The sequence below is a fragment of the Hypomesus nipponensis genome, chromosome 3, assembly GCF_054491055.1.
Source record: "Hypomesus nipponensis isolate SF chromosome 3, ASM5449105v1, whole genome shotgun sequence".
Classification (NCBI taxonomy): domain Eukaryota; kingdom Metazoa; phylum Chordata; class Actinopteri; order Osmeriformes; family Osmeridae; genus Hypomesus; species Hypomesus nipponensis.
In genome coordinates this window covers 15,407,630-15,478,689 of record NC_140363.1, presented here as the reverse complement: position 1 = coordinate 15,478,689, position 71,060 = coordinate 15,407,630, and the positions used below count along the sequence as shown (strand labels likewise).

At 48.6% G+C, this 71,060-nt stretch overlaps 3 protein-coding genes across 4 annotated transcripts in view; 2 read left to right on the top strand and 1 right to left on the bottom strand.

The window, feature by feature from the left end:
- Window positions 1-3,381: 3,381 nt before the first annotated feature.
- Window positions 3,382-11,077, bottom strand: LOC146300011 (proton-coupled folate transporter). The gene is made up of 6 exons (XM_084683373.1): window positions 10,961-11,077; window positions 9,390-10,116; window positions 9,176-9,273; window positions 6,465-6,603; window positions 5,028-5,111; window positions 3,382-3,542 (listed from the first exon to the last, which is right to left on the bottom strand). Exons 1-6 carry the CDS (start codon window positions 11,075-11,077, stop codon window positions 3,382-3,384), a joined length of 1,326 nt encoding a protein of 441 aa, XP_084539499.1.
- Window positions 11,078-16,124: 5,047 nt separating this feature from the next.
- On the top strand, window positions 16,125-62,694 carry crim1 (cysteine rich transmembrane BMP regulator 1 (chordin-like)). 2 transcript variants are annotated; one of them, XM_084679114.1, is made up of 17 exons: window positions 16,125-17,023; window positions 23,597-23,770; window positions 41,495-41,737; window positions 41,954-42,074; window positions 42,206-42,327; window positions 49,714-49,896; window positions 51,196-51,393; window positions 53,344-53,469; window positions 53,627-53,783; window positions 54,674-54,795; window positions 56,220-56,432; window positions 56,614-56,829; window positions 57,304-57,525; window positions 58,441-58,629; window positions 58,947-59,060; window positions 59,182-59,372; window positions 59,696-62,694. In XM_084679114.1, the coding sequence occupies exons 1-17, from the start codon at window positions 16,723-16,725 to the stop codon at window positions 59,876-59,878; spliced, it is 3,075 nt and encodes a 1,024-aa protein (XP_084535240.1). In that variant the 5' UTR covers window positions 16,125-16,722; the 3' UTR covers window positions 59,879-62,694. The 2 variants fall into 2 exon arrangements, with proteins under 2 accessions (XP_084535240.1, XP_084535249.1); XM_084679123.1 differs by lacking the exon at window positions 49,714-49,896.
- Window positions 62,695-66,094: 3,400 nt separating this feature from the next.
- slc24a4a (solute carrier family 24 member 4a) overlaps window positions 66,095-71,060 on the top strand; it is a 9,840-nt gene continuing 4,874 nt past the window's right edge. The window contains exons 1-5 of the mRNA XM_084679136.1: window positions 66,095-66,236; window positions 67,589-67,708; window positions 70,575-70,651; window positions 70,784-70,858; window positions 70,973-71,057. Of these exons, the coding sequence (XP_084535262.1) occupies window positions 66,158-66,236; window positions 67,589-67,708; window positions 70,575-70,651; window positions 70,784-70,858; window positions 70,973-71,057 (436 nt within the window). The 5' untranslated portion in view covers window positions 66,095-66,157. The remainder of the gene's footprint in view (window positions 66,237-67,588; window positions 67,709-70,574; window positions 70,652-70,783; window positions 70,859-70,972; window positions 71,058-71,060) is intronic.

Below are 71,060 nucleotides of genomic sequence, written 5' to 3'. Positions count from 1 at the left end.
TTCTCTATATTCTATCTCTCTCTCTCTCTCTCTCTCTCTCTCTCTCTCTCTCTCTCTCTCTCTCTCTCTCTCTCTCTCTCTCTCTCTCTCTCTCTCTCTCTCTCTCTCTCTCTCTCTCCATCTTTACAGTGTATCTTTTTTTCTCCCTCTCTCTTCTTGTTCACCACCAGACGTTGTCATCGGGTCTTCTCTCATTCTCTTTCATCCTCGTTCGCTCTCATCAGTATTCTAAAGGGTCAGGCCGGGAAAAGACCTTTGCCTGCTCCCCACAACTGTCTCTCTCTTTCTCCCTCACTCTTCTTTTTTCCCTCTCTCTCTCTCTCTCTCTTTCTCTCTCTCTCTCTCTCTCTATTTTACACTTTATCTCGCTCTTTATTTTCCGTCTATCTGTCTCCCTGTCCCTTCCTTTTCTCTTTCTGCCTCCCTCATCTTTTTATGCACAGTAACAGACACCCAAGCTGAACAGAGCAAAACAAAGCAGATGATACCAGACTAGAGCACAGTAGAACACAGTGCAACACAGTAAAACACTGCGCAGAGCTGAACTGAGCAGTACAGCACAGCACAGCACAGCACAGCACAGCACAGCACAGCACAGCACAGCACAGCACAGTACAGCACAGTACAGTACAGCACAGCACAGCACAGCACAGCACAGCACAGTACAGCACAGTACAGTACAGTACAGTACAGCACAGCACAGCACAGCACAGTACAGTACAGTACAGTACAGCACAGTACAGTACAGTACAGTACAGCACAGCACAGCACAGCACAGCACAGCACAGCACAGCACAGCACAGCACAGTACAGCACAGTACAGTACAGCACAGTACACTATAGTATCAAAGCAAAGCACAGAACAACAGAGAAAAACCAAACAGGGGCGAGCAGAGTCCAACGGATCCGAGAGCAGTTGCATAATCAACCCAAACCAAACATCTTAGGTTTAGTAAGATGGAGAGACTGCAGTTGCTGGTTTTGCTGATATTTTTCAGAGTGAGAATCTATATGTTCATTACGGATAACAGGATTTGTACAACGAACAATTTAACATCGATATTGAAGATCCATAAAAGTATGTGACCTGCTTTGGGAAACCCATATATCATGTTGTCCCTCCCCCCCTTCCCACACACACAAACACAAACACTCAATACGCAGAGCAGGCTGGTGATGAGCAGAGTTGGTCATGAGTGACTGACCACATCTCCTGCTTCACTTTAATTGTAGTAGAGACCAGCTCCCTCTCCTCCCCCCTCCTCCCCATTTTCCTCTCCCCCTTTTCCTCTCTCCCTCTTCATCTCTCCCTCTCCTCCCCCCTCCTCCCCCCTCCTCTCCCTCTTCCTCTCTCCCTCTCCTCCCCCCTCCTCCCCCCTCCTCTCCCTCTTCCTCTCTCCCTCTCCTCTCCCCTCCATCCCCCTGGTAATTGCATTGTGTCCGTGATAACCTTTCCTCCTCTCACTAACCAAAACACGGCCTTCATTACAATACTGCATTATCTAAAACACCCATTACTGACCTGCTGCACCTAACACCTTAATTATAATACTTCATGTAATACGGACCTCACGACAAGAACTATAACGCTTTGTTATGGGACTCTGTAATGGGCTAATTACAGGCCTAAACTGAATCTATTATACACACACACACCAAAACATACAAACACCCACATACATAACATGCACACACATATGGGAGCAAACATACCCCCTCACACACACACACACAAACACACTCCATAAAATATACATTAAAGATGACGAAGACCTAATTAGAGTACTAAAAGCACACTAGCATGCACGTACACACCACTCATCATGTGTGCCAGCACACACACACACACACACACACACACACACACACACACACCTCAAGACACTCACTAAAGTACACAAATGTATCACTTTGAAGAGTACCAGGAGGAGAACATTAACACTTAGAATCCAGTAACCAATGCGTATAGGAGCTGGGAAATAACTATTGGCTCACTGATATCTGAGTCATTTAGACTCACAACCAATCAAAACCATGGTATGGAGTGAGAATTCTGTCATCCACCAACAACAGTCTTGTAGGTCTATTGCCATTGAAAGTAATGAAAGATTCTGAAAGCCAAACTGTGCCCAGGTCTTTGACCCCTGACAATGTTTCGACATGGTGTGTATCTATCCTATCCCTATATCTTGCAATCCAACAATACTTCCATCGTAACTCTGAAGAACTGGCCACTGACAACGGACTAATGTCGCTTTTCTATCACATGGTACTGGCTAATCTCCACTTCTAGTAGCAGGTTCTTGGTTGTCTGCTGCAGACTAGTCCACCTTCAAGGCACAGGAGGTGGTTATGCTGCGACGTCAGCTTCACACGTCGCTGGATCCGTTCGTCACCGACCAAATAGAGCAATGCCTGTCATAAGGTAGTCCAGTGACATGAAATGTCCCATGTTGTAATTCTCAAATCAGTAGTCTGTAGTGTTTTCAAGTCATATTTTGGTATTGCCTCAGCTCACTTGAAACCTCGACGGAGGTAATACAGAGAATTACCCCAAAAAGTACAAGGTGTGCTGCTACCAGATGCTAGGTACCAGGTTTGTCTGATGGAAAACCGGCGAGCCGGTACCGTGCAGTGGAAAAGCGCCTTTGAACAGAACTGAGTCATGGATAAAACAGCTTCTACTGAACATGCAAATGTACTGAAAATGACAGAGCCTTGCTAACGCGTATGTAAATGACCTAGCATTGTGATGAATTAAAATCGATGAAAAAAAATCAATTTGCAGAATACAGTAGTTGGTGTTCACTGGCAGTACTGACTGCTCCAGTCACCCAGAAGGAGAGAGGGATCCCCCTGAACAGCCCATCCACACACCCACGGAGGAAATTAAATCACACCCCTCTCTCTCTCCGCTCAACAATTACACCACATTGTGCCATTACCACCCGCCTATTCTATATGCAAATCACACGCTAAGATTCTAAGAAACGAATTACTGAGTAATCAAAGTCCTATTAAATTGAAGATTACTTGTGCATGCACAAAAAGAAAGAAAAAAATGAATTAAGATGGTCCTACGACCACCAAAGTAGCACTGTTTGGTTTAACGGCTGTTGTTTTAGTAAATTTGGTTAAAATTATTTTATTGACCTTTGAAAAGCATTTCAATAATAATAATTAAGCCTAACACCGACTAATTAACATTTATAAATGTTAAATGAATCAGCATTCCCTTTAACGAGCTAGAGACAGCACAGCTCAACTCACAAACACTAGGATTACAATAATCCTTATTGCCTTTCTATATCTCACGCGGTGATAGATATCTGTTATATGTTTACGTTCACAAATGTGTTTCCTGGGCAGAGGAGGTGTGACTCACTGCATGAGGATGAACACGATGAGTGTAAACGTTGCCATGACGATAAAGCAGGTGCCCGGGAAGGTGGCCAGGGTCAGAGGGTAGAGTCCGTTGAATATGATCCCAGAGATCATCGTGCAGGTGGCCTCTACCGACGCTGTGAATGAAAACATCGCCCCTGGGGAATCATGGGAAATGTATTTTTTATTTATGTTTTTTAAGAAGAACATGACAATGCTTTTAGGGGCTGGACTATCTGTGCTGCGCTGTGCTCCACTCTGGTCACTTTGTGATGATTCCCTTTACTTTCTCTGACCTCTGACCCACCGTCTCAGCGATGGAAGGTCCCTGCAGAGGACCTGCTTACCAAGTGGAGCAGAAACACAAGTGGAGAAGAGAGTGAGGGAGTGATAGTGTGATAGGAAAAAAGAAAATGACATAAATATTGAGTCAGAGAGAGGAAGACAAGAGAGTGAGAAAGAGAGCGAGAAAGAAAGAAAGAAAAAGAGAGAACAAAGACATAAGAGAAAGAAATCTATTTTAAAGACGTTTCAAATTACTTCTATAATCAAATGAGGCTTTCTTAATCCATCAGCAAGTGGGCAAATTAAGTTAACGGCTACTGTTGCTTGTAGAATAGTTTCTGGGGCAATATTGGAGACACAACTCATAATTGTCACTTTCTTCTTGCATGTTCAAGCTCTTTCTAATTAGACTTTGTGCCAATTCTCAGTTTGTTTGCATCCTCTTATTTGATTTCACATCTGCTTTTTGACTATAACTCCATTATAGATTCTGAGTTCTCTTGATTTGTGTAATTAACCTAATTTGTTCTTACCAAATACACTGACATTTATAGGTAAAAAATGATGGTCGGCAGTCCAACATGTTGCTGGTGTGCTTTCAGTGTTAGTGAGATAGAGGAAAAGATAGAAAGCCAGAGAGAGCGGGAAGACGGATAGTTACAGAAAAAGAGAGAGGAAAGGTCAGGAGGAGGACGAGAAGACAAGGACAGTCTTAAGTGGTTCCTACATGTGTGTCGTATTGATCAAAGGCAGAGATGAGCATCTGCTAAAGTCCTTTCTTGTGTCTTCTGTGAAGTGGTAGAGAGAGGGGGAGGCAAAGGAGGAGAGGAGTGCAGGGCTGAGGCGAGAAACCAAAGGAGGAGAGGAGTGCAGGGCTGAGGCGAGAAACCAAAGGAGGAGAGGAGAGCAGGGCTGAGGCGAGAAACCAAAGGAGGAGAGGAGAGCAGGGCTGAGGCGAGAAACCAAAGGAGGAGAGGAGTGCCAACAGTTCACCAAACCTGACAGAACCTGTTGGATCTGTTATAAACAGGTGAACTGGTTCCTAAGCAACAGCCACCGTCTTTGTGTTTCTCCAATCATAGCAGGATGTTTTAAAATCTCATCAAATCTAATGTAATCCCAGCTGTCTCTTACTGACGAAATAGACCTTGCAGAGGCTTAACAAGCGCTTGGTGCAGCGACATCCACTAACAATATACTCAGAGAAAAACAAACACTATGATGCTGATGAAAGTGTATGGCTTTATGTGTGTGTGTGTGTGTGTGTGTGTGTGTGTTTCAACCTCCTTGTGTGTGTGTGTGTGTATTTACCCCACAATGTGTGTGTATGAGTGAATGGAAGTGTGTGTTTACCCCACCTTGCTCATCAGGCGCCACAATGCTGGAGGACACTGAGCGTATTACAGCCTGGGTGATGCCTGAAGGAGCGCCCACCACCGCCACTACAGAAAGTAGGGATGGAGGGATGGAGGGATGGAGGGATGGAGGGATGGGGTGAGAGACAGGGGAAACACAAGGAGAGGAACAAGGGTAAAAATGGAAAAGTCCAATTCATTTTGAGTTGATCTGGTGATCTGGTATTCTATCCATATCCTGTCCCTGTCCTCCATCACTCCCCCTGACTTCCTCCCTCTCCCGCACCCCTCCCCTTCTCCTCCTCCAGCGTCCCTCCCTCTCCTGCACCCCTCCCCTTCTCCAGCATCCCTCCCTCTCCCGCACCCCTCCCCTTCTCCTCCTCCAGCGTCCCTCCCTCTCCTGCACCCCTCCCCTTCTCCAGCATCCCTCCCTCTCCTGCACCCCTCCCATTCTCCAGCATCCCTCCCTCTCCTGCACCCCTCCCCTTCTCCAGCATCCCTCCCTCTCCTGCACCCCTCCCCTTCTCCAGCATCCCTCCCTCTCCCGCACCCCTCCCCTTCTCCTCCTCCAGCATCCCTCCCTCTCTTGCACCCCCCTCTCCTCCGTCACCCCTCTGTTTTCCTGCTCACCCTTCTTGTCTCTCCTCCGACTCTTGCCTGCTCTATCTCCACACCCATCTGTCATCCTCCTCTCCGCCCCCACTCTACTCTACCCCTCCATCACCCCCCTCCCCCCACTCGCGCCGCACGTCTCCAAAGAAGAAGAATCACAAAGTCCTCCACCAGTTATTCAATTAAGGATACCAATAGCTATCTGTCCATCTCCCTTCGAGTCTTTCAGCCCAGAACAATGCTCAGTTCTCTCTCTCTGTCTCCTCCTCATCACACACGCGCCAGTTCTACATCCCACGCCACAAAGGCACGCCCGCAGACTCTAGATCCCATACTACAAAAAGACGTGTCAGGCTGTGTAATTACTGCAGTATGGTCTGCAGGGTTTATCTCTGAACCATCTCCACTGCACAAGGATCTAACCCCCTCATCATCTTCCCTCCAAATGTGTTTGTTCTTGGTTCTTTTTACAACGGGGACACGCCGACAATCTGAGGACATCTGAAATGATCTTATCTCAGCCGACTCGTTTTGAATCTGAGTTACCGGATTCCGAAATCCAAACAGCGCCAACTGAAAAATACATCTTGTTAATCTGTGTCAAAGAATTTTTGCAGTAGCCTTCACATTCGACTGTTCGCCACATACACTGTGGGCTTTTCTCCCTCCACTTGAAGGATGCTGCCTCATAAAATTACAATATGCATGACAGAAAAGAAAAATATATACATTTACCATCAAAAAAATACATATTTGTTACAAACAGAACAGTTTGGTTGGGGAGATTGAGATCAATCAACTTGATTGAAATCAATTAGTCAGCCTTACCCAGGAAGACCATCCATGTGTTGGTGGATAAGGCCAGTGTAATATAGGCTACTGTCCTGCAGAGAGCGCTCAGCTTGGCCAGGGTCATCTGTCCCACACACCTCAGCATCAGGGGAAACAGGACCAGCAACACAAACCCCTGGACCATGACATCACCATGAACACAACATGAAAAACACGTCAATTCGATTTTTTCAAACTTTTCAATTTTTCTGCTTTTCAGAAAATGTGTAAAAAGTTTTCTTGAAAAAACGTTTTCAACCTTTTGAAAAAAAAATCAAAAAATAATGTTTATTCGAACTTTTTGGGGGAAACATAGTTTTAAAAACTTTTTTTCCAAAATATTTTTTAAACTTTAGAAACTTTTGTTAAATGCTTTTACCTTTCAGAAAGTATTTTTATAAAATATTTTTTTCAAACTTTCAAAACTTTTGGGGGAAAACGTTTTTTCACACACAGTGAAAGGAGAGGATGGAGAGGACAAGAGGGAGAGAGATCATGCCACCAACAGATTACAGTAGTAATGTACAAAGTACAGAGTACAGGGTACAGATATTTGTTTAAAGACATTTTGAATCTTTTTCTTTTTACTTTTGAAAAATATTCCTTTCTACCTGTTTCTACCTTTCAGAAACATATTTTTCTAAACTTGTTTTCCCCCCAAAAAAATCGAGGAAAAGTACCAGAGAATTGTCGAGAAAATTTAAAAGTGAAATAAATACCAGATACCAGAAAACCTACTTACGTAAGTACAATAACAAGGTACTATTGTATTTCCCATCTCTGCCTTGAACACAACATGACCGTGAACAAATTGTGACCATGAACACAACATGACCAACACAATATGACCATAAACCCAACATGACTATAGTTGCATCATGACCACACGAGAGACCAGTAGTCCATGGCTGTAACTAGACTGATTAACAGAGAGCAGCAATGCAATAACCTCAAGACAACTGTTATACTTGTTAGACTCTGCTGGGTCTGAAAGAAAGTATAGAATGATTTTTCCAAATCATTACCTACCAATGCAATGTAAGGCTAACTGTTAATCTGACTTATCTCTTGTGGCACAACTGCTTGCAGCTGTGTATCTGTTGTTTCTCATCAGCTGTGTGTGTGTGTGCGTGTGCGTGCGTGCGTGTGCATGTGCGTGTGTGTGAGAGAGAGAGAGAGAGAGAGAGAGAGAGAGAGAGAGAGAGAGAGAGAGAGAGAGAGAGAGAGAGAGAGAGAGAGAGAGAGAGAGAGAGTGAGAGAGTGTGGGTGTGGGTGTGTTTTTCACAAAAAAAAACGGCTTAGATTCATTAGCTGGCCACAGAATAGATTCTATTAACCTTCAGAGATTGAGTCTGATGAGATGGTGTCAAAACAACAAACATGGTTTATTTATGTGTGTGTGCGCGCGTGTGTGTTAGTGTGGGTGTGGGTGTGTGTGCATGTGTGTGTGTGAGAGAGAGAGTGTGTGTGGGTTTATGTTTATCTGTGTGTGTTGCATGTGTGTGTAATATGACTCATTTGCCCCCTCTGTCTAAGCTGACAGGTTTGATTTCATTATGCTGTCGACTCAGGGTGACAAGTTGCCAGAGTCATCACCCCCTCCCTCTTCCTCTTCCTCCTAGTCCTGCCCATTCATAGTGAATGCATAAACACCTCTTGTGGAAGGTCACAGCTCACTGTTTCTCCTCTAATAAACTCATTAGGCTTTGCAGTGTTTCATAATAATATATGATGAACTCTGCTCAGCTCTAATCACTTGTCAATCTAAGACCGCAGGATGTTTTTAGAAACCTCCTCAACAAACCATGAATGTGGTAAATTTCTCTCGCTTCTCAATTTCAATTTATTCTTTCTTTCTTTCTTTCTTTATGTCTCTCTCTCAGCTCTTTCTTCCTCCACCTTCTTTGTCCTCCCTTCCAGCTTCTTTTTAGACAGCTCGACTCTGGAGTGTTCAGAACACTCCCTGTAGTTCTCCCGGCTTTGATGTGAGCCAGGCGACATTCTGCGGGTGCTCTGTGTTCTACTAATCTGAGGGCTACCTGTGGCAAGCAGACAGACAGACAGACAGACAGACAGACAGACAGACAGACAGACAGGCAGGCAGGCAGGCAGGCAGGCAGGCAGGCAGACAGGCAGGCAGAGTTGGTGCCTTGGTGGTGTTTATGTATGTGCATACCAGCGTGTGTGCCTTCAGATCTGTAAATCTATAAAGACAAGTGGGTGAAATGCATTCTGGGATGCCTTTGACCACAGAGTCTCTAACCCATACATAGTAAATGGAAACACTTTGAAACTGGAAAGACAAAGTGTCATGAAGTGCCTTTCAAACCTCAGAAAACCCCAACATAAGAAGCCGAATATTTGCCCACGGTTCAGAGAGAGCTACTGTCGTAGAAGTTCAGATGGTTAAAGGCTCTCCTGGAGGGTGTAAACCATTGTTACTGGCTGGGGACTGGGAGTTCACGGTAACAGCAGTTATTTCGGTTTAGGTGTTGCTTGATACTGAGGGGGATTTTAAGTTGTTTATAGTTGATCTGAGGTGAGATAAGATGATAAAAGTGAAGTACTCAACAGTACTTAACCTTCTCTTCATCACAAAGCTGTTTCGTTGGTCAGAACAACTTGACATGAAACATACAGTAGAGTGTGCCGCAAAGTTGCAGGGTACAGACAGGTCGTAGTATGTAGGGTTTAGTGTGCTGCCTCACCAGTAGTAGCATTCTGCAGGAGTTAAAGATGCCGTAGAGCTCAGTGGTGAATTCCCTGGGTTCATAGGTCAGGAACAGAAATAAGATGCTAAACTCCCCTGTAGCCCGCACACACACACACAAGCACACACAAACATAAACAAATGTTGGTTGAACATGTACACTTAGATCCCATGATCATCTCCTCTCATCTCCTCTTATATCCTCTCCTCACCTACGGCCGCCAGGTTATTCAAGAAGGAGCAGATGATGAGCAGGTGAAGCTTTAGCCTCTCTTGCCCCGGCCTCTTCCTCATCACCGTGGTGACCGTCCTCCTTACCAGTGATAGGACACCCATCCTGGCAGCCGGGGCAGAGGTTGTGGCCACCCCTGCTATGGCACGCCCAGGGGCGGGGTCTCTCAGCCAGACCAGGATGTAGAACACAGAGAGGGTGTGGCAGCAACAGACAGCAGCGAAGGCAGAGAACAAACCAAACTGATCCACCAAGACCCCGCCCAGGAGGAATCCCACCGTCCCACCGACAAAAATCATGGACTCAGCTGCCGCCATCCGCAGCGTGCGATTGGCTCCCGTTCCTTCCGTCAAGTCGGCCAGGAAGCTGAAGGAGCTGAGGAAGATACACACAGTGCCTCCTGATAGGCCGATCAGCCCCGCGGCAGCCAATGAGATGTAGACACTGAGGCGAGGTTCCAGAGCCATGGTGAGCATCAGAGCAGCGCTGGACAGAGAGAGCAGGCAGGGGAGCGCGAGCACGGCTCGCCGGCTGGCCCGGTCCGACCAGGAGCCCAGGAGCAGAGCAGGGGGGATGGACAGGAGGCTGGTGATCAGGGTGTAGAGGAGGAGGATGATGGAGGAGGAGCTCTGCACCTCCTCATCCTCTCTGGGGTGCTTCTCCGGGTCGCTGCACACGGAAGAGTCCCCGAACAGATCTGAGCACACCTGGCGGAAATACACACACATACGCACACACACACACACACACACACACATGCAGGTACACACTCACACATGCACACCCACACACAGCTCTGAGCCTACAGGGGAAATAGGAACCTTGTTCAATAACATGTGAATGGCTCTTGGGTGGGGAGCTAGACACTGCCCATATAGTTCTGTGTCCACACAATAAAGATGTGCTCTGATTGGACTTTACCCTACTTTATTGCTTGGTGTTCTCCTTTGTATGCAGTGCCGTGCAATAAGGGATATTGACCCGAGTCAGCCGACAAGAGAGAGAGAGAGAGAGAGAGAGAGAGAGAGAAAGAAAGAAAGAAAGAAAGAAAGAAAGAAAGAAAGAAAGAAAGAAAGAAAGAAAGAAAGAAAGAAAGAAAGAAAGAAAGAGAGAGAGAGACAGTGACAAAGAGACAGAGTGAAAGAGTGAAAGAGAGGGAAAGAGAAAGGAAAATTCTCATGAAACAAAATCGTGAAATCATGAAACGGACTTCAAACAACAGGCTCGACAGTGAACAAATAGGCTCAAAAGAAAGAATCCGACTCATCTCCCGACAGAGTGAACAGTGTGAGGATCACGTCAGGGCTAGTTTGAGCGGTGTCCTCCTGACCAGAGAGCTCCCTGACCAGACAACACCTCTCTCTCCAGACTGCGGTCAGTTCAAAGTAGCAGACATGCGTTTGATTACGAGTCACAGCTGGCACTTACAGGACTAGAACTTTGTTCCCATTGCCTCCGGTCAGCTAAGTCAAAATAAGCAACGTATTTGACTACAGTCTATTTGTAAATAGAATTTCACCACGGAGTGCACGCCTTCTCGCTGTACCGTACCTTAGAAATGACCAGCTGTTGAAATGCTGTGTTCTGAATGAAGACACTCATCATGAACAAAAAAATGACCGGCTCCACGGTAACAAGCGCCCTGAGATTCTGCTGGCATGATGACATGTCCTTTGCGATTGGTTAAAAAGTATTAAAGTAAAAGATGTTTCCGTGGAGAAGTGGAATACAACAGGTAGCCTTGGAAACTCATAATAGAATGACACATATTCTATTAAAAAAAAAAAACTTTGAGGAGGACGACAAAACATCACATGCTTGGTTAGAACCGCTGACCAGGTTCTTTCTGACAGTCTGTGTGTGTGTTCAGTTTACTTCCCTGTTATAAAGTGACTGATTGCTAATCCTTCCTGCAGGCTGTAAAGCAGCAGAGAATGAGAGGTCGACAGGCTGCTGTCGTTGTCTGAATCACTTGAGACACTGGGGATCTAGAACTTCCTGCCAAATACTGTACCCACAAATCCAACAATGTATATGTGTGTGGACAGTCCCCCCGAGGCAAGTAGGGTAAAGAGCCTTGCCCAAGGACACAACGTCATTTGGCACAGCGGGAATCGATCCGGCAACCTTCTGATTACTAGCCCGAATCCCTCACCGCTCAGCCATCTAACTCCCCATTTATCTGAATCCATATGTGTTATTGTGTGTGTGTGCGTGTGCTTTTGTGTTGAGTAAGCGTGTGTGTTTGTGTGTCTTCTGTGTGTACTGTATGTGTGGTAAAAGCTGTCCGACCCTGCTCCAAGGTCAGGTGAGTGTGCCCCGGGCTCTGCATCATCTTAGAGTTCATTACTTGTTTACTCTCTCCTCCGTCACACTCCCTTGCTTCACCCCCCCCCCCTCCCACCCCCTCACCCCCTGTGACATCACGCGCTACCTTCTGGAGCGGTGACAGAACCAGGAAATGAGAGAACGTCAAGGCAGTGTCACCTGGGCGGGAAAACAAGCACCAACCTTTATTACACGCGTCAAAGATAGTTGCTCCCAAGGCATCCTGACACTTACTGCAGTCACACCTGTGTTAGGGTTATTATTGTAGCTAAAAGCCAGAGGGACCGCCGCTGTGACAGGGTCTTTGTGTGTGTGTGTGTGTGTGTGTGTGTATGGTGTGTGTGTGTGTGTGTGTGTGCTTCTCTCTGCCTCTCTTCTCCTAGCTACCCTTGATAACTTGCTTGATCATTGGTCAAATTAAAAAACGAAGTGTCCAACGTCTTAAAAAAGTAGATATTGTGTGTCCTGCCACGAGGATTTGCTGCCTGGCTCCGTTCAACATTGATTGACTACTTCAGTCATACATCACCATCTTTGTTTTTCTCTCTGAGACTATGACACACACACACACACACACACATAGAATTTCATCATTGGGCTGTTGCGGTCTTGCTGTTGGTGATGTTCCTGTGATCAGAAAACAGCCTCCACTCCTCAGTCTCTCTCTGAAGCCTCACTAATGTCCTCCACCGTCCCACACCACTGACACTATGTCTCTCTCTCTCTCTCCCTCCCTCTCACTCTTTCCCTATCACTCTCTTTCTCTTTTCCACTTTCTCTCTTCCCCTCTCTCTCCCCGTCTCTCTCTCTCCCCCTGCTCTCCCTCCCTCTCTCAGTACTGTAGTTCAGAGGATTAGCCTGCTGGCTGAGCTCAAGTATGAACTTCTTTATATGGAAAGAAGCAATCATTTGTCCTCATACAGACAGACAGTACCCCCCCCACACACACTCTCCCCCCTCCTACCAGTTCTCACAGCCCAGTGCTACTGGAAGCGCTGCTGGCAGTGCAGTCACTGGCATTCCAAACATTCTTTCATCATGTGCTCATGAAAACCAGAGAAAGAGAGGGAGACGGCCAGGGAACACAGGGAGAGAGACAAGCGGCAACAAGTTTAACCCTGTCCTCTCCTCTGTGCCTGTGTGTCTCCTGGGTCTGGATCTGCTTCCTGGACAGCAGGGGGTCAAGTGGGAACCGGAGACCAGTAGAACACAGAGAAAACATGTACCCGACACCAGTAGAAGACAGAATTTATATTGATTTCAGGGGTCACTGCTGTGATTTAGAGTGTGGTGTGGGGGGGAGTTGGATAGAACAGAGATGAGAAAGATGGAGTAGAGAGGGAAGGGGGCGAGAGAATAGAGGGGAGACAGGGAAAAACACTAAAAAGAAATTGACAGTGGGAAGATGGAGGGAGAAATGAGGAGAAAAAAATATACAAAAAAGAGTGGAAAAAGTATTGTTCCCCGTGAGTTTGTGTGTGTCTGTGTGTTCTTACAGTATGTGTCTGTGTGTTCTTACAGTATGTGTGTGTGTGTGTGTGTACCATGCTGCTCATCAGACCAGGCGCCTATCCATCAGCACTCATTATCGAGATCTTTGTGTTGCTGTGAAACATTCCAATTAAAGTCTGAGGCTGATGGGAATGTTTGCCATAGCTGGCATGCTGGCTGAGAGCAGGAGGAATGCTGGGAGAGATGCCACAGCAAGCTCGCATGTGGCCATGCCTCAATCTACAACCGCGCTTATCACTCTGCAGATCTGTCAGCACCTGACTATTACCTCACAGACCACCGGGTCCTGACGGAATTCCTTCTAACCAATCACGGCTCAGCATGGCTGTGGGGTTCTGACCCGTGTCTGTTTGTTCTCTGGACCGTGCTGGGTTCTGAGTCATGTGTTTAGATGTAAGTATATATCTATAGGTATACAGCTGAGCTCTGAACAGTGGGGATATGAGTCTGCGTCTGTGCTGCTGGCAAGTTCTGAATCTTGTCTTTGCAGTGGTGGAACCGTGTGTCCTATTTACCCAGACCACTGGGGGGCGCCCCAGGGTGGTGATGTGTACGTGTGTGGGGTGGGGGGTCTGGTGGAGCTTTGATGTGTGTGTGTTTGTGTGTGTGTGTCTTTGTGTGTCAGGATATGGCCGCAGGCCTGTGTGATTGAACCAGAGGTTGGGTACAGCGAAGAGCACAACGGAGAAAACTCGGTGGTGCCAAACCCACACACACACACACACACACAAGCACACACACACAGACTCACACACACAGACTCACACACACACACAAGCACACACAGGCTGGATGATTAATGGGCCAGTTAGCCCGGCGCCCACGGCAACGCTCAGCGCTTGAACACTCCTCGACCATCACATCAACTCCGCCTACCTTACCTCTTCGCACCCTCCCTCCACCACCCCCAACCCCACCGTCGCCAGCCCCTATACCTGCTGTTTAAGAGGCGCAGGTCTCTGATTGGCTCATGAATCTAACCCGCCACTCCCGGCGTGGACGTTAATTTATTTGTTGATGTTGTTTTGGTCGTTTAGTTACAAGCGGAGTGTTTTGTTTTCAGCTTTTGTTATTCAATTTACGGAAGCGTCATTAATCTAAACAATGGTCTGGGTTATCTGGAAGGTAACCGTGCTGACAGGCTCGCTAAACACTTACTGAGGTAGGTGGCAGTAATGCATCACTGGTAACACACACACCGGTAACACACATGCATATTCACGAGCACTCACACTTACACACACAAACGTGGCAGTCTTATCAGCCGTTGTTAGAAAGCTTTGTGGAGAGTTCAAGTCTAGAACACTGACCCTGAAAAAATCAGGTTCAAGAGCATAACCAAAACAAACGGGAGAGGAGAGAGAGATTAAGAGAATAAACATAGGAAGGAATGCTATGGAGGATGACTAGGAACTATGTTTCTGAGATGACATACAGCATGTCGTTGCTGCATAGATGACACTGACATCATTATTCCAGCTCCATAGAACCTGAGCAGCACCACTTCATAAGCAGGACTGGAGCTCCTGGAGATTCATTGTCTCTCATCATATCGATGCACTCAAGACAAGTTTACATTCACTACAGACTGTGACAATGGTAGCAGATAGCAATCAGACAGCCTGACTGGCTACTGGATGTGACTTGATATCACTCTGCACTATTGTCGCTGTCAGTGGTGGAGTCAGTGGTGGAGCTGATGGTTCTCACTCGCTATACTGATAGGGGATTGAACCTGCAGGCCTATCGAACGTCAAGCAGGAGATTGTGGTCTGACTGAGGGTAACCATGGATAGTTGTGGTCAAGGGTTCATAACTCCTAGCTCTCACACACACACACACACACACACACACACACAGACACACACACAGACACACATCTAACCAGTGACCCTGACTCCACGGCCTCTGCTCAGGGGCGATTGATGACCCAGCTATTATTGGTTCACAGTAATTGCTGGGCTATCATTGGCTTGCTGTGCTTGCAGGCTCAACTGCCCTTCTGTCTGCTGAACAGGGTGTGTGTGTGTGTTTGTGAGAGTGTGTGTATGGCGGGGTGGCACAGACACACACAGACAACTCAACACACACACAGCATGCAGGAACATACATCCAAGCACTAGCACACGCACACACTCACACACTCTCTCTCTGCTTCTCACACACACATACACACACCATATATCTGGTCGCGCTACAGAAAAGCGAGAGGGAGCAGTCTGGAATGAAATACAGCAGAGAGATTGTGGTTTATTGATCTATAAAGAGAGACCCTCGATTGTCTCACTGTCGGTCTTTAACCCTTTTAGGTTAGTGTATTCTCAGGTTGGTACAAAAATATATTTTGAAAACCTAACCTGGCATAAGGTTCGTATCTAAAAGGGAATACTTAAGTAATGGATACCTATTCAATAGCCCTTTGTGAGATGTGGTGTAGTGCGGTGATGAGCATTTGCCTTTAGTTACCAGACAGACTCAGTTTCTCATCAACCATGTTTATTTCACGTAGTTGGTTGCCAAATGGTTTTACTGTCTTAATAAATGAGGCCATCCGAAACAGACCTTTACCTTGTCTATTGTTCTTTAAGTATGAGAGGACCTGTCATGTTATATATGAAATGTAAAATACACGCAGCATGACCGGGCTTCGGATTAAACGGCTGTTTTTACCGGGGCCACTGGGGCTCCACATTCCACACCTGCGCCGGAGCCGCATTCCCAGTCTGTGTATCACTGACTCCCTCCGCGCGCCCCGTGTGCCAACATTTCCTGTGCTCCATATCTGGAATGAACTGTCCAATGGAGCGGAGAAATGCTAGATGGGAGTGGTTCCGTTATGAGGTCACGGAGGGGGACTGAACCGGGGGCGCAGCAGGCGGAGAGTCGTGCGCTGGAGAACGATAAACATGAGAGCAAGAGACGTACTGTATAAGCGGTAGCAGGAAACGTTTTATTTGAATAAGGATAGCAAAAAGAATAGCGGATAGCGCCGCGGAGAGTCTAAGAAGAGAGAGACTGATAAATACTAGTGCGCAGTCTCTTCGTTACGGGCGCGTTGAACGGAGAGAAATCCCCTTGCTGTTAGCAAAACGGACTCTGAAGGGGAAGAGAGAGAAGACGTACGAGTACAGTGAAGAAAGTTTCCATTTCTTGAAACAAACTGGAACTCCGACCATATTGTGGAACAGAAACCATGCTCCCCATGTACAGTGTGGGATAGTTTGAGTCTCATGTGCGTTTGGACGGATATTTTTCTCTCCTGGTTTACGGTAACCCGGACTAAAGTTTCTTCTGGCGGAAAGTAGACTTGAACACTGTACACCACGACCCTGGACATTTTTTTCGGAACTTCTTTGACTGTTATTGGAACTGCGTGCTCGTCGTGTTTCGGAGCTCGACAAGGGTATACTAGCTCGCTGGTCTGAGCGGGGGTCCGGGGGGCGGGTAGTAGGATTGTATTTAATTTTTTCCCCATGGCCTCTTCCAGAATGTATCTCCTTGCGGTATGCATTTTGGTATCTGTGTTTGCGAGGAGCAGCAGGGCTCTACTGTGCCTGCCGTGTGATAAATCTAAATGCGAAGAGCCCAAGCACTGCACCGGGGCGGTTGTGCTCGGGATCTGCGGCTGCTGCTCGGTCTGCGCCAAGCAGAAAAACGAGAGCTGCGGTGGGGTTTACGGTCTGTACGGGACCTGCGACCGGGGGCTCCGGTGCGTAATCAGACCGCCGCTAAGCAGAGGCTCTATCACGCAGCATGAGGTCGGGGTGTGTGAAGGTTTGTATTGTGTTTGTATTATAATATTTCTAGTAATTTGTATCATTCAACTTGGATTGAAGTTATGGAAACATTTTTTTTACAAGGTTGCATAGTTATACTATGAGCCGTTTCAGTTGAAACTATAATAAGTAGCCTAATCAATAATTTATGAGACACTACCCAGTAGATTTTAATTAATTAATTAATTCGCACTGGCTATATCCCCAGTTAACATGTATTGGCCTTTATGCACCTGAAATATGTCTGTTACTGTAAATATCGATGTCTTGTATTTGCTATATGCATAATCAAGCCAATTGACAGGCCTGATGTTGATGAAAGGTACCAGTGCAATAGATCATAGACACCGTAGTCATGTTGTCAATATCGTAAAGGTCATTCAAATAGTTTCTTCGTGTTATGTCCCTCAAGCTACATAACTAGTTGCATAAACACACGCGCTCCACGCCAAGTGTTGCGAGGTCTGGAGACTAGAGGGATTGAGCAAGCGGAGCTGGCTAATGTGTTTGCAGCATGTCGGTTTTCCATTTCTTTAGGGTATAGCTAACGGATTCCGTGCTGTTTTTGGACGCCGTGCCAGCCCCTCTCTTTCCGCCGAGGCTTGTTGGTTTTTCGCTGGAATGTCTGCTATGCAACTCAACTTGCGTATCTACCCCGTGTACTTTAACATTTACCTTTCACCGAGGACGTCGAACCGCCCCCTGCTACCTGGCAGCGCAGGTGCTCCCCGTAAAGGAACGGGGGTTTGTTCTTTCAAGCCACCGCTTCTCTTATCATTTTGCCGTAACGCTTTCTAGACCATAGTTGTGATGTTGCGTGATAGCCCCGGTAATTACGGCTCCCCTGGAATGCTGATGACGCCTGGGGCACGGGGTGCTTGGCTGGTGCGAGAGATCGTGATTATATCTGACGGGTCGTGATTTGATGCTTCATTCCTCAGACATGCAGAAAATCATCTATTATGATGAGTCTCTCTCCTCGACCCCCACTCCTCCCCCCTCATTTTGTCTCCCTTTTTTGTACTGAGCAAGAAACAGAAGGCTACAATAGAACCGAAAACTAAAATCTAACCACCTCTGTTACACCCACACCCTCTCGACCTCATACATAGAGGAACTGGTGCACCTGAGTTTCACTCTGTTTGATAGGGTTTGAACCATGTAAAACAAATCCAAGCACCTACATTGTACCAAGCGGACACCGATTATTATAAGCAGGCAAGATAGACAGGCATACAAGTATCCTCACACCTGTAGCTCTCTCTCAGTCCTGCTCCTTCTTCCTCTAGTCTTTGCTCCTTCATACTCCACTTTACTCCCTTCCCTCTTTCTCTCTCCTCTACTTCCCCTTCCTCCTCTTCACTCCCTCTCCCGCCTTCTTCTCTTCTTCTCACTGCCGCTGTAGAAAAACATGATCCGAGCTGACCCTGGGGACCTCCTGTTAGCAGCCCAGCTGTGGAGCTACCGTGTTAGGTTAGCGTAGTCCCAGGCTGTCAGTCAGGGTTGCCAGGTTATTGTAGTCCCAGGCTTTCAGTCAGGGTTGCCAGGTTTGTGTAGTCCCAGGCTGTCAGTCAGGGTTGCCAAGTTTGTGTAGTCCCAGGCTGTCAGTCAGGGTTTCCTGGTTATTGTAGTCTCAGGCTGTCAGTCAGGGTCGCCAGGTTAGTGTAGTCCCAAGCTGTCAGTCAGGGTTGCCAGGTTAGTGTAGTCCCAGGCTGTCAGTCTGGGTTGCCAGGTTAGTGTAGTCTGTCAGTGAGGGTCCCTGAAGAGTCGGGGAAGAAATGGGTGCCCTGTCACCCTGAGGCTATGTCAGACAATTGTATTGCTACACACACAAAAACACATTCAAACACTTTGTACCCCTATCCCCCCCCCCCCCCCCACCCATAGTGAGTTGTAGTGAGCCTGTATTTCATCCTTTAGACTAGGGCCATATTTTGTATCCGTTCTGCTTTTGTTGTGGAGGTTTTATTGTGCATGTTTTGTGCTGCTATGTGGACTGTGTTATGTATTAGTAGGTCAACAGCTGTGTGGTCTCATTGAGAGCTGAGAAACAGCAATAGAAGTATTTGTTCTCTCTGACGGTCTTTGAAGACGTCTGGATGAAATAATCAGCTCTCATGCATATATGCATGTCCACCTAAATTATGTATAATTTGGAGAATGTTTATGGAGTGTGGAGGAAGCTTAGCTGGCGTCCTACAAGGGATATTAGGAAATTTTGAGGTAAACATTTAGCCCTGTCCCTGCTGGCCTGACCTGGCCCTAATGTGAACCATATTGGAAGTCATTGATTACGTGCACTAGTTGTTTGGACCACGATGGTCGATTCTCATCTGGAATATTCCCCATGTTCTCCCAGAGGGCAAAAATGCAAATCACCCACATGGCATCCCTTCAAACTCCCGGCTTTTGACCTCTGCCGTGTATGTGATTGGATGCCTCAGGTGCCTGTCACTGAGCACAGCTCTATCATTGGACAGAGAATGTGGGTGCGGGGAGTGACATTGAAGTGACACTGTTCTAAATAGGAAGCTCCTGAATCTTTGGTATGGCGTTCCTAGCGTGCTCTAGTGTCCTAGTATGCTGTTGTCATTCTGAATCACTGGTATTTAGTCCACTGACTCTGGTACCTTCTCCCTGGTTGGGTATAGGGTAGTGGAGGTGGTTCGTGACCATGGTTGGATTCCCACTACTTCTCTGCTGTCCCTCAACATTTTCAGCATGATCCACTCTGTGGATATTGTGTCGGTGATTTGGGATTAATAGACCTGACCATTATCTCTGCATGCACATACACACACACACACACACACATGCACACAAATCGCTATGGGGACAATTATAAGTGTAATCGTACTCAGCTGCCGACCACTGAGGCTGAGATAGGCTGGCCCAACGCAGATGATCATCGTGGTTATAAAGTCATCCAGACATGATGAATCATTCATTAGTCTCATTGAGGTTGATACCAGACCCTCTGCTGCGCCACAACTAAAGGCTTCTGACAGGTCCACTTCATCCCAAATAGAGGCGCTGAGACCATACAATTTCTTCCATCCATCCATCCAACCAACTTTTAATCCATCCATCCTATCAACCGAAAACCTTTATCCTGCCTCAAGGCATCCTCCATTCAATCTACCCGTCACTGCCTCAATGGAACCTGGCGGCATGCATCAATTCCTGAGTGCTGCAGAGTGGTGGGGTGGAGGGGGTGGGTGGGTGTAGACTGGACGGGGGGTAGATTGGAAGATCGAGGCAGCTCGTTGGTCTTCAGAGGGAGCGGGAGACAACCGAACAGCGATGACTCTTGTTTACCCCTCCCACTGGCAGCCATGATGGTCTCTCTGAGTTGAGGGGAGGCCCTGTGCTGTCCCTGCCGAGGAAGCCTCACTGGCAGGTCCAGTCTTGTTTACGAGTGGTTCTGGTAGCCCAACAGTGACCTGTGTTACTCCAGGGGGCTGCCCGCTGTCTGCAGTCAGGAAGAAGGTCAGGGAGCGCAGAGGAACCGGAGAAGAGCTGGACACATCATACCCTTCCTCCTGTTTTTGCAGCTCTCTCCAGGAATGTGGCTCTAACTGGCTGGTAGACTGAATGGCTGGTTTGCTGGTTTTGTCCTTCAATGGCAGAATTTGAGCAGACTGGCTAGCTGACTGGCAAGCTGTCACCAGCTTGCACCAGCTCAAACCAGAACTTTCAAACAATTACACCAAAAGAAAGTAGTGAAAACAGGAGGCTAACAAGAAAACAGTGGCTAAAACCTAGAATGGAATGTTGGAACAGGTTCTGAATCCAGAGTTCTGGATTTCTAAACATTCCATCTGCGTGCTCTGCTGGGTCCTAAAACGCTCCATCTCCATATCCTGGCTTCTGCATTCCTGTGAAGCCACCCTGTAGAGGCCTGCTGCATGCTAGGGCACAAGTACCTATTGAGGATGAATAAAGATCATTTATTTGTTTAGTTTACACCCAGGTCTGGGTCTGCAGACATTGCTGGCATTTTTAGCCCGTGATGCAATCCGGCTCTGCTGCTGTTCAGCTACGTTAGAGAAGAAAGACCCTGTCGGGACCTTCAGAAAGGACCTTCAGGGTTAGATCCCTAGATCCCTCCACCTGCTCAGTGACACACTATGCAACACGACTCCCTGTCCGTTTGTTCTACACCTTAGCTGCAGCCTCTGCTGCAGGCTGGAGAACTGCCAGAGATTTGGCTGACACGATGAATGACGTCATAAATCCCATCTAGTTAACCGATAGTAACAGTGGTTACAGAGTTTCACCAGGTGTGATTGTGACAGCCTTTAAGGGTGTGACAAACAGTGCATTCCCAGAGTGCACCTGGACAGCAACGTGATATAAGGGGTCTCTGTGCTGAGGGAATGTTCTAGCAAACTGGTGTCACTCCTTAGAATCTCCGTAGAATATTGCCCTCCGCTCGTTAGAACACTGGCATCTCTGCTTGTTAGAACCTTGGTTTCTTCTAGTTAAAAATCTGGCCCCTCTACTCGTTACAATACCGGCATGTGCTTGTTAGAACAATGCTCGTTAGAATGCTGCTCATTAGAACCCTAGGCAGAAGGGTGAAGGGTTGAGAATAACACTCTACTTTGACATGATGTCACAATGTAAAACACTTAGAAGGGGTGGATTAGCACTGCAGAGCTGTGAGACTGGATATGAACAAGCTTTTCTTAGTGCGACAATCTCTCCGGCCTGCAGTCTTAAGTGTGCACTTGTTCCCTTGTAACCTTGTCCTCTTTCTAATGCACTTCCCCCTGTGGCTCTGTGCGGAAGTGAGGGAAGTGAGGAGTGTAAAGGGGTCCCTGTCGCTTGGAGCAGGGAAGAGACCACATCAAGCCTCTGCTGCTGGAGGCATGGAGACACCACAGGAGAGGCCAAAGAACACACACACACACACACACACACACACACACACACAAGGGAACAGGGAGTGCAGTCTATTGTGCAGGAGTACCCCCCTGTGACTTTTGAGGCCTCTCTCACACACACTCACACACACACACACACACACACAGCCTTCCTTTGGGCTGGAAGGCTGGATGAACTTAGAGAAGAACACAGGTTGTCTTCTGTCGTCAGGGAAGACAAGCGTAAACGTTCACCTCCTCCTCCACTGGCTTCTTGTCACGCTCTTCCTCTGAGTACACACGCGCTCACTCCAACAAACGCACACATTGTCACAAATGCACCCACACAAACACACGCATGTAGACACACACATGGACAACATAGGTGCACTTGCAGATACACACACATTCACACAGTCATCAAATATACACACCAAAACACATAGACACACACATAGATACACTCAAAAAAACACAATCAAATACACACATTCTCTTTCTCATTACCTCCAACCGGTCCACAGAACCGGGCAAAGCCTCTGGAGAGTGAACATGCATGGTGAAAGTGTGTGATTACAGACGATCCACAAACCTCTCAAAACTCTCTGACTCTGAGGTTTTCATCTTGCATCATTTTTTCTGTCTGCTTCTCTTCCACTCTGCTCCCCTGGCTCCTTAAACAGCTTGAGTGTTTTAAACTGTCGGTGATAATTAGCTACCACCATGTACCCTTGACACTCCCTCCTCCCAGCCCTCGGAACCACAGCCCTCGTTACACTCTGCCAGCTATCAGATGTCACACGCAACACACAACCGGACGTGGGCACACGCACACAAAGGTTGCATGGCAGTTCTGGCAGGCAGGCAGACGTCCTTCCACTGATGGCTCTCAGGCTCTCAGGATCGCGTGTCATGTAGCTTTGTTTGAAATGCTAATCAAAGCACAAGAACCACAGCTACATGAAAACATATGAGTGCTCGTGGGTTTCAGCCAGATTTGGTTTTAACACAGGGCCTGTTCACTAATGTAGAGGCACATAGCTAATTTACACAGGCACACACACACACACACACACACACACACATAGTAGAACATCTCTTTGTCTCTCTCACTCTAATTTAATCTCTCAAACACACTCTCAGACAGTCTATGACTATCACTCCTATGTCTATACGAAGTGCAAGCAAACATATACAAGCGGTCATAAACAGACACACACTCAGACAGACACACATGCACACGCACATACACACACCAGTGATAAGGTAGAGATAGAGAAAAGCAGTGTTCTACAGTGGGGGTTTGTTTGCAGAACAAATAAGGGCTGATAATGGCATTGTGGAGGTCAGAGCGCGGTAAGGTTTCTACATGGCCTTGACTGTCTATCACTAGTCTTCTCTTTTTCCGTCATACTCTCTCTCTGTCTCTCACCGTCCTTCTCTACCTGTGCATTCACACTTGCGCAGTGGACAATTGACACATTTGATGTAAAAAAACGATACTGCTGTAGTGTTAAAAGATCAAAGCTGTCTACTGACTCTTTAAAAGCCACAGTAGTAGTCATAAACACCTTAATGTGATCGCCATCCATTCCTGTCGGTTATCATGTCTCCAGGTTTCTGTACCCTGGTAAACAGGTCGCTGGTGCCTTTTGACGATGTCACGTCAGTGATGTCATATCCTCTTCCTCCCTCCTCTCCAGACGAGAACTGGGACGATGACCAGCTGCTGGGGTTCGAGCCCTGCAACGAGAACCTGATCACCGGCTGCAACCTCATGGATGGCAGGTGTGAGTGTGACAGCATCCGCACCTGCAACAACCCTTTCGAGTTCCCCAGCCAGGAGGCCTGTCAGACCGCCCTCAAGAAGATCGAAGGTAGGCCTGTTGGTGTGTGTGTGTGTGTGTGTGAGTGTGTGTTTGTGTGTTTGTGTGTGTGTGTGAGACAAAGAAAGAAAGCTTGAAAAAGAGACTGTTTGTGTATGCGTGGGTTTGTGTCTGTCTGTTTCCAAAACCGTGATGAATGTCGTTTGTGTCGTCTGGTCTTAGAAGACTCCTCCTTCAACCCTGGAATCTTCTCATGGCGTAAGAGACTTGGCAGTATCAGTAATTAACTAGGTTAATTGTTTTCTTCTGCCTGCTTGTTAATTCATAAGTGTTGAGACGGGAATCAAACGGCATTATCAATCGCTTTCTGTCTGCTCCTAACTCCCTGAGAGACTGGGCTGCTGTCACAATAGACGAGACTATCCCTTCTCTCTTCATCTCACTCTTTCTCTCTATCCTTCTCTCACTCCCTCTGTGTCTCTCTTCATCTTTCTACCTCGTTATGTTCTCGTTAGATTTGTGTCTCTTTCCCTCTCTCTCTCTCTCTCTCTCTCTCTCTCTCTCTCTCTCTCTCTCTCTCTCTCTCTCTCTCTCTCTCTCTCTCTCTCTCTCTCTCTCTCTCTCTTTGTTGTTCAGCTTTGTCTTTCGTGTTGTCCCGTCGCTCAGCATATTTAACATTCAGCAGAGTCACATAGTGAATAACAAGCCAGTGCTCCCTGCTATCCTTCATTCAGCCCTTCATTCTCCGTGTTGGAAGTCAGCTCTGTTGTTCCGCCCTCCCTCTGTCGGGCGTTTTTTTTTCTGTGACAGGTTCTCATCAGTTGTTCCGAGATAAAAAACAAACACGCGCGCACACACAAGTGCACAGTGTTTTGCGGAGGCCTGATAAGGTGGTAAGCGGCGTATCAGAATGTTAATGTAGCAGAGAGGAATGTTACCCCCCTGGCTGTGTTGGAGTACAGATAGACGGACGGACAGACAGACGGACTGACCAAGAAGTGGGGAGGAGGAGGAGGGAGGTAGAGATAGGGTTTGTGGAAAGGAAGGAAGACGGTGTGTTTATAGAATGCTGGCAACAGAATGGCAATTAAAACTCTCAAATAAAGACTTGTTATGACAACCGCCGTAGCAACCAAACTGTTGTCGTGCAGTGGCAGGTGTGCTTCTGTCTACTCTGACTCTGTGATCAGCTAGCCAGGTCTGGTCTGATCTACAGTCCACAGCTGCTCTTTCATGTGGCCCACTCTCCTGCACCTGTCGGTCTCTCTCTCTCTATCTCTCTCTCTTTCTCTTTCTCTGTCTGTGTGTCTGTCTGAATACCTGTCTGCCGATGTAGGCAGGTATTCTCTAATTCTTTGTACCTCTAAGTCTACCTTTACCTGCAGCCTACCTCTACACAGGGTCAAGTGTCACACATTTGCAGTGATTCACGGATTTCAGCGATTTCTCACGCTCTCACGCCAACACCTTGTATTTCTCACACATTTCTACCGTATCTCACGCTGAAAAGTAAGGGATGACTTGTCCCGCTATATACAATTAGCCTAATGGATGAGGCGCAGGTATACTGAGGGAAGATGTACCGGTAATGTTTTTATGGCGAAAGAAATCTGTACACCTCACTCTTAGTATTTTGAAGTGTAAATGAGCAGTAACAAATGTATGCTTTTTAATCTATGCAATCTTCATAAATAATAAGGATGCATATGTATTTCAAATACAGACATGTCAGTTGTAAAATCTAAAAGTCCTTTTACATTTTTTGAAAATGATCAGAATGTTTGATATTAGTTTCAACGAAAGGTTTGGAGGTGATATAGTATTTTTTTTTAAGGCCCAGCTGCAACCGCCGAAAGCACTTATCAACATTTCCCCAGAAATTGTACCCTCTCTAGTTCTACCTACACCTCTACCTGACATATAAGATGGAGAGACAGAAATTGAAAAAAAGTAAGACAGAGAGAAAGGGAGGGAGGGAGAATGATCTAGATGTGGGTAAATGATTCTCTACTGTCGGTCGGTCTGTCTCTCTCTCTCTTGCTCGCTCTGATTCTCTCGAGGTGAATCATGATGTGTGACCGGAACACATGGGCTCTCTTTACGTTTGGTTTTCTGGTGTGAAGCAGATGGAGGAATGTGTGTGTGTGTGTGTGTGTGAAGAGTATGGGGGAGAGCCATGTGTGTGAACAAACGTAACAATTTTTTTTTTAAACTTGAGACACACTTCAGGTTTCACAGTTGTCATGTCAGTCATGTATTGAATATAAACAGCTTTGTTGGATGTAAACATGCTGCTATTATTAGGAGAAGTTTAATATATTTTCCTGCAAAGAGATTCTGACTTCATGTACTAGATAGGTGATGTGATCTCTCTTTCTCTCTCTCTGTTGGTGGACCTTTGCTCTCACGTCCGGTATGTGAGGATTGTGAGGAATGACAGGAATTCAGGCTCTGCTGCTGGTATGAACGGATGTTCAACAAATAAACCATAAATAATCTCTGCTACAGACCTTAACGCGATGTGATTGGGTAGATGCGGGCAGGACGTGCGCTGCGATTGGACAGATCTGAAATAGCTATGTGTTATGACCTCTGACCTTGGTGTATCTCACAATGACGTCATTGGAGCCCCTGCCGGAGACTGGTCCTCAGAGAATCAGCCTGTTCAAGGTTCTCCGCTTGAATTAGTCCACACCACAACTTGTTCACTTTTAACTACTTTATTATAGTAACAGCTCTGTGGCTTCACTACTGCTTAGACTTAACTTAGTCTCTCATGTTTACAATATGCGTTGTGTTTGTTTGTGTTAATCACCACAACAACCGAAAAATAAAAGTAAAATAACTCTTTTGTTATCGCTGGCATTTAGAAGATTGAGAGAGGGAAAGAAGAAGAAAGGGGAGACAGTGACAGTGAAGAAGAGATGAAGGAAGAGTGGAAGACAGGGAGGTAGAGTGGCTTGAACTGAAAGAACGAGGGGGGAGGAAGGAGGGAGAGAGGATGTGTTGTTGTAGAGGAGTGTGTGTGCAGGGTGCAGCCGCTTGCTCCTCTGACCCAGCCAGGCCAGAGCACATTAAAGGAAATACCAGACATTCCTCCCTCTCTCTTTCTCTTTCTCTGTCTTTCTCTGTCTTTTTCTGTCTTTCTCTGTCTTTCTCTGTCTTTCTCTGTCTTTCTCTGTCTCTCTTTCTCTGTCTTTCTCTGTCTCTCTCTCTTCCTCTCTTTCCATCTCTGTCTCTTTCTCTATTTATGTTTCTCCCTCTCTTTATCTTTCCCTTTATCTCTCTCCCTTTCTTTTTCCATCTCTATGTCTCTTGCTCTTTCTCTCCTCTATTTCTTTCTTTTTACCTCCCTATTTCTTTCTGTGTCCCTCTCTCTCCCTCTCTATGACCGTGACAGTGAAAGGGTGAGGAGAGAGAGAGAACAAGGAAAGAAATGAGAGATTGGACTGTTGATGCCAAAACCAACATGTTTGTTTCCAGAGCTACTTCATGTTGGATCTGTGAAACACACTGTGCCAGGCAGGGGAAATAAATGTGACTGGACCCATATTATACTGCATCAGACCAGATGTTATACTGTATCAGACCAGATATTATACTGTATCAGACCAGATATTATACTGCATCAGACCAGATATTATACTGTATCAGACCAGATATTATACTGTATCAGACCAGATATTATACTGCATCAGACCAGATATTATACTGCATCAGACCAGATATTATACTGCATCAGACCAGATATTATACTGTATCAGACCAGATATTATACTGCATCAGACCAGATATTATACTGCATCAGACCAGATATTATACTGGATCAGACCAGATATTGTACTTTGTTTGTGTCTGTGTGTGTGTGTGTGTGTGTATGTGTTTGTTTAGTTTATAACTATAAACTAATTATTGTCAAAAAACAAATCATTGTTTTTCATTTCCGTTAACCCTGGCAGACAGGGATGCTTTGTGTGTGTGCGTGTGTGTGAGTGTGTGTGTGTTTGTTTGTATCTGTCAATGGCCTATAGATCTGCCTGGTGGGCTTACTACAGGTACATCCAGGTCCAGCCCAGTCAAACACCAGTGTCCTTTGTGTCAGGAACAAAGAGCAATCGAATCAAATTACCTCAGATCTCCACTGATGCTGCAGCTTCCTTTGAATGATTTTCACATACACAGACACATACAGAAACACACAGAAACGTACAGGATGCCCCTGTCTCTTCGTTGATTTCCCTCTATGGCCTTGTGCGATTGGTCGTCAGTCTGGGGTCAGTGGATGCTATTGGCAGGTTCTGTCAGGCGGAAGTTTCTAGGCCACGGAATAGGAAGGTTGCCTGCTGGACAGGATGAGGAGAGGAGAGGGATGGGGACGAGGAGAGAAGAGAAGCAGAAGATGAAGTAGAAGAAAGGGTAAAACTGAGGAGAAAAGAGGAAAGGAGAAGAGAGTAGAAGTAAATAGGAACACGTGTGCCATACTGCTGCTGGCTTGAACCGGTGTTTGTGTGTAAGTGAGAGACTGTGTTTGTCCCAATTGAGATTAAGGTTGTTTGTCTTTTTTGAATTCCAGGACACATATCTGTGTGTTTTGGTTGGGATATGTGTGTGTGCGTGTGTGTGTGTGTGTGTGTTTGGGTGTGGTGCGTTGGGTCTGGAGCTGATAAAGATGAATCACTCCCAGCCTCTTTCATGCGTGGTGCTCGTTGCTGCTGCCATTTGTAACGATAACAAAACGCCTTTCACACAAAAATGTGTTTTCCTCTCTTGGTAATGACCAGGCATGCAGGCCCAGCTTTGTTTAGCTGCTGTAAACGCAGGGCGCCTCACTGCTCTTTCATGATAATAATGTTATTTTGTTACACACACAAGTGTGCTTGTGTGTGGGTACGTGTGTGTGTGTGTGTGCGTGCGTGCGTGCAGCGGGCAAACTCTGACTGTTAGAACACCTGTAGAGTCTGCTGTTTTCATTGGAGGGCGGTCTAATGCTGGTCTGTCTATTTGAGACAGTCTGGATTAGCTGCTGTTGAAGCTAGCCATCATGTGTGTATGAACGTGTGTGTGTTTCCTCATCTGTCTGTAGAGGATGTGTGTGTGTTGAAGAGGGTTATTAAGTTTGAGAGAGACGCAGTGTCTGAAAGCTCCTCTATGTTCAGTTTTAGAGAAGGCTTCGACTTCAAGTCTTAAACAATAGGAAGTTAGTAAAGACTTGAGCAGATTGTTTAGATCCTGTGGTTGTGGTCATGTGATGTTGTGATTGGCTCAAAGACCACAGCCTTGTTTCGGAATGACTACACTTCTTTCTTCAGACTGACTGTCTTAGAAAGTGATCACCCTACACTGACCCTACCTCACCCTACACTGACCCTACCTCTCTATACTCACCCTATCTCACCCTACACTGACCCTACCTCTCTATACTCACCCTACCTCACCCTACACTGACCCTACCTCTCTATACTCACCCTACCTCACCCTACACTGACCCTACCTCTCTATACTCACCCTACCTCACCCTACACTGACCCTATCTCTCTATACTCACCCTACCTCACCCTACACTGACCCTACCTCTCTATACTGACCCTACCTCACCCTACACTGACCCTACCTCTCTATACTCACCCTACCTCACCCTACACTGACCCTACCTCTCTATACTCACCCTACCTCACCCTACACTGACCCTACCTCTATACTCACCCTACCTCACCCTACACTGACCCTACCTCTCTATACTCACCCTACCTCACCCTACACTGACCCTACCTCTCTATACTCACCCTACCTCACCCTACACTGACCCTACCTCTCTATACTCACCCTACCTCACCCTACACTGACCCTACCTCACCCTACACTGACCCTATCTCTCTATACTCACCCTACCTCACCCTACACTGACCCTACCTCACCCTACACTGACCCTATCTCTCTATACTCACCCTACCTCACCCTACACTGACCCTACCTCTATACTCACCCTACCTCACCCTACACTGACCCTACCTCAACTTACCTCACCCTACACTGACCCTACCTCGCCCTACCTCACCCAACCTCTCTATACTCACCCTACTTATCCATACTCCCATGCACCAGGAAATGTTTCTGTTTGCAGAGAGGTTTAAGCTCCAATAAGAATTCACAGCCCCTTGTCCCCAAGGTGGTGAGTGAGGATGAAGATGACGATGATGATGATGATGGTGATATTTCTGTTAAAGCTGACAGGTGAGAAATATAAAATTATTGATCACCTTTCCTACAGTACATAAACCAAGTCTGGAGAAATCAATCTCTCAGAACACTTGAAAGGTCTCCTGAGCATTAGCTAAAGCTTCCACATCGGTCCATTCTATTGTGCTACCTCGCTTTCTTCCAGAGTGTGTTTGTGTGTTCTCTCTTGCTGTGTGTTTGTGTGTGTGGCTGTGTGTGTGTGTGTGTGTGCATGTGCCGTTTTTATCAAATTTGTTTATGGTGTAATTGTATAAGAGCTGATGTTAACAATGTGACATGTTGCTAACAACAAATGTTGGGTATACATTTGATCTGACATGCTCATAAAAACGGATTGGGCTATCAGAGCCTGTGGTCCAGAGTTTGCTACAACACACCAGTACTAATGGCTAAAGACTAATGCTACCGTATTTGAATGTCTGAATGTTCCACTTCCAATAGCTAATGCTACTGTATTCGAGTTTCCCGGTAGTAATAGGTAATGCTACTGAATGCAAATGTCCTATTGCTAATGGCTAATGTTACTGGATATGAATGCCCCATTGCTAAAAACTAATGCTACTTTATATGAATGTCCCAGTACTAATAGCTAATGGCTAATGTATTATGTAACAGGCTGCGGTCCAGATTCCTGAGGTGCAGGAGGACATGTTTAGACTCCAGTCTGGAATGTGCAGATCCTCTTATCCCTGCCTCTCCCTCTGGTGAAATCCTGGCTCACACAGCCTCATTCAGACACAGACTTCCTCTAAGCCCCACTCACCACCACACTTACGCTCACAGAAATACTATACATGCAACACCCATAACATCGCATTAAAAACGGGTGTATTTTTCTTTCATTCACTTGGGTCCCTCTCATTGGAAAGCAGCCCTAACTACAGAAAATGTAACATCAAAAATCTTTGATAGCCACAAGCTGAAAATGTGTTTGTGTGTAATTATAGAGCACTTATAATATGTTTTCGTTATAGTCAGGAGTGGCGCGTATCTAAGATGGAGGTGTGGAGAACATAACAGGATGAGTCTCTTTTGATAGCACCTCTGTGAATGTCTACTGACCCGCATGCACACACACACACACACACACACACACACACACACGTAGACACAAACCTGCATGCACATACACAGGAACGCACTCACACCTACTGTAGACACACACCTGCAGGCACACCCACACACACACATACACACACACACACACACACACGCATAGACACTCACATGTCACGCACACACCTACCCACACACCCCCACACACACACACAGCAGTATGTCTGGATCAACATCGTGTCAGGATGTTCCATGCTGGTGTCTAGATGTGATCATGACATTTATCTCTGACGGTTACCGCAGTTCACAGGTTGTCAGCAGCATCTCCCCCTGGGTAGCTGAGCGGCAAGGCAGCAATGTGCTGCTCTTGGTAAAGAGTTTAACTTTCACAACAGTCTGAGTGTGAGCGTGTATTGTAGCAGTAGCATTTTAGCGTGTGTTAGCGGTCCAGAGGGGTGTGTGACAGGGTGTAGTTGCATGTGTTCCCTGTTGTCAGTCATCTAGACGTGTTCCCAAGGATCAGGACGGGTGATAGACGAACCTGTCGGAGGTCTGTTTATCTGTCAATGTCTCCTGTCCTCTCCTCACTCTCTCCTCTCATCTATTGCTCTTTTCTCTTCTCTCTATTCTCTCTTCACCGTCTGCTTTCCTACACTTCTCTTCTCTCTATTTTTCTTTCCCCTCCATTCGAGAGAGAACCAGAGCAATATGGAGGAAAAATGGAGAGATGAACCTAGGAGAGGAGGGAGAGAGAGAGAGAGAGAGAGAGAGAGAGAGAGAGAGAGAGAGAGAGAGAGAGAGAGAGAGAGAGAGAGAGAGAGAGAGCATGTGTAGGAGCGAGGGAGCAAGGAAGAGAGCCAGCAGTCGGGGAGCTTGTAGACTGGATATCAGCTGATCCATCTCTACGAGCCACTTGCTGGTTTTTATTGATATGATTAATTCACAAGACAAGATGGTTTTATGGTTTTATGGCCTGCGTGTGTATAAGTGTTCAGAACAGCAAGCAGCCTGGGGAGAGGTAGAGATGCCAGGAAGAGAGAGAGAGAACATGAGGGGAGGAGGAGACGTGAGGTAGAGAACGGCCAGGGAGGGAGAAAGCCGTAAGGTACAGCGATGGAGGGAAGGAGGATGGGAGGGAGAAAGCCGTAAGGTACAGCGATGGAGGGAAGGAGGATGGGAGGGAGTGAAAGATGTAAGAGAGACAGATGACTCTGTGGGGATTGGTAGCTGTGTGTCTGCACTGAGATAACACTCCCTTCAGGATGACACGATGGGAGGAGGATAGGCGGAAGAGGGAAGGGAGGAGAGAAGAGGAAGACGGACAGATGGATGGATGGGTGAAGGCTAGTCTGATTTGGACAGTTAAACGTGTACGTAACCTGATGGAGCTTCTTTGACCTGGTAGACTACTGGAACATTTCACCTCACATCTGCCCAAGGTCATATCTCCTCATGTCAAGGTCATGACCATGACTCTAAGATAAGGTTGTGTAGAAGTGTATGAAGGCTGCAAGAGAGAGATTGCATCCGTAATTGGTGACCTTTCACCCCTGTCAGACCTGCTAGACAGCCTCATTACACACAGACACACACACCTGAACCTCAGGCTTTTTATTCAACGGAACTGAAGGCACACTGTTAGTAGAAGCATTGCTTACATGCAACGAAGCCAGGACATGCACTCACACACACACACACACACACACACACTGTCACACACACACTGTCACACACACACTGTCACACACACACACACACACTGTCTCCTTCTCATATGGGACTGCATGGATCCTGTGTCCAGCTGCTCTGCCGCAACCTCTAACGACACACAGAAAAATCACCATCCCTGCTGGTTGGCTGGCTGGCAAGCTGGCAGGTTGGCTTGCTGACTGGTACTGGAAGAATGCTGCTATATATATTGGCTGTTCTGCCTGGTTGGTCAATTAGCCTCTTACCTTCTTTTCTCTCACAAGCTCACACACACAATTACATATTCATGCACATGCACACACGCACACACACATGCACACACACACACACACACACACACAGGAGGAACACAGGCTGTTGGCGAGGCAGCAGGAGGATGCAGACGGTTGTCGAGGGCAACCAGGACAAGTGGTGGCAGGGGAGGATGAGGAGAGGACAGAGGAGAGGGGGAGACGACAGGTGTTAGGAGGGGGTGGAGGTGGTGCAGCTTTAGAAATGGAAAGTAAAGGGTGAGTGTGTGCCTGTGTGTGCATGTTTGTGTACCTGTGTTTGTGTGTGTGCGTGTTTGTGTACCTGTGTTTGTGTGTGTGTGCGTGCGTATACTTGTGCCTGTGTGTGAGCGTGTGTACGTGTGTGTGTGTGTGTGTGTGTGTGGGAGACAGTGGCTACAATTGTTAAAAAACTGAGCTGAAGGAAGTATGAGTTGATCAGATCAGATGTGATAGCAGAGATATCCCTGTCTGACAGACTGCCTGTATGTTGAAAACCAGACAGCCAGACTAGAGCCTTATCTCTGAGTTCTGTCTCGGTCTCATAAAAGCTTGGAAAAACCTGTGTGTGTGTGTGTTTGTTTGTAGCTTCACCTGTACAGTGAGGGTGTTCTAACCTCAATTACTGTCTCTCCTCTTTCTCTGACGGTCTTACTGTAACATTGCTTCAGCTACCGTGTGTATTGGCTGCCAGGACAACCCCATCCTCCCTCACACCCCCTCACCAGCACAATATATTTTCCAAACGTCTGTAAGTGCCCTGGTTGGAACAAGAAGCACTTTGAGAAATGTGTTCAGACGCTTGTATTCTATCGTATCCGTCCTGAAATAAATCCAAAGTGCTTCTGTATCTGTCGTTTTTCTGTAGTTCAATATGATGGTGTTACCATTCTGCTCACAGTTGAATCTCAAGGTCTTTTCCTAGCCTGTTGCTGCTTGAGTTGCACATTGTCCGGCTGGATCTTTGTGTTTTACAATGTTTGACGGCTGGTATGAACCCAGCTATGCACAGTCTAGAGGTTAGCTGTGTAGATCAGTCAACATCGATACCGTAGTGCTTCTATCACACCGAATTATACTAAAGAAAGCCACACCTGCTTCCCCCACCCTCTCACTCGCTCACCCTCATCTGCTCATCCCCATCCTCTCACCCACTCACTGTCACCCACTCACTCTCACCCAATCACCCCCCATCCTCTCACCCCCCCATCCTCTCACCCGCTCACCCCTACCGTCTCACCCCCTCACCCACTCACTCTCACCCGCTCACCCTCACCTGCTCACCCTCATCCCTTCACCACCTCACCCGCTCACCCTCATCCCTTCACCACCTCACCCGCTCACCCTCACCTGCTCACCCTCATCCCTTCACCACCTCACCCACTCTCCCTCCCCTCCTCATCCTCTGAACACCATCACCCTCACCCTATCATCTTCACGCTCTTTTTCACTGCCTCTTGTGCTTTCCTTCTCTTTCCCTCCCTCCTCTCTCTTTTTCTCTTTCTTTCCTCTCACTTGGTTTTCTCTCTCTCTTTCTCTCCATCAGTGCCTGTTAATCCTCTGTGGAATTTAGTTTTGAAACCATGTTAATCTTATTTCTCCTTCAGAGGAAAATACACAGAGAGAGATAGAGCAAGAGAGAGTCAAAGAAAAGAAAGAGAGAGAGAAGAGAAGTCTGGTGCAGACAATTAAATCAACATGTTGTTCCTTTTACATTGCAACAACAGGAAACCTGTCTATGTTCAGAAAAATAACATTAAATGTGTGCATCTGCGTGTTTGTGTACATGTGTGTGGTTGTGGGTGTGTGTATCTGTCTTGTACAACTTCACTTTTAGAGCTGGAGCTGCTTGCTGCCTGTAAGTGAAATCGCTCATTTTGTTTCCCAGTCTAATGCAACATCATACGCATGCCAATGGATCCCCACTGTGCAGACAGCCACTACAGTTGAGAACTGACTCACCAATACTCACGTCTGACTGCAGACTGCCCACACACACACACGATGGCTACAGGTCAATTCCAGGACCATCAAGCAAATGTCAGTCTGCCCTCTTGCAGATGTGGAAGCATTATATACTGGGTGGAAAGAAGAGAGGAGAGGAAATAAGAGAGCAGAGGGAGAAGGAGAGGACAGGAGATAGCGAGAAGAGAGGCAGAAAGAGCGCAGCAGAGATGAGGCAGAGTGCAGGGAGGGAAGAGGGAATCAATATGGCCTCGCTTTGGAGGCCCCGCAGAGCCCTCCCCGGCCCCCCCCGGAGCCTTCGTCCAGCTGGCTTCTGAGACTGGCGGTTCACTTCTGCCTCGATGGCTCGTTAAGTCCCCGAGGCTTCAGGTGTGGCTGGCCTGATCGTTCCAAATCCTTGCATCGGTGAGCCGCAGCCACAGGGGGATGCTGGGAAATGGAGTCTTTAGGAGAGCTGCCGTCGCCATCTTGGGAATGCTGTCCTGTAGGACGCCATAATATGCAGAGTGTGCAGATGAGAAATGGAGGGGAGGAGAGGAGGGGGATGATGAGGGGAGGAGGGGGATGATGAGGGGAGGAGAGGAGGGGAAGAGAGGAGGGGGATGATGAGGGGAGGAGAGGAGAAGGAGAAATGTAGGAGAGAAGAAGGAGGGGATGGAGGTTGAACCTGGGAGGATAAGGGGGGGGTGACGAGGAGAGGAGGGTAAGAGGATAGAGAGATGAGAGGAGGAGGAGACTGGCTGTTTTATTCATGCAAACTTGCGCGACTCTACTGGAGCGAGGGACAGATTGATCCTGTCTAAGCTGGCGAGGAGCCAGGGAACGGCAGATCTCTTTCTCTCTTTCTCTTTCTCTCCCTTGCCCCCTCTCTATTCTATCCCCCTTTTCTGTCTCTCTCTTTCTCTCTCTTGCTTCCCATCAATCTCTCTTTTTCTCTGTCCCCCTTGTCCTCACTCTCTCTCTCTTTCTCTCTCTCTCAACCTGTCACCAGGTTGTCAGCATGGCTGGGTGGGGGTCAGAGATGGGGGCTCTCACCTGTTGGGGGAGGAGAGGATAAGAGGGGGGGGGGCAGAGACAGGAGTCAGGCCTGGAGGGTAAACACACTTTAAATACCCAGCCAGGCGTGACTCTCACTAACAGAGACAGACAGAGACAGAGAGACAGAGACGGAGATAGAGAGAGAAAGAGAGAAATTGAGGGAGGGGGGAGTGAAAGAGAGAGGGTTAGGGTGAGTGAGAGAGAGAGGGAGAGGGAGAGAGAGAGAAATACAAGGAGACAACTGCACCAGGTTTTAGTGCCAGTTTTCCAAGTTGAACGTGCTATTTCAGTTTCTGCGGTATTAGAATGATGGCAGTGAATGTCATCAGCTGGCTTTGAATATTTTTTTCTCTCAGAAATTATTTTTTTCCTCTCAGAAGCTAATTCCTATCTGTCTATGTTGAGAGGATTGCAGAGTGGAGGCTGTGTGCTGTAGAGGGGCTGTCATCCTGGCTTACGGACTGCTGTCAGATTAGCCAATAAGACTGTTAGTCTGGTTGACTGCTTTTTCTCCAACTCCACACAGCTCTGAATCCGAGGCTTGCTCGATGTAGCCTTGGATACCATTCATTACACACACACACACACACACACACATACACATACACACACACTCTAATGTATACACACACACAGCTGGATGACTTTTGTTCAGCATGTTTAGTTGCTATTTACCCCAACTAATACATCCTTATTTGCATATGTTAATTAGCTTGTTTTGCTCTAATGACGCAGGTAGGAATTGTTCCCTTGCCAACATGTTGGAAATATGAAATGAAAGAAATATGGGGATCATGACCTCCCCCCCAACACACACACATGCACACACTGAATACACCCCAGGAGAAGACCAGCATATTATACACACATTGAGACAGCAACCAAACGCTGTCAAACTGGTTGCTAGAGAAACCAGGGAGAAAAAAAACCCGTTGCCGTAGTGATAAGAGGTCATAATGGATCAACAACAATCAGGGGGCTGATATTACATTTGAGGACACAATACGGGGTGTGTTATAGGTGTGTGTGTGTGTGTGTGTGTGTGTGAGAGCAGGTGTGTGTGAGAGAGTGAGAGCATGTGTGTGTTTTAGGGCATCTACTTCTGTGTGTGTGTATGTTCTTGTATATATTGTGGCAGGGTATATTGTACTGTCACAGCAGATGTTGGCTCCTACAGTGAGGCAAAGGACAGTTATACCTCCACAGAACCGCTTGAGGGGGGAGGAATGGAGGGAGGAGCTATGGGGAGGAGAAGAAGAGGAAGGTTGCAGGGGGTGAAAGACAGAGAACTAGGATCAGAGATATGGATAGAAGGAAGAGAGACAGAGAGACAGAGAGACAGAGAGAGAGAGAGAGAGAGAGAGAGAGAGAGAGAGAGAGAGAGAGAGAGAGAGAGAGAGGGAGAGAGAGAGACAGAGAGAGAGAGAGAGAGAGGGAGAGAGACAGAGAGAGAGACAGAGAGAGAGAAAGAGAGAGAGACAGAGAGGGAGAGAGGTAGAGAGAGAGGGAGAGAGAGAGGGAGAGAGAGAGGGAGAGAGAGGGAGAGAGACAGAGAGAGACAGACAGAGAGAGAGAGAGAGAAGGTGTGGAGAAGGTGACGGGAGGAGAAGGCGATGAGTTAACGACTCAACCTACAGCCGTTTCCATCGCCTCTCCTCCTCTCGCTCTTTCTCTCCTTCTCTCGCTCTTTCTCTCCTTCTCTCACTCTGTCTCTCCTTTCCTCGTTTTCCCCTCGTCTCCCTCCAGTGCCCTCGCCTCTGCAGTCATCCAACACACACACATGGGCACACAGACGCTCTTACACACACACACACACACCGATAAACGCACACACTGCACGCATGGTTGAGGCTAGGGATGAGGGTTGATATATGAGCAAATAGAACAGCAGAAAACCAAGCGCTTTAGCATGATCCCTCTGTATGTCTCTCACTCAGTCTCTCCCTCTCATTTCCCCTCTGCATGTCACTCAGTCTCTCTCTCTCTCTCTCTCTCACTCTCTCTCTCTCACTTCCCCTCTCTCGTTGTCTTTCTCTGAGCCTCTCAATATATGTTTGTCTCTCTGACTCGATTCTTTCACATTCTCTTTCATTCTCTCTGCCTATTTCTCTCTTTCTCTGTCACCATTTCCCCACTCTCTCTTTCAAGAGCATTTTCTCTCTTTGCTCTTAATTCAATTTCAGTGGTTTATTGGTATGGAAAGTAAATAATTACTAAATAGCTCGATAAAAAAACGCAATTACAATGGATACAGTTACAAATGTATATGTAACAATACTGTGTGTACTTTTGAAAAGGGCTAAAGTAATAACTTTTGATTTGATTTGATCCAGTCCAGTGCCTCTTAGTTCTTTAGCATTCCCTGGGCTGTCCCTAACATTAGCACAGGTTCTGATGTTCTATCATCTAGAACCCTGCTCCTAATTGGCCTTCTGGCTCTGCTCTCAGTTCCTGTTCTCTTTGGGTTCCAGAGCCTACGTATTTTTATACCGAATTGAGAAACGCGTGGTGCGATGGAGGAGGGCTGGAGGAGGGAGGGACACAGACAGACCGACAGACAGACAGACAGACAGTTATAAAACAGACAGACAGACAGTTATAAAACAGACAGACAGACGACAGACAGACAGACAGTTATAAAACAGACAGACATGTCACGTCTGTGTAGGGCAGCGAGCTGTGTCTGCAGCCCTCTCTGTGATCCCCTTGGTAGACACACCTCTTCTTGTCTCTGCTGATGTCACTGTGTCTCAGGGGCATAGGATTCTCTGTCGTGTCCACGTGTTGGAAATGCTCTGTACGTTGTATTTAGCTTATGAATTTCACTTGGGAATTTAAACGCTGTGTGTGTGTGCGCCTGGTGTGTGATAGAGCATGTTTATCTGTCCTGCTCAGACGTCGCTATAATGAACTGGTGCCTCTGTTTTCATAGTCTTATATTCTGATGCAGCTTTTAGAGGTTTGTTTATCCCGGGGGGCCTGCGACTCTGAAAAGGTTGTGTCTCTATCTGTGTGTGTGCTTGTATTTTTTGTGTGTGGGTTTGTGTATGCGTGAAAACTGCATATTTTTGGAGCAGGTTTCAGGTGAGGTTAGGAGAGGTGTGATGTTGTTAGTCTAGCTAGCTACACCTGTTGTTGTTTTTTAGTTGTTCTTTTCCTCTATTTGTATTTAATCCTCTCCTTTTTATGTCCTCTCCTCTCCCTTTACCCCCCCCCCCTCCCACCCTCTATATCTCTGTGTTAGAGACATTGGCCACACTTAAACAACAACAAATAAATAAAATAAAGAAACAACCGATAAATGGCAAAATGTGTAAGTGTGTGTGTGTGTGAGTGCGTTAGCGTGTGAATGTGTGACTGCACTGACTGTTCTGCTCTTTAAAACCTTAGGGAGGTGTAGAGAAGGGACACTAATGTGACAAGAGCTCTGTTCTTTTACTGCTGATGCTGTAGAACACATTTCCACAAGAGAGCAAGAATGTGTGTGTGTCTGGGTTTGAGTGTGTGTGTGCTTGAGAGAGAGCGGCCAGGTGTGTGTGTTAGCTGTCTGGTGTGAATGATGGCTTTTTAAAGAACAGAGACCTGGTCTGAGATACGTCTTTGCTTTTAAGGAAGATTCTGCTTCTGAAAAGCCCATTTGGAGTGAAACACTCGGATCCCCACAGCCTCCTAACTCTGATACATCGAACTGCAGCATCGCCGTGTTCCCATCGCTTCAAACATGATTTTAGCAGTAAATATTGGATCCTGCAGGGACAGGGAGAGTGCCATGCTGCTGGGGTTATGCACTCCTGATGGCACGCACAGAAAGAGCAGGTAGTTTGTGCTGCTGACTGTCTTCACACGCGTAAAAGGGCGGGCTGGAAGACTGCACTTAAACACGGAAATCAAGCCTTCACGGAACACTTTCTTTCGGTGATAATGGTCTTCTCTGTTCCATTCTCTTATGCTTTTACAGTGCGGCTGTGTGTTACAGCTAAGGACACTCGTGTGTGTGTGTGTGTGTGTGTGTGTCCACGCTTTGTGCTACTCGTCTGCCATCCATTAGATATGATTATCCTCCTCTGATCCCATTTTACCTCTTTCTGCTCATCAGACATCATAGACATCCCTCACGCACACACACACACACACACACACACACACACGCATGCACACACACACGCACACATGCACAAATAATGAATCTATTTAGTACTTCTGATGTTCTTTTCAAAGTGGGAAAGATAACATGATTTCTCTGCGAAACAACGGTTTGTTGTGTGTGTTTCTAGTTAAAGAGACACATGTGTGTGTGTGTGGGGGGAGAGAGAGTATGAGTGTGCTTATCTACCAGCAGCCTGCTGCACTGCTGCCAATCTCCCTGTATCGCATAGACATGCATAGCTATCACAACACACACACACACAGACACACACAGACATATGGACGCACACACACACTCACTCCTGTTGTTCCGCTGCTAATGACTCCAGGCTTCAATCAGAGAGTCATTACAAAGCTAACGTCATAATGTTATCACACAGCCCTCTCTGTATCGTCTGTCTCGTAGCAGTTAGAGATCATGGACCGTATACTGGGCTGTCTGTCTGTGTGTGCGTGTGTCTTTGTTTGTCTGTGTGTGCGCGTGTATGTGTGTGTTCTGCGATTCCACCAGTTGACATTTTCCGTTCATCTTTGTTCACATCAGTGTCAAGTGCTCTGCCTGCCACACCCTTCCAAACCACACATGCACACACACACACACACACACACACGCACACACACACACACACACACACACACACACGCACACACACACACGCACACGCACAGCCCTCAGGCTGTAGAGGCTGGGATGTTGAGACATACAAGCCGATGGTTTTCTGATAAATCTGACCTGAATGATCATGAGACCGAATGATGTGATTGACAGCTCAGACAAGCACACACACATACACACGCGCACACACACGCACACACACACACACACACACACACACATTAGACTGGTGAGGCTGAGCTCTAAATAATCAGCAGTGTTTGTTCATTATGGAAGACTCCCTCTGGTTTTAGCTCCAGTTGTACATTAATACTGTATGGTACAGTTCATGTACAATATGCTAATGAGCTTTTCTGTCTATCTCCTACTCTCCTCCCCATCTCTCCTCTCCTTCTCCATCTCACTCTCCTCCCCTCTCGCTCTCCCTCCTCCCCTCTCGCTCTCCCTCCTCCCCTCTCTCTCTCCTCCACTCCCCTCTCTCTCCTCTCCCTCCTCCCCTCTCGCTCTCCCTCCTCCCCTCTCGCTCTCCCTCCTCCCCTCTCTCTCTCCTCCACTCCCCTCTCTCTCCTCTCCCTCCTCCCCTCTCTCTCTCTCCCTCCTCCCCTCTCTCCTCTCCCTCCTCCCCTCTCTCTCTCTCCCTCCTCCCCTCTCTCTGTCCCTCCTCCCCTCTCTCTCTCCCTCCTCCCCTCTCTCTGTCCCTCCTCCCCACTCTCTGTCCCTCCTCCCCTCTCTCTCCAGAGGAGCGTCCAGACTGCTCCAAGGCGCGCTGCGAGGTCCAGTTCTCCCCCCGCTGTCCCGAGGACTCGGTGCTGATCGAGGGCTACGCGCCCCCAGGGGAGTGCTGCCCGCTCCCCAGCAGGTGTGTGTGCAGCCCCGCCGGCTGCCTCAGGAAGGTGTGCCAGCCGGGGTACCTCAACATCCTGGTGTCCAAGGGCTCCGGCAAGCCTGGGGAGTGCTGCGACCTGTACGAGTGCAAGCCAGGTGAGAGAGCACCAAGGGCACATACTCTCTCTCTCTCTCTCTCCCACACAGATACACACACTATCTCTCATACACACTCATACTCTCTCTCCCCCCCACACACACACGTACACACTCTCTCACACACTCATACACACTCGTGCGCTCTCTCTCCCCCCACACACACACACACATACACCCTCCCTCTCACGCAAGCGTGCTGGTTTTGCTCCCCAGTGTTCAGCGTGGACTGCAGCACTGTAGAGTGTCCTCCAGCCCAGCAGGGGGAGTGTCCTCCCGACAGCTACGAGACCCAAGTCCGTCTGACGGCCGACGGCTGCTGCACCCTGCCCACCAGGTAACCTGCCTGTCTGTCAGAGAGCGAGAGAGAGAGAGAGAGAGAGAGAGAGAGAGAGAGAGAGAGAGAGAGACAATATGAGTGTGTGTGTGTGAGAGAGCGTGTGTAACCCCTCTCCTCTCTGCCCCCAGGTGTGAGTGTTTACCAGGTCTCTGCAGCTTTCCCCAGTGCACGGCGGGGAGCACCCCCCAAGTGGTCTCCCGCGGCGACGGGTCCCCAGGACGATGCTGTGATGTTTACGAGTGTATCAACGGTAGGTCTGACAACATTTACCATGTCTGATTGGCCGTGGCCCATTTCCTGCTGTGTGATTGGATGAGAGTGGTCCTCTGACTGCGCAGCTTCCTGCTGTGTCTGCCCTGTGGCCAGAAATTGTTTTAGTTGTTGGGGGGCGAGGGGAGAGTGAGGACCCTCCAGTTGGCTACCACGCTGTGGCTGTAGGAGCTGGGAGAGACAGCATATGAGCCACACACTGCAGTCCAGCATCAGCCCCCAGCTCCAGGGAGCCAAATCTAGCACCAACCCAAACCCCAGCCCCAACCCCAACCCCAGCCCCAACCGCAGACACAGCCCCAACCCCAACCCCAGCCCCAACCGCAGACACAGCCCCAATCCCAGCCCCAGCACAAACCCCAGCCCAGCACCAGCCCCAAACCAGCCCCAACCCCAGACACAGCCCGAGCCCCACCCCAACTCCAGCCCCAACCCCAGCCCCAACACCAGCCCCAGCCCCAACCCCAGCACTAACCACTGCATACATTCCTAAAAAAATGAGCACAGCAGCAGAGCATATTCCGTTTTCCGATTTAGGAGCAAAATAAATATTTACTGTCAATGCCTTTTTGTGTTTGTCTCTCAAACACTCCTACTGTTTACAGAGTTATGTCATGACACACACACTAAGAAAGAGGAAGTGCAAATATGTGCGTGTTTGTGTGTGTGTGTGTGTTTGATGCCTCTAAAGGAACAGCTGAACAATTTCCCCCTCTGCCCATTGAGGTGGACTATTACCTCTGGAGAGAGACACACTTAGGCATGAGCGAGGGTGTGTGTGTGTGTGTGTCCGTACATGTGTGTTTAACAACATATTTTGCATGTGGAGAGGGAATATTAGTGTGAGTGAAAGGTTGAAGGGGCAGACCAGGGCTTGTGAGTCAGAGAGATAAAGAGCAGGGGAGACGTGGTCGTATTAAAACAGGTTGTCAATGATTCATGTAGTTCACATTGATATGGACGGCAGTGAACTTTAACGCCAAATCTTTCAATGAATCAGTTGAAGACCCTGGTCTTTAAAAGAAACCACGTTTTTGGGAGAGTGTGTGTTTGTTGGAGTGTGTGTGTGTGTGTGTCAGTGTGTGTTTCTGTGAGATTGTGTGTGTGTGAGAGAGATCACAGGTTGAGTGGAGGCATACAGTATGTTGTAGAGGAGAGATGAAGAGAGGGGAGAGAGGGGAGGAGGACGAGGTACAAGGACTGTAAAGAATAGAAAAGGTTTTGGAGACACAGCAATTTAAGGAGAGGAAAGGAGAAGGGAGAGGAGAGAGACAGAGAGAGAGACAGAGAGAGAGAGAGAGGAGGGGGCTAGGAATTGAGTGAAGAAGAGAGAAGAGCAAGAGAGGAGGCTGACGTTTAGCAGCTGGGAGGATGGTGTGACATCGCTTCCCTCCCGATCACAGCCTGTTTGTGTGTGTGTGTGTGCATGCGTGTGTGTACGGCCAGCCCAGCCAGAGCTAACAGCTGGTGTTGCCAGCGTGTGTGTCACTGTGCTGTCCTGCTGTGCCACCAGTCTCACATCAGAACAAAGCCGGCAGCCAGGGGAACATCAAAGATGTGAATGCACACTCACACACATTCACAAAAAGAACATCTGGCCTGGCCCCACCCCGCCCCAGGGAATGACCTCACTCCTGAAGGGAGGAAGCTGATCTGTTGATCAATACCGGGCAGCTGTTGATACTGCGTCGCCGTGGTTACACTCCAACTGGGATTATTCCACCTGACCTCTGATTGGCTGGTCGTGACTCCACCTCATTAACATAAAACCAATTAACACTGAACACACTGAGGGGAGAGGTGGCGGGATGGAGGGAGTGGTGGAGAGAGTCGGACATGCTGAGAGACAAAGAGGATGGAAGAAAGGAGATGAGACCAGAGGGAGCGGGCGTGGAGACGGAGAGGGGGAGAGGAGAGAGGGGGAGAGGGGAGAGGAGAGAGGGGGAGAGGAGAGAGGAGAGAGGGGGAGAGGAGAGAGGAGAGAGGGGGAGACATGGAGAGGAAAGGGGAGGGAGGGAGACAGGGAAAGGAGAGAGGGGGAGACAGGGAGAGGAGATGGAGAGATGTCTACATGCTGGTCTGAATCAATCTCCTCCCAACATGCTGTCCATTCAGTTCAGTAGGTTTCATATTGGACATGTTTTGTGGGGATCACAGAAGGATCTATAGATGAGCAGGCACACATTGAGCAGTTCTCACTGACCTAATGGAAAACTGGGCCCTCCCTCTCTCTTTACCTCACTTTTTCTCTCTATCTCTCTCTCTCTCTCTCTCTCTCTCTCTCTCTCTCTCTCTCATTCTTTTCCTCCCTTTCACTCTCCACACTCTCTCCCTTCCTTCCTTCCTTCCCTCCCTCTCTATGTTGTGGGCCCTCCCATGCCTGCATGTGCACTAAGGCCTCCGAGAGACACACAGTTGGAGGCAGAGTGAAGGGTCCTCAATGATTTCCTTTATAAGTAAAAACGTTTCTACATTGAGACTGTGTGCACATGTGTTGTGTGGGTTTGACTTTTTGTGTGTGTTTTTCACTTGGCACAGGTCAAACACACCTGTAGGTCTGAGAGGAAAGAACTATTACTGGAACCTGTGGAGAAGTCGCTAAAATTACATACACACACTTTTGATCCACACACACGCACACACACACACACACACACACACAGATGGCACTTAGAAATGTTCCAGAGAATCACGGAACTGTGGTTGTGGCTGGACAGCGAATTTTCTAAGTGTTCATTTAAAACCAGAAGTGTTTTTAGGTCCCTATGCTCCTGTGAGTGGACCTTTATAAACACTCAGTGAGTATAGAAAATGCTTGTGGTGTGAAATTAACATTTTGAAATGCGTGGCTATGTGGCAGGCTCCAGGCAGGCCAGATGAAAGCCTGTTGCCCTACAGGCCTTTTAAACCGAGCACAGATCACCCCTGGCCCTGATTGCCTCGGGGCATGCTGGGAAAACAAATCTGCGATGTGTGTTTTCGCCCTGTTACCATGACAACCTGAGTTTGATTGGCAGTTAGCCGTATGAGTGAGGACAACAGGATGCAGAGCAACTCTGTGTGTGTGTGTGTGACTGTGTGTGTGTGCGTGCGTGTGCACGTGTGACTGTGTGTGTTTATGTGACTGTGTTTGAAACGAAAAGGGGATGAACAAGATTTAAAAAGGAAGAGGAAGTGTAAAACTTGTTAAAGGACTCTTTGCCTTCTGGTCTATTCTGCGTTCACATTCATTTGAATTCCATCACATGTACATATGACCGCTGAGGCGTGGCAGTGCTGTTAGCTCGACCCTGCCTGCCATTCGCTAAGCACTACCAATCAGACGCCTGAATATCTGCATGATGAAAACACGCTGGTACCTACAGCTGACAGGTGATGTTTCAGCAGTTTGTCAGAATAGGCTTTGGTCGACATGCACATTCACTTAACAGCCTACCTCCAGCACCTCTCCCAGGTGCTTCATCCACTGACAGATCTATCGTCCACACAGACAACAGACAGGTGCATCATAGCTGAGGGGCTGTGCTTAAGTACTGCCGAATACACTGTTCCAGTCCTGCTCAGAATACATGCCTCTGTCCAGGGGCAGTCTAGGAAGATAAGATGACAGAACACTTTATTGATCCCCAGCCAGGGAAATGGGGATGTTACATCTGCAGTAAAATATAGAGAAAAAAATAAAATAATGAACAAAAAGATCAAACGCTATGGACAAATAATAAACATGTGAACAATTTGAACATATTAACATATGAAGAATATAAACATGTAACTAACAGTAGTAGAAACATGCAAACGATAAAGCAAGTGAAATAGTAATGTACATGAGATAACAAACAGTGTAAAATGTTAAATGTGAAGTTAAGTTAGTTACCCCATCCGTGTCTCTCTGTCTAGTCTGAAAGGGAAGGATCTGTATGTTGAGGCCACATCACGAAGCAACAACATCTCAGCTACCCGGCATGATTAACAAAACAGTTGACTACCAGTCAACAACCACATCTCAGCTACCAGGCATGATTAACAAAACAGTTGACTACCAGTCAACAACAACATCTCAGCTACCAGGCATGACTAAACAGTTGACTACCAGTCAACAACAACATCTCAGCTACCAGGCATGATTAACTAAACAGTTGACTACCAGTCAACAACAACATCTCAATTGCTTCAAATACAGTGCAACAATAACATCTCAATCACAGAAGCTGGCTAATGTTGTAGGCCACTGCCGGTAGACCTGTGAACAGAGTGTCTTTACAGACTGGAAGACTGTCTACAGATCCGAGTTGTGTGCGTGAACAGCCATATTGAGACATTTCGGTTTTGACATGCTATCCTAGTCTAGCAAGTGTTGCAGAGCGTGGCCAAGCCTTGCCAGGCTGCTTTGCCAGGCTGCTTTGCCAGGCTGCTTTGGCAGGCTGCTTTGGCAGGCTGCTTTGGCAGGCTGCTTTGGCAGGCTAGGTTTTCGCTCTCCTCAGCCATGTTGACACCCAGTGGTGATCCTGTATCCAGCTGGTTGGTTTGTTATCAAATATTCAGAGATACATGAATCCACATCCCCCCCAGACTCAGGCTGGGTGAGATGCTTGTGGTTCGGCTGCTCTCTGGAATGGTGGGCTTCCGAAGCTCCTACCGACAGTTTCAGCTCCCCTATATCCCCTTCCTCCAGCCTCTTCTCTCCAGCCTCCTTCCTCCAGCCTCTTCTCTCCAGCCTCCTTCCTCCAGCCTCCTTCCTCCAGCCTCTTCTCTCCAGCCTCCTTCCTCCAGCCTCTTCTCTCCAGCCTATATCCCCTTTCTCCAGCCTCCTTCCTCCAGCCTCTTCTCTCCAGCCTCCTTTCTCCAGCCTCCTTCCTCCAGCCTCTTCTCTCCAGCCTATATCCCCTTTCTCCAGCCTCCTTCCTCCAGCCTCTTCTCTCCAGCCTATATCCCCTTTCTCCAGCCTCGTTCCTCCAGCCTCTTCTCTCCAGCCTATATCCTCTTTTCTCCAGCCTCCTACCTCCAGCCTCTTTTCTCCAGCTTCCTACCTCCAGCCTCTTTTCTCCAGCTTCCTACCTCCAGCCTCTTTTCTCCAGCTTCCTACCTCCAGCCTCTTTTCTCCAGCCTCCTACCTCCAGCCTCTTTTCTCCAGCCTCCTACCTCCAGCCTCTTTTCTCCAGCTTCCTACCTCCAGCCTCCAAGCTGCAGTTGATTCCCTATCCTGGCACTGCCTGCCTCTCATAATAGCTGCCACAGCTGCCTAGAGAGGTGATGATGCTTCTGTTACCATACTTCACTCATTCTCTCACACACGCGCTCGCACACACACACACACACACACACTCCTCTGCAGATGAGCAGCCTGTGTTCTTATGGGATTAAAACTGAGCCTCTTAGAGACTGAGGACTGGGCATCATCCATCACCATGGTGACAGGAGCATCATCTCCTCTCCTCAAGATAGCGCTGTTCCAATACCAGATCCTGAAAGGTGTGTGTGCGGGCATCAACCAAGAGTATTCTAACACTCCAGTATAATGACTAAAACCAGAATATTAGACAGTATAGACTTCTCCACTGTGTTGGGGTGGTGTTTAGCAGTGCTGTGCTGGTGTGTAGCTGTGCTGGTGTGTAGCTGGGCTGGTGTGTGCTGGTGTGTAGCTGGGCTGGTGTGTAGCTGGGCTGGTGTGTAGCTGTGCTGGTGTGTAGCTGTGCTGTGCTGGTGTGTAGCAGTGCTGGGCTGGTGTATAGCTGTGCTGTGCTGGTTTGTAGCTGTGCTGGTGTGTAGCTGTGCTGGTGTGTAGCTGTGCTGGGCTGGTGTGTAGCTGTGCTGGGCTGGTGTGTAGCTGTGCTGGTGTGTAGCTGTGCTGGTTTGTAGCTGTGCTGGGCTGGTGTGTAGCTGTGCTGGGCTGGTGTGTAGCTGTGCTGGTGTGTAGCTGTGCTGGGCTGGTGTGTAGCTGTACTGGGCTGGTGTGTAGCTGTGCTGGTGTGTAGCTGTGCTGGGCTGGTGTGTAGCTGTGCTGGTGTGTAGCTGTGCTGGTGTGTAGCAGTGCTGTGCTGGTGTGTAGCTGTGCTGGTGTGTAGCAGTGCTGTGCTGGTGTGTAGCAGTGCTGGGCTGGTGTGTAGCTGTGCTGGTGTGTAGCTGTGCTGGGCTGGTGTGTAGCTGTGCTGGTGTGTAGCTGTGCTGGGCTGGTGTGTAGCTGTGCTGGTGTGTAGCTGTGCTGGTGTGTAGCTGTGCTGGGCTGGTGTGTAGCTGTGCTGGTGTGTAGCTGTGCTGGGCTGGTGTGTAGCTGTGCTGGTGTGTAGCTGTGCTGGGCTGGTGTGTAGCTGTGCTGGTGTGTAGCTGTGCTGGGCTGGTGTGTAGCTGTGCTGGTGTGTAGCTGTGCTGGTGTGTAGCTGTGCTGGGCTGGTGTGTAGCTGTGCTGGTGTGTAGCTGGGCTGGTGTGTAGCTGTGAGACGGAGGGCTGCCGTCTGCTTGGTTAGTTTCTTTATCACACAGGAGGGAATAGAGACACATCACAGATGTAACCGGTTAACATTTCTGCCAGAGAGGCGACAGGATCAACCAGCTGGGAGACCAGCTCTTTATGCTGCCTTATGTTCTCACTTGCAGTGTCATACACACACTTGTAAACCCACCCTGGCACCATCCTTGGAGCCCTGGCCACACACTGCTCCTTCCAGCCTTCCAGCGACTTCTGTCATGTCAGAGTGGGCAGGGCAGTGACACAACAATTATCAGATGTCAGAGTGACTGAGCGGTAGGCGGGAAGTGTGAATGACAAGATGTTTGGGTTTTTTGACACCGTTCGCCCTCACTGTCTTTATAAGGGTGTGTGTGTTGCACTCACACTCACACCAGTGGCCATCATATCAAGGCACTGGGCTAAAAGGTGAATTTTGCACCTTGTGTTGCCATGGAGACGAGGACAGACAGAAACGTTGTATGAGAGAGTACTGAGACCCTCGCCTCTTTTACTCTCCCCTCTCCTCCTCCTTTTCCTTGTTCTCTTTACTTATCTCCTAGTATCACCTTACTCATACTCCAATCCTTTCCAGTCTTCCCTCCTCTCCTCTCTTTTCCTCTCCTTCCTCACCTCTCCTCTCCTCTCCCCTCCCCACCTCTCCCCTCCCTCACCTCTTCCCTCCCCACCTCTCCTCTCCCCTCTTCTACACTCCCCTCCCTCACCTCTCTCCTCCTCTCCCCTCCCCACCTCTCCCCTCCTCACCTCTCCCCTCCTCACCTCTCTCCTCCTCTCCCCTCCCCACCTCTCCCCTCTTCACCTCCCCACCTCTCCCCTCCTCACCTCCTCTCTCCTCCTCTCCCCTCCTCCTCTCCCCTCCTCACCTTTCTCCTCATCTAACTCCTCTCCTCCCCCCGCCCGCAGACACCAAGCCTGCGTGCTCCTTCAACGGCGTGGAGTACCATGACGGTGCCATGTTCAGGATGGACGCCTGCCGCTTCTGTCGCTGTCAGGGCGGGGTGTCAGGCTGCTTTGCCGCGCAGTGTGGCGTCTTGCACTGCCAGCGCTACTACATACCTGAGGGGGAGTGCTGTCCTGTGTGTGAGGGTGAGGAGGCAACACACACACACACACACACTTGCTTTACTCTTGCTACGTCCTAAAGCAGAATCGAATCAAAATGTATTTGTATGGCCCTTTTTACACGCAAGTATGTCACAGAGGGCTTCACATACGCCCATAGAACTGCCCCTCAGCCAACCTAAACCCTCAAGGAAGACAGGGAAAAACTCCCAGGAAAACTCACGAGAGGAGAAAAAATGGAACCCTTGGGAGGAGCAATTCAGTGAGGGATCCCCTCCTCCAGAGACGGTTGGTGAGAGAGAGATGCAGAACACAGGCTAAACATAGTCATAGAGCAGGGAATTATCAATGGGTGTTGAAACACCAAAATCCAGTGTTCAACTTGGGTCAGTTGGTAGTTGTCAGTATAAACAGTGTTAGCCACAGGGCTGGAGACTGTGATCAGCGCAGCATCACAGTCAGAAGGGCCCTGTCCTGTGTGCATGGGTCAGTAGATGGCATAAACACACACACACACACATACACAGGGCTGACTAGTGCCTCTCTGTAACCATTAGAGAATGGCTATCAGTCAAACTGACACACTAACCACCGCCTCTCTACCCTGTTACCAGGCGTGTGTGTGTGTGTGCGTGTGTGTGTGTGTGTGAGGTGTCTCAAGGTCAGTGGGGAGCTTAGAGAGATGCCAGTCTGCTCCAGTGAGCTGTTGGCATCATCTGATAGAGATGAGTGTGTGAAGGGGGCGTGTCCGCCAGAGCGACCTATCAATAACCTGCCCCTGACACACACACACACCAGAGAGAGAGAGTGATGAAGTGTGACCAACACACATCAGCGCATGACTAACAATTCTGGGCGACACGCAATCATGAGCTGCATGATGGGATTGATGATCTCATCTGTCTCCCCCTCCCTCTCCCTCCCTCGCCTCTTCTGTCACCCCCCCCCCTTTCTCCCCTCACCCTCCTCACCTCACCACCCCCTTCTTCGCCTCACCTCACCCTCCTCCCCTCACTACCCTGTCACACTCCCGTCCCCCCTACCTGCCCCTCCTCCCCTCACCCTCCTTCCTCCCCCCGTTAAACTCTCTTTTCCTCTCATCCTCTCACCTCACTGCTGGAGCTTATGTGTGTACCACCTCTATCTGTGGTACACACACACACACACTCTCCCCTCTCTTATTTACATTTACATTCATGCATTTAGCAGACGCTTTAATCCAAAGCGACTTCCAAAAGAAAGCTTTACAAAAGTGCATCGCGTCTTATTTAGTCATTTTTATCTCTTCCGTCTCCCCCTTTCTGTCCCTCCTCCTCCCTCCAGACCCCGTCTACCCCGTGCTGAACTTCGCTGGTTGCTACGTGAACGGGGAGATCCTGGCGCATGGCGACCATTGGCGTGAGGACGACTGCACGTTCTGCCAGTGCGTGAGCGGCGAGGCCCGCTGTGTGGCGGCCGCCTGCGGACACAGCTGCCTCAACCCTGTCACCGTGCCTGGGGAGTGCTGCCCCGTGTGTGAGGGTGAGGAAGCACACACACACACACAGTATCTATCTTCCTCACACACACACAGTATCTATCTTCCTCACGCACACACACACAGTATCTATCTTCCTCATACACAAACAATTTGATCTGTCGCTGTCTCTCACTTTCTCTCATTCACACGTGCGCACACACACACACACACACACACATCTTGTCACCCTGTCAGACTCTGTTAGTGTCAGCTGCTCCACCTCTATCTACATCTAATACTCTCTTTCCCTACCCTCCACTCACTCACTTCTTTATCTTGCTCTCTCCCCTTACATCTCTTTCCCTTTGTTTCCCTCTCTTTTTCTCTCTGTCTCTCTCTCTCTTACTTTTTCTCTCTCTCTTTTGCTGTTTTCCCTCCTGTTGTTTGCATTGGATGTTTATCTTTAGATGTGTCTGGGGTCTGTGTGTGTGGGTGTTTATGTTGGCGTGTGTGTGTGTGTACTCTTGTACACACATGTTGCTGTTTGGGACTCAGCGGAGCCTTAGTTAGTCTGGCTTGGGAGAGCTGGGACAAAGCTGTGTATGTGTGTGTGCGGGTGTGTGTGTGTGTGTGTGTGTGTGTGTGCGGGTGTGTGTGTGTGTGTGTGTGTGTGTGTGTGTGTGTGTGCGGGTGTGTGTGTGTGTGTGTGTGCGGGTGTGTGTGTGTAAATGCAAATGCTTGCCTAATCCCCTTTAGTTAACAAAGCTAACAAGCTATATCTAGTTTTTCAAGTTCAGCCTCAGGTGGCAAGTAATAATCTTGATTCATTACAGCTCGACATCCTGAATGACAGCTTGAAAGCTCACTCACACGCACATAAACACATAGAGACATACACGCATGCCTACACTCAGTCATAAACATGGGCAAGAGCTCTAAAGCTCTATTTAGCCGATAGAGAATCCAGTGGCAAGGAGGGGAGAGTGTTCAGAGCATGGTGGCGTTTATCTGATGCTGCTTAATTAAATCCCCCTCAGAGAGTAATTGGTGCAAGGCTTCATTCACACCCATCATGTGGAAGTACAAAGTCACCCCAACACTTTGCCTTCTGTCTCGAAAAGCCGCCTGTTTTCGTTTGTGTTGCTTGTTTATTTGTCTTTCTAAAGAGATTCAGTGTTGTCAGTGTTGTTTTTCCCCAGCAGTCTGTTGACGTTGTGCTTGGTTGCCTCTCTGATATTCTCCTGAGGGAGAGGAAAGGAGAGGTACTTATTCACTGACATGTCTTGGTGTCTCCTCTGACCTTGTCTCCTCCTCTCCTGTTCCCTTCTTGTCTTTTCTCCGCGCCCCTTTCTTCCCATCGCCTCTCCTCCCCTCTCCCCTCCCCTCTCCCTCTCCCCTCTCCCCTCTCCCCTCTCCCCTCTCCCCTCTCCCTCTCCCCTCTCCCCTCTCCCCTCTCCCCTCTCCCCTCTCCCATCTCCCCTCCCCTTTCCTCCCCTTTCCTCCCCTCTCCTCTCCCCTCTCCTCCCCTCCCCTCCCCACCCCTCTCCTCCCCTCTCCTCTCCTCTCTTATTCAAGTGCTTGTAGCCGCGTTGACACTCACCAGGAAGTTAGCTGTCACAGTTGTCATAACAGTGGAACATTGGTGTCCATGGATACAGATATGACCATCTGGATGTCAGACACACTATAATCTAGTAATTGATTCCCCCCACGTACATACACACACACACACACACACACACATACACACAGCCTGTAACCCTGACATGCACTGGAGAGGAGACAGAAGGGTAGACTGCTGTAGGTTAGTAATGTTCAACTGTTAACAGTAAAACCGTGTGTGTGTGGTTGTGTATTTGACTCCTATGACTCACATTGTAGTAACCTTTATTGTGGATCTGACAGGTCTTATTCACCTCACATTCTCTCTCTCTTTCTCTCTATGTCTCTCGCTCTCTTTCTCTCTCTCTCTGCTCTCTGGCTCATGCTGTGTTTGTGTGTGTGTGTTTCAGAGCCCAGCTACATCACCATGGCTCCCCCTGGCTGCCAGCTGGAGAACTGCAGTCTGGCAGATAGAGATTGTCTCTACGGCTTCAAGCTGGATATCGCCGGCTGCCGGACCTGCCAGTGTCGCACACGTATGTTCTGTATACACTCATACCCACATAACACACACATAAAACACACATACATAACACACACATACAAATGCTTCATATGTTGGATTTTAAGTTTGATTACATGCAGTCATTGTCATTGAGTTTGTGTGTGTTTGCGTGTGTGTGTGTGGTTCAGGAGAGGAGCTGTGCAGTGGACTGATCTCAGGCTGCAGTCTGAAATGTCCCTACGGTCTTCAGACCGACGCCCACGGCTGTGACGTCTGCCAGTGTCGGCCACGCCCCAAACGCTGCAAGGCCCTGGTCTGTGACAAGGCCTGCCCCTTTGGATACATGTGAGGCACACACTCACTCACACACACACACACACACACACGTAAACATACACACGCAAACCCACACAAACAAACCCTGATACACACATACACACGCACACATCCTTAAACGCACACACAGACACGTAAACACACAGAGACACCCGGCAGCTGCATTGGCTGTGAGCAGTGACCCTTCCCTTGAAGGCTTAACACTTGTGTTCCCAATCACAGCGTGTCACCTTCCCACCCTCGCGTTCACGTGAACTGGAACCAGAGAGGGGCACGGAGAGGCGTCAGGGTTCGCATCACAGATTCTAATTTTAGATATCTATTTCTACCTGTCTAATACATGGCCTTGCTCAGCTCGACTCAACCTGGTCCAGGCTGAATTATTCATTGTCTCTCCGTGTGAACAGACTCTATTGATATTCCCCTCTGCTAGAGGCTCCCTGATTGGTCCTTATCAGTAGGCACTATGATAGGTCCTTATCAGCCCACCAAATATGGACGACACCTGGCGGCTATTATTCACCTGATAAGAGCAGGCGGGGGTGGAGGGATGGTGGGGGAAGTGTGGGGGGGAGGGATGGTGGGAGGAGGAGGGCTGGCAGGAGGAGGGGGGGTAGAGGAAGGGGGGATGGAGGTGAAGGAGGATAAGGAAGGAAAGAAAGGAAGGGCTGTGGTGTGAGAACTGGGAGGAAATGACATGTGCAGTTTGATGGTGAACATGGCACAGGTGTGCAGCCTGTGATTGGTCCTCCTGGGTCAGAGTAGAGCTTGTGATTGGTCCCTCGAGGTCAGTCACGTTTAAAATGCCATCTGTGCTCCTCGAGTGGAGGGATCCAATCTCTCTTCTCCGTCACTAACCGTCCCTCACTCTCTCCCTCTGTCCCCTCCTCCCCCCTCAGTAAGAACAAGCACAGTTGTGACACTTGCCGCTGTAAGAAGTGTCCAGAGCTACCATGTGATCTGTCCTGTCCAATGGGATTCCAGCAGGATGATCTGGGCTGCCTCAAGTGCCAGTGTATAGGTGAGCACCTTCCAGTTCCTCTATTCAACTTGCTGCTGCGTGGTGTACATTTCTGTGTGTCTGTGTGTGTGTGTGTGTGTGTGTGTGTGTGTGTGTGTGTCTGTGTGCGGGTGTGGCTGGCTGGCTGGAGCATGTGACCCTCTCGGTCTCTCTCACAGTGATGACTCACCATATCCTGTGTGTGTGTGTGTGTGTGTGTGTGTGTGTGTGTGTGCGTGTGTGTGTGTGTGTAAATAAAGCAACAGATGTGAAATATTCATGACTGTAACACAGAGCCTTCTCCTCATAATGAGAAAACTTTTTAATCTGTCAGTCCTGGTGTTTTGGGATTGGATAGCTTCCTTTTACTGTCACACACACACATGCATGCACACATATACTCACACCTGCACACAGCAGAGGTATCAATAATAGAGGAGCCTCACCCACACACACATATACACACACCTATGTCTCCCCAATGGCTGGCTAGATTTAATCAAGGAGTTTTTTCTCTGGCTGTTATTGATCTGGTCTGGCTGCATTTGCCAGACAGAGGGAGAGAGACTAAGAGAGAAGGAGGGAGAGAGACTAAGAGAGGAGGAGGGAGAAAGAATAAGAGAGAAGGAGGGAGAGAGACTAAGAGAGAAGGAGGGAGAGAGACTAAGAGAGGAGGAGGGAGAGAGACTAAGAGAGAAGGAGGGAGAGAGACTAAGAGAGGAGGAGGGAGAGAGACTAAGAGAGGAGGAGGGAGAAAGAATAAGAGAGAAGGAGGGAGAGAGACTAAGAGAGAAGGAGGGAGAGAGAGAGCAGGCTACTCAGCTAAGGGAGTACACACTATCATTGCAGTCAATATAGACACTGGTGTATATTACTTAATCTAATATGTATGTCATGGCCTTCATCCTTTATCTGTCCCCCCTTCTCCCCCTCCTCCCCCTCTTCCCCGCCTCCTCCCCTCTCCTCTCCCCCTCCTTTCCTTCTCCTCTCCTCCTCCTCCCCTCTCCTCTCCCCCTCCTTTCCTTCTCCTCTCCTCCTCCTCTCCCTCTCCTCTCCCCCTCCTCTCCCTCTCCTCTCCCCCTCCTCCCCTCTCCCCCTCCTCCCCTCTCCCCCTACCCCTCCTCGACCCCCTCTTCCCCCTCACCCCCCTCTTCTCTCCCCTCTCCTCTCCCCCTCCTCCCCCCTCCTCCCTTCTCCTCTCCCCTTCCTCTGCCCTCTCCCCCTCTTCCCCCCCTCCTCTCCTCTCCCCTCCTCTCCCCCTCCTCCCTCCTCCTCCTCTCTCCTCTCCCCTCTCCTCTCTCCTCTCCCTTCTCCCCCTCCCCCTCCCCCTCCCCCTCTCCCCCTCCTCCCCCCCTCCTCCCCCCTCCTCCCCTCTCCTCTCCCCCTCTCCCTCCTCCTCCCCCCTCCTCCTCTCCCCCTCTCCCCCTTCCCCTCCTCCTCTACAGACCAGACATCCTCATCTGTTGCTCCGTCTGTAAAGAAGGGGGCTTGTTTGTCCATGGACGGCCGTCGGCATGACAATGGCGAGAGTTGGCACGACGGTTGCCGCGACTGCTTCTGCCACAGCGGCAGGGAGATGTGCGCTCTGATCTCCTGCCCCGTGCCCGCCTGCGACAGCCCCGCCATCCGCCCCGGGCACTGCTGCCCCACCTGCCCAGGTGATACAAAACAAACTTCTCCTTCACACTAACGTACGATACCGTGTCCACTGCCTGTGACACAAAACCAAATCACTCCTAATCCCAATAAAATTCTTAACCCACTTCCCTCACTCTGCCCATATCCATCTCCGCTCCCCTTCCCTCTCCTTCCATACCCCCCCCCCCACCCCTCCCCCAGATGAGTCGAGCGTGCCCCCCCCTGCTCTGGGGGAGTCATCGGTGTGTCTGGCCCCGGGAGGGGAGTTCTTCACCGAGGGGGAGACGTGGAACATTGACGCCTGCACCCAGTGCACCTGCCACAGTGGGCGTGTCCTCTGTGAGACTGAAGTCTGCCCGCCCCTGCTCTGCCAGAGCCCAATCAGAACGCAGGACTCCTGCTGCCCACACTGTCCAGGTATTACCTCATCGCACTTCCTACTGAGAGCTGAGGCTGGGTGATGATGTCACAGCTCTGGGGAGGGACAGTCCTACAGGAGGATGATGTCACAGCTCTGGGTGGGATAGTCCTACAGGAGGATGATGTCACAGCTCTGGGTGGGATAGTCCTACAGGAGGATGATGTCACAGCTCTGGGTGGGATAGTCCTACAGGAGGATGATGTCACAGCTCTGGGTGGGATAATCCTACAGGAGGATGATGTCACAGCTCTGGGTGGGATAATCCTACAGGAGGATGAGGTTCATTATGTATAAGAGAGAGCTGATGGACAGCATGAATACTGCATGGGAAGCAGAGTCAGGACTATCCAGACGTGAAACACAGACACACACACACACACACACACAGCAAGATGTTGTTTGTGTGCATGCACATCTGCGTAGATTAAGATCAGATGGCCCTAACTGTGTGTGTGTGTGTGTGTGTCCAGACGAGCCGTCCACCCCCCCGGCCCCCGGTAACGGGAGTGTGAGCAGCTACTGCCGCAGTGAGGAGGGAGACATCTTCCTGGCCGCAGAATCCTGGAAGCCCAACACCTGCTCTAGCTGTGTGTGTGTAGACGGCAGCATCAGCTGCTTCTCTGAGTCCTGCCCGCCTGTGGGCTGTGCCCGCCCAGTCCTCAGGAAGGGACAGTGCTGTCCATACTGCCTAGGTAGGACACACACACACTCAGACAGTCTATACGGACTCGGCATGACACACATGCACTGTTTGTGCCTTGAAGTGAAGAACACCACCCACCCACCCACACACACACACACACACACACTTTCTGTGTACATCATTTCTGTGCTCAATCCCAGTGATGACATCAGTCATGCAGAGGGGAGAACAGCAAGCAGGGACAGGAAGCAGGAGGTTGCTGTGAAAAGTTAATGTGCAGAAGCTTCCAGGGGATCTCATTTCTCTGTATGAGAGAGAGAGAGAGAGAGAGAGAGAGAGAGACAGAGAGACAGAGAGAGACATAGAGAAAGACAGAGAGAGAGAGAGAGAGAGAGACACAGAGAGAGAGACAGAGAGAGAGAGAGGGGGGGAGAGAGAGAGAGAGGGGGGGGGGAGAGGGGGGAGAGAAGAGAGAGAGAAGACAAAGGGAGAGAGAGGGGATGGTGGAGATGGATGTATGGAGGGAACTAGACTGTTTAAATAGATCCAGCTGTTTAGGGAGTGTTTGCAGAGTGGCAGATTCATACATGGAACGGATTCAGCAACAGTGTTGCAGCGTTGTGTGTAGAGCTGTTCCGTTTTCTGGATTGGCTGAGAGAAAGTGAGGCCATGGCCCTCTGCCTATCATAACCACAGCACGATAAGGAGCGTATTAATCACAAACACGCGTTACACTGTAGAGATCATGATCACTGAGGTGGGATTGTAAACACCTCTGTGTGCGTGCGTGTACGTGTGCGTGCCCGTATTGGTTTCCAGCCAGCCCTGTGATCCGCCGCGGTGATCGCTAACACTCTCTGCACGCCAGGTGTTAACCCGGCACGGTGTGTGTGTGTGTGTCGGCGGCGTGTGTGTCGACGCGCGTGTGTGTGTGTGTTAACGGCGTCCACGGTGTGTGTTCCAGACGCCACACCGCGGGCCGTGTGCCACTTCAACGGGCAGACGTACTCGGACGAGGAGCGCTGGGACATCGACAGCTGCACACACTGCTACTGCCTGCAGGGCCAGACGCTGTGCTCCACCGTCAGCTGCCCCGCCCTGCCCTGCCACCAGCCCATCATGGTGGACGGCAGCTGCTGCCCCATGTGCTCCGGTGGGTGTGGGAGGGACCATCCCAACGCATGGACAGTGGGGCTTTGTTTAACTAGCCCTGTGGGGACCTGAAACCCCCACAAGGATTAAGAATAAATGGACCTTGGATATTGTAACTTTAGTTTCTATGTTTGTTTGTTTTTTTTTGGGGGGGGGGTTTGGATTTGAATTAGTGTCAAGGCTAAAATGATATGAAGGGTTGGGGTTAGGGGTTAGGGGGACCTGGATTTTTTATGGAACTGAATTCCGAGTCCCTACAAGGATAGATGTACACTACATGTGTGTGTGTGTGTAACACGTGTGACCTGTGTGTTGTAGAGATGTACGCCCCCACCAACGTCCCCATCGAGAAGACGGATCAGCGAGACAGGAAGCAGTCGCCTCCCGCCTGGCCCACTCACGGACAGAATGACATCATGCCCCAGTTCAGAGGTGAGAGGTCGTAGGTCACGGGGCTTGTGTAAATGCAGTTGACAACAACAGACAAATGGGTGTTTTTTTAATGCTCTCCTGTGCATCTCTGCGTGTGTCTGTGTGTGTGTGTTGGTTTCAGGTGATTTCGGCAGCCTCCAGATGCCCTTCCTGGATGGCAAGAGCCCTGTGCCCAGGGAAGAGGGCACCTTGCAGGGCGTGGCGTGGGTGGCCCTGCCCCTGGTGCTGATGCTGGGCCTCATCTCTGCCCTACTATACGCCAACCAGAGGAAGCACTGGATCCCCCTGCTGTGCTACCGCACCCCCACCAAGGTAGGGTTGGGATGCCCATACCAGAGCATGCTCTAGACCTCCTAGTAGTGCTACTATGTGGCACATATTTACATTTACATGTAGTCATTTAGCAGACGCTCTTATCCAGACTGATTTCCAGTAAGTACAGGGACATTCCCCCCGAGGCAAGTAGGGTGAAGTGCCTTGCCCTAGGACACAATGTCATTTGGCACGACCGGGAATTGAACTGGCAACCTTCTGATTAATAGCCTGATTCCCTCACCACTCAGCCATCTGAACCCGTTTACAGTTTTTTCTTTATTTGATGTCACTCAAACCTGAACGTGTGTGTGTGTTTTCAGCCCACCTGTCTGAACAACCAGCTGGTGTATGTGGACTGTGAGAAGGGCACCAAGGTGCAGGTGGAGAGCTCCCAGCGGATGCTACGCATCGCAGACCCAGACTCCCGCTACAGTGGATACTACAGCATGCAGAAACAGAACAACCTCAACCTGCAGCAAGACAACTTCTACCAGACACCCTGACAGACTGGCGAGCACACACACACACACATACACTCACACCACGGATAGACACACATACACACACTCTTACACCCTGACATGTACTTGACAGACACACACACACACACAACTGAACAGACACACACACAACTCAACATGCATACGCTGACTGACTGACAGACAGACAGACAGGCAAACAGACAGATACGGCAGATTGACAGACAGACTGAGCCGACAGACAGTTTAAGATACCCCTGACAGCATACAACAGTTGCATCGCTATGTAAAACAGATCACCACCACAACAACAGAAGCAAGGTCACCATGGGAACAGGACACCAAGCAAGGTCACTACAGACATCCATAATCAATGTCGCCATGACAACAAGAAGGTCAACAGAAAGACAAACAATCACAACTAATTAGAACATCAACAGATTAACGACAATCCCCTGAAGATGGAATCAAACCAAACACAGGACAATGATGACGATAATGATGACGATAATGATAATAATGATAATGATGATTTAAAACAAACTTAGCTAGCAAAATGGGAGGAACTGAATCTAGACTTTTCCTAGATGATTCTTTCTTTATTGCGAGTGTGTGTTATCAGTTTGGTGTGTATGGATCGGCGTTTGTGTGTGCGTGTGTGTGTGTGTTTAGCATTAGATGTACATCTTTGGGATCTGGGTCTTCTATGGTATTTTCCTGCATTCCTGCTTCGAGGAAGAACAAAGCTAAGCTTCTCTCCCTGCCTCGTTGACCTTTACCCCCTCAACTGTACCAAAGCTCCTGTCACAAACACACACACACACCTGGACTCTACACACACCTGGACCCTACACACACCTGGACCCTACACACACTTGGACGGCGCACACATCTGACGTGTGTGTGTGTGTGACTTTGACGCATGTGTTGGAGGGCAGGAGGATTGAGGCCGTGCTGTGCCGAGGACGCACCTAAAGCACAACAAGACTGAGGACAGAGGGCGGGAGGAGAGAGGGAGAGAGCGGCTGTTGTTTTTTCTTGGTTATGTAGCGCCCCCTTCTGGTAGAGGGGGAGAGGAGGGAGCAGGGTCACTGTTTCACGCAGTGGTTCATCCCTCTATTCCTCACTCCTCTATTTTCTGCCCACGTGTATAGCTATTACTGGCTCCTGCACCTATCCCAGGTGTGAAGTCTGTGTCGGTGTAAAGGGCAGGGGTCAGGGGTCATTGCTGGTAGACAGAGATATTTGGGTCAGTGTGCTCGTAAAAAGTTCCCTTATCTCTTCAACCCAGATACCCCTCCACCTGTCTCCGGATGATGACACGGCCTTCTCCTATTGGAGGCTCTTTAATCACATGACCTCCTCACCCCCCTCCAGATCAGCAGATAGAAGCTGATTGGTTGGGAGCTAGGAACACATTGTGTATATATTAATGCTACGACGAAAAAGAAAGGAGTTTGGGGTTTTGTGTGACTAGATGGAGGTGTGTCTGTCTGGATGTTTGTATATGTGTCTGCATGCATGTATGTACATGTGTCAGCACACATGCATGCACACATGGGGTTTTTTCTCTTGTAAATTTCTCTTGTTGGTTTTCTTATTGAATGTATTTATGATGGAGAAGACCGGACCTGCGAGGTGGGAGCAGAACAGGATGAGAACAAGCGCCCGGGCGGTTGCGCTTGTTTGATAGAAGTCAGGGGAGGTGTGGAACGAAAGAACACATCTGAACAGCTCACTCTTTTCTCAATCTGTCCTACCATTCTACCATGTGTCGGTTCTGAGTTTTCGTTTGGACTTCGAACATCTCTTCCTTCCTCTTTCTCGCTCTCCACAACGTTCTCTCTCCCTTTCTCTCTCTCTCTCCCTCCCTCTCTCCCTCCCTCTCTCTCTCCCTCCCTCTCCCTCTCTCCCTTTCTCTCTCTCCCTCCCTCTCTCCCTCCCCCTCTCTCTCTCTCCCTCCCTCTCTCTCTCTCTCTCTCTCTCTCTCTCTCGCTCTTCTTTTCACGTTTTATCCCCGAAACTCTATTGTCAACATTCTCAGTCCCTCACCCTCTTTCTCTCTCTATTCCTCTCTCACCCAAAAAAGCATACTTCCTTCTATTTTATCTCTCTCCCCAGCACCTTGTCTCATCACCTCCTGAACTACTGTACAGATAGACACAGAAACTGGGGAGGGGGTGTCCAGGGTGGGTAACTTTCTCTGTCTAATCTAAAGACTTGATGTTGAATCCTTTTCCATCAATCCAAGTATTGTTGTAAATACTTGAGTGTTGCCAAAACAAACAAACAAAAAAACTACAAAAAAACTACAAAAAAAAGTTAGTTGGAAAAGAAAAAAAAATTCTGAACTTAATTTATTGTGTTGATGACCGAAATAATTTATTGATGATCAGATAATTGAACGCGGAGGTGTGGGGGAGTGAAGGACGGCTCGGCCAAGGATGACAGGAGGAAGGGGGACTTCCTCCACATCCTCTGCCAGGTAGATGTGGTCGACCAATCACCAAGCCCCTTCACCAGACAGACCTCCTCTGCTCCAATCAGAGCAACCAGTTGAGAGACCAAGGGTCATGTGATCTCTCTTTCTCTTTCTCTCTTTCTTCCTTCAGCACCTTGTCTCTTTCTTCACACAACACCTATCTGTACATTACTGTTGTTCAGTGCTTATGTAAAAAGATAAAATATGTTCTTGATGATAATGATATTGCAAAACAAGATTTATAAAGAGGATAAATGAAGATTGGACTCTGAATTTCCCGTAGCACAGAAGATTTTTTTGCAAGTTCTTGTATTATTTTATTTTTTTCTTTGCAGCACAATAAATGATTTGAAAACTGCTGGCCCTTGCTGTTCTGTCATCGAGGGCATGTCAAGGAGTTCATGTGTCTTGGATAGGTGAAGGACGGTGCTTTTCTTCACAGTTGACACCAAGGAAGGGCAGGAAGGAATGTTCCTTCATAACTCTAGCTCTTTGCTCACTGCACGTATGGCCAGAGGGTGGCGATAGAGATCTACCGGTCTGTTTATGGGACTGTTAAGGCAACACACATGGGTTTAAAGACTTACATAATGTTGACTTCTTTAGAACACAGTAATATTTCAATATTTTTATAATCCCGTTACACAAACCTACCAGCTACAATTCCCCCAGAAAATGTATTCAATATAGCTTCCGCCGAGTGATTAACTGTGCTTGCATGTGTGTGTGTGTGAGAGAGAGAGAGAGAGAGAGAGAGAGAGAGAGAGAGAATGAGGTGAGAGGGGAGTGTCTACCTTTCATTTCCATAATTGAGCAGCAATGCTGAGTCCATCTGATAATCCTCTTACTGCCTGCTTTGTTGCTGTCTGTCTGCCCACGTTTTACAAGCTGCCTCTCACGGCCCTCTCTTTGACTGCCTGCTTCTGTTCTCTAGCTGCCTGTATTAGTGGCTGCCTGTTACCACCGGCCTCATATCATCTGACGCTTTTCTCTTGCTCTTTATGCCCACCTGCACAGCTCATTTCAACGATTTAATTTAACATCAAGAGTCTGTTTTTACTTGTTGAGTGTTTATTTGGGTCCTGGTCTTAAGGGAACACTTGTATTTTTTAAAGATTTTCTACCTCTTTTTTTCTGCTTTTTTTTCTACTTCCTTTGTTTATTTTCCACTGCCTGCTTTCAAACTGCCTCTTACGGGCTGCTTCTTATTACTTACTTGCCTTCTCTGTTATAGCTGCCAAGCAGGTGAAAGGGACTGACCACACATTTTCATCTGGGCAACATACACACACACACACACAGCGTATTACAATGTATTTCCTGCTGAGCTCTCAGCTGATGGTCTAGTCTGGTGCCTCTCGCTCCAAATCCTCGTCAGCTGACCCTGCATGCTGGGACTCATGCACGCATTGACTCACACACACACACAATATCTCATACTTACTTTCACACAGACTGTGCCTCTCTGTGTTTCACACATGTATAGAGAATGTCAGCAATTCAAGATCTCCAACTGCAGGTCAGTGGACCCTGACTCACTCTCGCACACACATACGCACACACAGAGAAATACACAAACACTGACAGAAACACACACCCATGCAGAAGAGGGGGCGGGGAACAGCCTCCTCTACAGAACCAGGAGCTGTGGCTGGTTCTCTCCTGCCCTCCCGCCTCTACAGAACCAGGAGCTGTGGCTGCTGGCCGGATGGCATCACTGCACCGCACGGCTCAGTGTGTCAGGCTGGAGGATGTGGGGCTGTCTGGTATAGCGGGGGGCTAGGTTGGAGGGGGGCTTGGGTGTGTAGGATGTGGGGCTATGTGGTATGAAGTGAGGTTGGGTTGTCTTGGAGCATGGCGGACACTTCACAGAGACCTCCGGAATGTGAAATCCTCATTATCAACACCACTGCACGCTAAGAACATGTGACGACCATGACTACTATGAGATAGGGGGGCATAAATAAGTATGGCTAACTGCATGTAGTTCCTAGAAAGCATGTGTGTGTGTGTGAGAGAGAGAGAGAGAGAGAGAGAGAGAGAGAGAGAGAGAGAGAGAGAGAGAGAGAGAGAGAGAGAGAGAAAGAGAAGGAGAGAGAAAGAAGGAGAGAGAGAGAGAATATGTCCATAATCCACAGAAGAAGACATACCTAACTTGAGTAGACAAAGTTAATGCTCCACCCAGCTCCACCGCCCCATCTAAATTCCCATACGCTGCCCCACCCAGCTATGCTGCCCCGGCAGATGTACCAATGAACCTCTCCACCTGAGGGGATCTGACCTGAGATGAGGTCCTTTTCCCTGACCAATCAGGCGCTTTATCACCTTTATCACAGAGCAGCATGTGATCAGCGTAACACCCTGGGGGTGGGGTTATGAAAGACGGAGAGAGAGAAGGAGCTAGAAAGATGTAAACACAACACTTCCTCCTTTGTGTGAGAGTCCCTCCCTCTGGCAGAACCACTCTCATTCTCCTCTCCTCCTTCACTTTCTGTTACTCTTGTCTTCTACAAGCAGATCTACACAGAAGAAAGAGACTCTGAAGAAAAGCATAAAAGAGATGGAGACTGTCTGGGGTAGTGTGTGTTCGTGAGTGTGTGTGTGTGTGTGTGTGTTTGTGTGGTGGAGAAGGGGATGGGTGTTTATCAGTGTCGTGTTCTAAGGGTTCATCATTTTCCTCCACAGAGAGACCTGTTTGAAACTGACCTCTCTGAGGCAGCAGCTCACACGTGATGAAGCCCCGTCTGGAACGGCCTTAGTCACCACTCTAAGGTCATCCTTGGTCATGGTCATGGTAGGTACTGTGTCTGAGTTCCCACATTGACCTTTGTAGCCTGTGTACTGATTCTCCACAGGGGTAGAGGCAGAGAGAGAGAGAGAGAGAGAGAGAGAGAGAGAGAGAGAGAGAGAGAGATCTTAGAGATCTTAAAAGATGGACTGGGCTGCTCTGCTGCTCCATTACAGCTTTGGAGAGGGAGAAGGGAGAGAGGGGTATCTGTAGGGAGATATAACACCATAGAAAATATCACTACAAAGCCGAGAGGCCGTTGTCACGTGTCCTGGCATCACTCCCGCGGAGAAGTTACTGTTGGGCGCGAGGCTACGATGGAATAAGAGAGCGAGCCAGCGGGATGATGAGCTAATTTTCTTTACTGAAACCGCTTCAGTCCGGGAGGTTTGGGGTCTAGATACAAGAACTGGACCGGAACGAAACCGAACGGTGATGACATTTCTTCCGTGAACAGTGAAATGAATCTGCGCGGAAAGTGGGTGCAATCGAGGACACTTTAGTAGCCCAATACTGCTGTTTTTAGGATGAAAAGGTGGTTTGATAGGTTATAAAACATTGTTGGAATATGCTATCAAACACAGTGCTTCAGTCTTTGCTGAACAGAACGGAGAAATATTATAATTTTATCTGATGAAAAAACGTTCAACAGCATTCTCTTTCCACGGGATACAATTCTCACGAAGCGTTTTAAAAATACAGCATCATAGGAGCGTTTCCCCGGTGGTTACCGAGACCGAGCTCACACGTTCACATGGGCGAGCAGCTCGCTCCGCTGCCTCCGTCTGTATTTGCGCCTCGGCCATTTGAGATGATATCGGCATCGGCACCTCGATCTCTCACGGTGTGAAACTCGGGAGATTCCTGCGGTCCGCACCATCTGCACCGCCAAGGGGGGCGGCAGCTTTAACGCGGAGGGGAGGTTGGTCCACCGCCACCGCAAGCGCACACAAGCATGGAGCCGGACCGGAGCTGCACCGTGTCAAAAAAGACCATCATCACCAAAATATTTAAAGTTCGCAAGAGGAGGCAAATGCTTTTTATCCAAGTGTGTTTCATCTGCAGTGTATTGTGCCTGACGTGGTGCATGTCCGCTCTGCTCAGCCTAACAGGTGAGATACAGACCGCGAGAGACGGGGCCGGTTGGTGCAGCAGTAGCCCAGTGCCTATTTCATAACGGGACTAGAATTAGATAAGAATGCCATGGCGTGCCCGTTTATAGGCTGTTGTCATGAGCAATGGAAAATATAAGACGGATTTTACACAGCTCCAGAATCGGATGAAGGTGCCTATTTGTGTGTATGCGTGTGCGCGCGCTTTTGTGTTCTTCATTGTGCGTGTTATTTGGATCGTTCGCTGTGTCCCATTTAGGGAAGATTCTTACATTCTCAACTACACAACGGAATGTGGGCTGTAGAGTGCGCGGGACAGGATTAAGCTACCGGGCAAGGCTAGGTCCTCCGCTCCCTAACATACCGTGTCTGAGTGGGTGTATCCTCACCGACCGATTCACACGGGCTACCTATGGGCCGGCCCCGTCTCACGTGTATAGGTAGTCGCAGGGTGTGTGTGCTCGCGTGTTTGCATATTAATGTGTGTGTGTGTGTGTGTGTGTGTGTGTGGCAGGACACAGTGCTAATAGATAGATTTAGTATCCTTCACTGCCGCCGAATAAAAGCTTTATTGCGTCGTTATACTTATATACTGCACCTGACGAGTAATGACAGATCAGTATCATTTGGAAGGGAAGGAGGGGGGAAAGAAAGAAAAGATTTAAACACTGCCCGTCTAGCTCTTCACTAGTGTGATTAGGTGTTGACACTGAATATCTCCTCTCTCACACCCTCTTCTTCTTTACCCCCACCCCCGTCCCTCAGGTCTGGTTCTCCGGCCTCGCTTTACCGCCCTCCTTAACAATCCTCCCTTCCCCACCCCACCTCCGTACCCACACTCCTCACCTGCTCCCTCTCCTCACCCACCTCTCTCCCTACACTGCTCCCCCATTCCCTGTCCTCACCCTACCCCCCACACCCCTCCTCGCCTCACCTTCACCCCTGTGTTTCTCTGTCTTCCACCTCCCTCCAGATTTATGGGGGAATGTGAGGTTTAATAACCTCATTACGACTGGATCCCAGTCATATGTCTGAAATATGCTAATCCGTCGCCTTTCTCACTCTCTCTCTCTCTCTCTCACTCTCTCTCTCTCTCTCTCTCTCTCTCGTCTCTCGTCTCTCTCTCTCTCGTTTCTCTCTCTCTCGTCTCTCTCTCTTTTGTCTCTCTCCCTCTCTCTCCCTGTCCTGCTCTCTCTCGCTCTCTCTCTTACTCTCTCTCCTCTCTCTTTCTTTAATTTTTTCTCTCTCTTTCTGACATACACACACACAAACACATACACACATGCTTAGGGAGGAACAAATACACTATGCTTCTTGCCTCGACTCTGAGAGTGTGTGTGTGTGTGTTGCAGGTCATGGGTTGGTCCTTGACACTGGCAGGAGCCCGGCTGGGACTCCTGATCTGTTGGGGCGAAGACTGATGGCGGTGGACGATGACAACGACACACTGGCCAAGAACTGTACTGAACCAGGTAGAACACACACACACACCTGCATACTCACACACATCTATACACACACCCTCACACACTCGCACATTACCTCACATAAATACACATACAAACACACAGACACACACACCTGAACACAGACAAGCACATACACATATATGGATAGTCGCACGCACATATTTACCCATATAATTGCCCATACTGTATTTACAGTGACTGCATTTACAGTGACTGCATTCGTGAGGGTGAATGTCCCTCTTGCCTCTCATATGTTGCATGTGTGGCCAGTCCTGCATAATAGATGATGTTCAGAGTGGTTCGCTCCCTACCGTGGATGAGAACAACCGACAGCCCCTGACCAGCGGCAGACTATAGATAGTAACACAGCATCAGGACCACACGCTGCAGAAACACACCCAGGATGAGGAGGGGAGGCTATATTTAGAAGCACAGCACACAGTGGCTGGCAGGCTGGGTGGAGAGTGGTCTATGAATACATCTGGTCTATGAATAAATACTAAGATGTGTAATTGTAGTTTGTTGTGATCTCATAGTTCTGTGGTTTTTCTATACTCTGGGTGCGCTTTAAAGCTGGGTCAGGTGAGGTTTCAGCTGTCAACCTTCAGCAAGAAAAGTTAGACTTGTACACTGAGACCACAGGAGGTCCTCCTGAGTTGGTGGGGGTTTGGGTTCCATAGACAAAGGTTGGTGGTGAAGGTGTGTAGGGGAATAGCTGTACAGGGTTGTATGTTTGCTGCCTGGCTTGAATTTATCTTGTGTGTGTTTGAATATATGGCCTGCCCTGTGTTCCTGGTGTGTGTATGGTGGTATTACATTTACATTTATTTATGGTATGTGTGTGTGTGTGTGTGTGTGTGTGCGCGCGCTGCCTGGCCTGTGTTCAAGGTGTGGGTCTGAGGGTTCTGCCCCTCTGTAATTATCACTGCAGCGACACTTCTAGTGGAGGACTGAGAGGAACACTGTCTGGACATGGACAGACAGACAGACAGACAGACAGACAGGCAGGCAGGCAGGCAGGCAGGCAGGCAGGCAGGCAGGCAGGCAGGCAGGCAGGCAGGCAGGCAGGCAGGCAGGCAGGCAGGCAGACAGATGGGTAGAGAGACAGAGAAAAATAGACAGGTATGCAAGTAGATGGTCATACACAGAGATAAAGAAACAGACATTCTGAACAGATAGCTAGGTGGGGTGCACAGACAGTTAGATGGTCAGACAGACATGCCAGTAGAGAGGGAGGAAAAGAGGGAGACAGAGAGAGTCTCCATGGTCTTAAGGGGTCAAGGTTCAGATGAAGGGTTTAAATTTAGGATGATCTGAGAAACGACATCTGCTGTTCACCAAAAGACAATAAACAAACACATCCAAACATGGCAACATCAGTCAGTCATCTGTGTGTTCATGCAGTTGATTTGCACGGACAGTCCTCCACTCCATACCTGTGTGTGTGTGTGTGTGTGTGTGTGTGTGTGTTATCGGCTCCATCTCATGAGCCTCTCCACCACCCTATTTGTTTTGAGGATGTTTTAGTTAAACTAGAGGTAAATGAGCTGGACTAAGATCTATGTGTCAAACCATTCCTTGTATCCACACACTACTCACACACCCCTCACAAACACAGACATGCAAACATCCGGCAAACACACTCTAGTGGTGGACAGGGACAGCTGGTGGGACTGGAGACACACAGCTTGGGTGGAGTGTGTGTGTGCGGGTGTGTGGGAGTGTGTGTGTGGGCGTGTGTGTGTTTGGCTGCCCATACTATACCAGAGAGATTCCCTTAACAGGAGATGACCTTCTCACGTCCTCTGATTTGAGGGGAGGGAGGGGGAGTGAAAGGAAGAGAAGGAGGAGGATGAGAAAGGAAAGAAGGAGAGAGAGGAGAAAAAAAGGGAAAGAGAGAGGGATGGGCAAATGGATAGAGGAAACCTGATCAAGGCTACGTTGTGGTACCATGTGAAATATTCCTTGTGATCGACTTTGTGCCTGTAGTGGCGCAAGTGCTGAGAATGATTAGCATTGTGTACGTGTATATATATGTGTGTGTATGGATGTGTGTAAACGTGTATTTGCGTATGTATGTGTGTATGTGTGTGTATGTGTGTGAGTATGTATGTGTGTGTTCTCTGCATGTGTTCTCTGTGTGTGTGTGTGTTCTCTCTGTGTGAAGCTGTGATTAAAGCCTGAGTATGGCTCCTCTGTGCGCGCCTCAAGGCCATTTCCCGCCTGCTGGGCTGTAGCCCAACATAAACCAGAGGGGAGAGAGGGAGAGAAGAGTCTTCTAAGAGACTGTTGCCACCCATCCTTCAGTGTTTTTACCCCGTTGCCTTCTGGCAAGCGATACCGAAGCATTCGGTCTGGCACACGCAGACTGGACAACAGTTTCTTTCCAAGGACCATCAGGCTTCTGAATGGACATTGATATGGACACTGATACACTACTCACAAGCCACATTACACACTGTCAGCAATATTGTAGCCCTCTGTCTCTAGGTTAGTATAGGTTTACAAGGTTAGTATAGGTTAATATGTGTATTAGAGGTTTAGTATTCTGTACTGTATATTGTATATTATTTTGTATATTTAGGAGGTTTATTATATTTTTGCTTATCATAGATGTAATCATAGATGTATATGTCATGCCAGGTTGCTTTGCGTTGTCTTGTCCCAAGAATTTCAGAGCCCAGTCTGACCTTGTGTTGTTCTGCACATCTGACAATAAAAGACTTGAGCTTGAAGAGAGGAGAGGAGAGAGGGATGCAGAGAGAGTGAGTGATTGTTGGGTTATAGGGTGTGTTGGTTTGGACTCGGTTGCGTGTGTATGTGTGTGTGTGTGTCAGTAGTCCAAACCAGTGTGTGTTTTGACTTGCAGCTGTCCATGAATTTCCCGAAGACATGTTCACCAACAGACAACGCACACAAGGAGCCGTGCTGCTACACATTTTTGCGGTAAGAGACGCGTGGCGTGTGTGTCAAACATGCCGTATATGCCTCGGTAGACTGTTGCTTTAAAGATGTTATCCATCCTAATTATCCATCTTTCTCTTCTCCCTCTCCATCTCATCTCTCTGTCTCACCCAGGCTCTCTACATGTTCCTGGCTCTGGCCATTGTGTGTGATGACTACTTTGTTATGTCTCTGGACAAGATCTGTGAAGTAAGACCCCCTCCAGCTCATCTCCTTCCTCCCACTCCTCCTCACTACTGACTCACCACCCTGTCCTCCAACACCTCATCCTTCTCTTCCTCTCTCTTCGTCTCTGTCCGTCAGAAACTGGACCTGAGTGAGGACGTGGCTGGTGCCACCTTTATGGCGGCTGGAAGCTCCGCCCCCGAGCTGTTTGCTTCTGTCATAGGTG

What these genes read in the sequence shown, in the direction of transcription:
- LOC146300011 (XM_084683373.1), bottom strand. Translation starts at nt 11,077, where the DNA reads ATGTCATCATGCCAGCAGAATCTCAGGGCGCTTGTTACCGTGGAGCCG. An exon ending in GAATAACCTGGCGGCCGTAG is followed by an intron (nt 9,274 to 9,389) that starts GTGAGGAGAGGA and finishes TGCGGGCTACAG; the next exon opens with GGGAGTTTAGCATCTTATTT. An exon ending in CCTGCAGAATGCTACTACTG is followed by an intron (nt 6,604 to 9,175) that starts GTGAGGCAGCAC and finishes GTCATGGTCCAG; the next exon opens with GGGTTTGTGTTGCTGGTCCT.
- crim1 (XM_084679114.1), top strand. Translation starts at nt 16,723, where the DNA reads ATGGCCTCTTCCAGAATGTATCTCCTTGCGGTATGCATTTTGGTATCT. An exon ending in CCTGTACGAGTGCAAGCCAG is followed by an intron (nt 41,738 to 41,953) that starts GTGAGAGAGCAC and finishes TTTGCTCCCCAG; the next exon opens with TGTTCAGCGTGGACTGCAGC. An exon ending in CTGCTGCCCCATGTGCTCCG is followed by an intron (nt 58,630 to 58,946) that starts GTGGGTGTGGGA and finishes TGTGTGTTGTAG; the next exon opens with AGATGTACGCCCCCACCAAC.